Here is a 72,089-nt window from a genome sequence, read left to right as displayed (position 1 = left end):
CTCAAAGTCCTAGAACGTCAAACACGTCCGCCAAGTCCTATATTCAGTACACTGCTCGTCATGATGGCAATGTCTAACACGTCCGCCAAGTCTTGGAACGTCAAACACGTCCGCCAAGTCCTATATTCAGTACACTGCTCGTCATGATGACAATGTCTAACACGTCCACCTAGTCCTATATTCAGTGCACTGCTCGTCATGATGGCAATGTCTAACACGTCCACCAAGTCCTAGAATGTCAAACACGTCCGCCAAGTCCTATTATATATTCAGTACACTGCTCGTCATGATGGCAATGTCTAACACGTCCGCCAAGTCCTAGAACGTCAAACACGTCCACCAAGTCCTATATTCAGTACACTGCTCGTCATGATGGCAATGTCTAACACGTCCACCAAGTCCTATATTCAGTACACTGCTCGTTATGATGGCAATGTCTAACACGTCCGCCAAGTCCTATATTCAGTACACTGCTCGTCATGATGGCAATGTCTAACACGTCCACCAGGTCCTATATTCAGTACATTGCTCGTCATGATGGCAATGTCTAACACGTCTGCCAACTGCAAGATTCAATGGATTGCATGGTAATGTTTGTATGTTATAATAGAGTATGTACGGTAAATGGGCACCGTTATTATACAAAGGCTACAATATTTACTGGAGAAGTAACGGTGAAGACAAGCATTAGTTTACAGATATATTGAGTAATTATAACATTTTAATAGGGTATGTACGGTCCAATATGTCTAGGTGTCGGATTTGTCTGCTGCCAAGGGAATATGTTTTAACTCTTGACCATGGTTCACGACAGGGGAAGGGGCTGATAAGATGGTGATCTCAGTGCTGCCGACACCAGTGAAGATCCGGGGTAGAACAGGTCTTCAGCAACCCATGCTTGACATAAAAAGGTGACTAACGGGATCGGGTGGTCGAGATCGCTGAATTGGTTGATCCATGTCATCGTGGATCGATGATCATATCAATCATTGGATTGTCTGGTCTAAACTCGATTATTTATAGACCGCCATCATATAGCTGGGAAACTGAAGAGTGCGGCATAAAATAAGAAATAAAGAAACAGTATTTGAACAAAGTTGATTTTAATATTATTTTGGAAGATCGTTAAACATGTGTCTGTTTTGGAGGGAATACTTATGGAGTCTTGACCAAGAAAAGAAAGGGTGTGTCGACATGGATGCACCAATATGCATGCTTTGTCTATAATTACGAGGGGCGGTCGGGTAGCCTAGTGGTTAAAGCGTTCGCTCGTCACGCCGAAGACCCGGGTTCGATTCCCGACATGGGTACAATGTGTGAAGCCCATTTCTGGTGTCCCCCGCCATGATATTGCTGGAATATTGCTAAAAGCGGCGTAAAACCATACTCACTCACTCATTATAATTACGTAATTTAAGGTTTACGTAAATGCGTTTGCTGAGGGAATGTGTTCGACTAGTACCGTGAAAAATGAGCTATGTTGTGCCTAGCGACTTGCAAATATGAGGATTTCCTTTGGTAAGGATATTTGTGAAAATTATGAAAAAAGAGGCGATCGTTAAATCTCAAACATCATCATCATCATCATCATGAGTGAGTGAGTTGGGTGCAACGCCGCTTTTAACAGTATTCCAGTTATATCACGGCGTGTCAGCTTAATGTGGGAGAAAAGCCCGAAGTGATGCAGGTGTCGGACGTTTACCACTTCGGTGAAAACCACGAGCACGGGTATGGTGCTGACAAACCTAGAAACATAATCGGGGCTAACCGGGATTCGAACCCACAATCATAGGTTTCTGGCGTGCTCAAGGGACGCAACTCCGCACAGCGAAGTTTTTACACAATCAGATGCCTATGTTGAGAAGGTAGATAAAGGTATGGTGGTTTACTGGATGCACAGATACCGAGGTTATTTGTAATGTTAGAGCACTTGTTACCGTATTTCCTCGATTAAATGACGGATAGTTATCATGCACTGTATTCTCCCCGTAAGTTTCTTTGCGATTTAACGCCTGGAATAAAGAGTGTGTGAAAGAAATACCAGTATATCCCCATAATTGTAATCGAGGAAATACGGTATATAAATTTACATTTATAAATTTTCCTCTTAAATCTTGTACCAATTTAAATGCGGGAATCACGCACGCACGAATACGGTGTTAGCGTTGGGCGTCTGAGCGTTGAGTTGAGTTGATTGGTTCAACTGTGTCATATGGCCCTGTGACGCAGGGGTAGCAGTATGCAGATGGCTGTTTCAGTGAATGCTCGTTCCACCCGTGACGAACAGGTCTGGTTGCTTTTGTTTGTTTGATGTTTAACGCCGCACTCAGCAATATTCCAGCTATATGACGTCGGTCTGTAAATAATCGAATCTGGACCAGACAATCCAGTGATTGACATCATGAGCATCGATCCACGGAATTGGGATCGATGACCTGCATCAACCAAGTCAGCGAGCCTTAACAGCCGATCCCGTTAGTCGCCTTTTACGACAAGTATAGTCGCCTTTTACGGCAAGCATGGGTTGCTGAAGACCTATTCTATACCCGTAATCTTCACGGGTCAGGTCTGGTTGTTGATGAAGTATAGTGATAGCTAAATAGACAGATTTTTTTATTGATGCACCGATTGTCTTTAAATGTAATATTCAGTAATGTATGACTGTTTAATAATCTCATACCAACTTTGACTGGAGTAGGTCCGATAGTTTTTCAGATATTGTAGTAAATGTCGGTACCTTAAATTACCTTCCAGACTATACACGAGAAGCTCAGATTGCTAACCCGGATGTGATATAACTGGAATACTGTTAAAAGCGGCGTGAAACCATTCTCACTCACTCACTCACTCACTCACCGTTTTAGGTAGGATTATTGTAAAATGTAGGAACGAGATAACAGCGCTCAGAAAGAAAACGTAGTTCTCTTATTATTAGAGATGGGGCGGTCGGGTAGCCAAGTGGTTAAAGCGTTCGCTCGTCACGCCGAGGACCCGGGATCGATTCCCCACATGCATGGGTACAATGTATGAAGCCCATTTCTTGTGTCCCCCGCCGTGATATTGCTGGAATATTGCTAAAAGCGGCGTAAAACCATACTCACTTTCTCACTTACTATTATTAGAGGTACGTACCCAGGTCTTTGCAAACAAAGGCGCCCCAGCACCCATTCAACGGGTTTGTTTAGAATTAATAAATTCCCATTGTTAGATCTATTTTTTATCGGCGCTTTCAACAATCCAATATATTTAATTTATATATTGTTTGCTTTTGTTCAATATATGTTAGCACTACTAGATTAATTCTAACCGAGACCGATATACCGATATACCGATATATGATCTCTGATTCTAAGCATGTCAGTTCTGAGCGGAATCTCATCACATTTTCGATCCAGGATTTACAGTTGCGCGAGTGACCCAGTACAGCGATAGCTTCGCTAACACGTGCTGCCTCCACTGTTAGACAGCAGTTGCACGCTGTGATAGGAGTTCAAACCTGCCTGGTCAGCGCGCAAGGAAAGCGGCGCATTACTTCAAAACCAGAACCAGTTTAAGTGAAAATGCGGTGAGAGGTTCAAAGTGGCTGGTTATCGTCGTTGCTTTCAGAGGTACGTATTTATTTGTTCATACATTTATTGGTAAGCATGCAAGAATACACAGATAAGATGCGCATTTTATGTCCATGATGTTAGACAATGGCGATAACCGGTAGATCAGTAACCAGCTCACAAGGGTTTTGATTCCCACTCTTCGCGGTATAAACGAAATGTGCTCAAACTTTCCCCCGGACTGAAACAAGCGCATTTGCTCATACTATGAGTCATAGCCCCCCAAAAGCCTTGCAGTAAACTGTAATTTTGTGCCAACTGTAATTTCCGAATATTTCAGAAATAACACAAAGAAAGTGACAATGAAGGGTCGATAACAGTAGATCCTGTACGTCAACCTTTTGTTCGGAGCTCCGGGCTGTAAACAAGGAAGTAGTGCTTTTAAACCGCTTCGTTAACTTGATGCATGAGTTAATGTCGACAGAAGGCCAAGACGGCTATCCCGAATTTCTACTCCGAATATACATGGTCCAACTGGTAATATGTAAGTTAAAAAAATACACTGTTCTAATTTTTCAAATAGAAAAACTATAAATTTGAACATAGTTTAAGGACTGGTAATTTATTTTAGGGAGGGGTGTCTTGAAAATATGTTTCATATAAAATGGTTGGTTGGTTAGTTGGTTTGTTGTTTAATGCCGCACTAAGCAATATTCCAGCTATATGTCGGCGGTCTGTAAATAATCAAGTCTGGACCAGACAATCCAGTGATTGATATCATGATCATTGATCCACACAATTGGGATCGATAACATGCATCAACCAAGTCAGCGAGTCTGACCAACCGATCCCGTTACGCCAAGCATAGTCACCTGTTACGGCAAGCATGGGTTGCTGAAGACCTATTTTACCCCAGATCTTCCTGGACCTCATATAAAATGGGCGGAAATGTGAGAGAGTCAGTCCTAAAGTACTCACGGAAATGAAAAAAACCTGTTTTTTCGACCTCAGATCTTAAATAAATGCAGTTAATGTACAAAATATGTAAATATTCAAACAACTAAATTAGTACTAATTGGGCCGTGGCACAAATACAGCGTATCAAATGTTTTTATGCCTTTTTACATGTAAAAGTGTGTTAAACTGTGAATAAAACGGACTATTGTGAAACAGGGCATAACCAGGTGTAAGTAGATCAAGGTGACCTATGACACCTTGACGACAGGTGAGAACAGGTGCATAATGCCTATAGTCAGTTTCTGCTATGTCAATTTGGACTTAGTTTTATTTTTGAATGTTGAAAGTGCCGACAAATTACCTCCTGTAAAGTACATTTTGTATTGTTCACTGAGATCAAACTAACAAATACAGACTAGTACTTTTCGAGTTGTTTTGTTATTTCGTATTTACAGCTATGTAACACTTTGTGTCAATTTTTAAATTGAGAAAAACAGGGTTTTTTTCATTTCCGTGAATACTGTAAGATCAATCTAATCCCACATCCCCCACCCTCCCTCCCCGCCATAATAAAAAACTAGTCCAACTGTTATCTTAATCGCTCACACCCTCCCACCCCCCATAATAAATGACTATAAATGGTCCCTAGCGTGGTGTTACTACCCGTAAACCATGTATGTTTACATCGACTGGTCCCTAGCGTGGTGTTATTACCCATAAACCATGTATGTTTACATCGACTGGTCCCTAGCGTGGTGTTATTACCCGTAACGCATGTATGTTTACATCGACTGGTCCCTAACGGGTGTTATTAACGGTAAACCATGTATGTTTACATTGACTGGTCCCTAGCGTGGGGTTATTAACCATAAACCATGTATGTTTACATTGACTGATCACTAGCGGTGTGTTATTACCCGTAAAGCATGTATGTTTACATCGACTGCTCCCTAGCGTAGGGTTATTAACCGTAAACCATGTATGTTTACATCGACTGGTCCCTAGCGTAGGGTTATTAACCGTAAACCATGTATGTTTACATCGCGGGTCCCTAGCGTGGTGTTATTACCAGTAAACCATGTATGTTAACATCGACTGCTCCCTAGCGTGGTGTTATTACCCGTAACGCATGTATGTTTACATTGACTGCTCCCTAGCATGGTGTTATTACCCGTAAAGCATGTATGTTTAAGCATCAAGTCTGCCAGCAACTTTTTTAAAGCTTGAGCTACAATACTGTGGTACAATATTGTTTTTTATTTAAGAAAGTTCATTTCATGAATAGGGGTTATATTTGATATTCTCTGTACTTTTTCTCCCAATTCAGATTGCCATATCTCCCACTTTTTAATGCGAACGTTTAGCTATTGTGTTGCCCAGCTACATCTTAGGGGAACAACTAGCTACCCTCTCAAACATGACATCGTTTAATTGACAACGTCATGAATTTGCAGGCATATGTTTCAATCTCCAGAAATGATGTCATAGTAGAACATGTTTTATCATGAAATAAACCATGCCTCGTTTTTCATTGTCTTTGCGATTTATGTCATAGCTATCTAATATTATACAATACATCTACCTTCATGGCTCTGAATTATGTCATTACAGGTGCTTGACAATATGAGATGAAGATGAGTGACTGACACACCTTCCTCCACCCTTGGTTCAGAAGCTAGAATCTATCTGAAGTCAAAACAGCACGCAAAGGGTCGAAAACAAGACCTCGACCTGTCTCATGTAGTGTGAAACAGGATGTGATTTCTTTGACAAGTCCAGTCATAGTGATTCGTTAAGAATATTCCGAGGTATATTCAGATCTGTGTCAAGTTTTGCCAATCTGTTGTCAACAGGGCAGAAGTTTAAACCAAAGCTAACTCCACAACCAACAAAGAAGTCCAGTTGACGTCAACCCTGGCTTCGTCTACACAGTGAAAGGCCTCAGTGATATGCTGCAGTGTATCAGCAGTGGTGAACCTTCCAAGGATCGCAGTAATTCATTAAAAACACTTTCAATTCTTACCACAAATACAGAGATTGACACAGTGGTTGGAAGCCAACTGGTTTCTTGTTTATGTGATTTATACATTTGGACAGAAAGCTACTTAAAATTGCTGGTCCTTGCGTCCTGCTATGGCCAGTTTTGCTGAAACCCACTGGGCAATTGAGGACAATTGGGACAGCAGTTGTTCCGACTCAGAATTTGGCACAGTTCATGGTGATGACTTTTACAAGCAAAGGGGCAAGTACCTACTTATTGATCTTGACAGTGGGGCTCAAGAAAGTAAGGCCATACCTGTTCAAGGCGAGCCACTGAAGAGAGTGAAAAATGTTCGTGGCAAAGACAGACAGAAGAGGAAACGAAAGAAACAGTCAGGCTCTGTTCAGTCTGCTAGGAAGACATCAGAAGGTTTGGTGACATCTGATCAGAAACATGAAGAAATCCTTCCAAGAAGTGACTGGTTTGAACTTACTATACCACCAAAAAGGAAAATGTATAAAAGTGAGAAACGTTTAACACCCATTGAGAAAGTCACCGACAGACCATTTGGAGAAGGAATGAAAGAGCATGAAGTCAAGCAGCACTTTCCTCCAGGTATCATGCCAGCTGGCGCAATGTTGTCATCTGTGGGTGATGATTCATCTCCGGAACAATGGATCCTCATCAACCCTAGAACAGAGGACGTGTCACATGCACATGGAACTGAAAGCCCCTTGATACCACCTGACACCAAGATGAACCAATCAGGTCCAGTGAAACGGAATGTAAGTGAGCAGATCATGCAACTGTCGTGTGGGCGTGAGGACTTGATACAAGAATCCTTGATGGAGAAGCATAAAGAATTGAAATCCCTTTCAGTATTTGATGCTGCTTCTGAAATGTTACATGGCATGCTTCAAAATTGCCACCATGGCCAGCAGTGTTCTGTACAAAATTTAGATCACTGCCAGAATTGGAAGTTAGGCAGCCTTGAAGGTTCCACAGTGAAAACCTGCCATCTTCTAACAGCAGTAACAAGTTCACATTCAGAACTGGAGCGTGGTTCAAAAGTATCACAGCCTCTGCATCCCAGTCAAACATGTGATCTGAAAGGAACCACACAACAGATGCTCGGCAATGATTTGATAAGTAAAACATCCAGCTTCAAAGAATATTCAGGGTGCATGGGTGGTCTACAGGTCAGTGCACTGGCATGTCATGCCAAAGGCCAGACTTCAACTCCCAGAAAGCAACAGAAAGCCTCTTGTCTAACAGGGTGTCCAGAAGTATCTGCAAATGATGTTCCTTTGACTTCAGTCCTTGATGACTGCTATGCTGGTCAAGAAAACATTCAAGTTACACACAACACCCCTGAAGCAGATCCCCATGGTGAACACTATGATTCCAAGGAGAGTGAGGACTCATGCATCATTGTTGTCTCAGACAGTGATTCTGAAATAGAGGAATTAGGTATCACTGATATTAAATCAGAAAAGGGTTGGGTTGGCTCCTCCGTGATGCGAGAGGAGTCGGACGATGAGAAACAAGTTCTGATGGAAGCCATAGCTAGACCTGATGAACCAGACAGTGATGATGTATTTGTTATAGAACCTGATGAATCCTGTGAAGACTTTGAGATAGATCTGTCTGATTATGATACAATGAGAGTATCAGACAAGATTCGTTGTGGAGAGTTACCACATGGCACCAGGTCATTGCTGGACACTTCTGAAGCAACATCTGATGGATGGGATGACAGTTTTACATCAGGAAACTGGTGTGCAGATAGAACTTGAAAGTTATGTAAATGGTGCTGCTGCAAATGGAACCATTCTGGAAATCACTTGAAACACAGAATGTGGTAGAACTAGTGAACAGTTCAGGAGGATGGGAAGGGAAGACTTGTTAGATAAAAAGACATTTCCTGATAACAATTCAGTACCAGTTCATGAATTACTTCTCAAAACAGAAGAGGCACTCAAACAAAGTATGAAATCACCAGGCTTGAAGGACATATCCTGTTAAGTGCCACAGCAACATATTTCATCGGAGGAAACTAAAACATCAATGCTTGAATGAATTGACAAGATGTGTTAAGTGAAAGAGCAAACTATTTCTTCTGAGGACTTGATTCGGAATCAAGGTGAATATGCCAGGGCAAATGTTACTTTTATTGATGAAATTTAAAAAGCAAATAAAAAGAAAATACATAACGAAAACAATTACCAAGAAATCACTGCAAATTCCATCAAGGAAATATTAACAAGCTGTACCCATTTCAGGTACTGACAGAGAGACAATCAACATTGGTTGATGACAATGGAAGCAAAAGTGATTTGGGATTCACAATGCCAGGAAGAGATGTCATGTCCAGGGGAGGATTCTTTATGTGCCAGGACTGCATGTGGCCATAGGTTTAACCAAAATGGAAGTCAGGATTTGCATCAGCTCCTCCATACAGACCCCTCAGCTAGAGCCAGCATGCGCCCTTTGTCTGAAGTCAGTGATGACTCAACTGAGGACACATGTTACAAAGCTCCACAGACTGCCCGAAGTTGTGACAAGTGTCGGTTGAATTTCACTTCAAAAGAACTATTGTTTAAGCATTCATTGAAATTCCACAGAGTCAGCCTAAGATCTTTTGTGAAACAAAACAGAGACACATATCAGTTTCGATTTGCAGACCCATCCTCTACAATCAATTCACTCCACTTGTCTAAAATTAGTGAGTTCAGTAAGGAAACTCTTGAAACTGCCCATGTTGTTACAAATGTGAGTTGAGTTTTAGTTCTCCAGGAATGTTGCAGAAGCATTTAGCAAAGACACAGATTTGGCATCTTCAAAACATAACTGTACAATCTGTGGTGAGGTTTGTGTTTCATTCCAGGGCCTATGCAATCACCTGTTGATGCATGCTGGTGTCAAACCATTTCAAGATTAAGGTGTGAACCGAGGTCAGTGGGTGAACTAACGTCAGTGGGTGAATCAAGGTCAGTGGGTGAATCAAGGTCAGTGGGTGAATTAAGGTCAGTGGGTGAATCAAAGTCAGTGGGTGAACTAACGTCAGTGGGTGAATCAAGGTCAGTGGGTGAACTAACGTCAGTGGGTGAACTAACGTCAGTGGGTGAATCAAGGTCAGTGGGTGAATCAAGGTCAGTGGGTGAATCAAGGTCAGTGGGTGAATTAACGTCAGTGGGTGAATCAAAGTCAGTGGGTGAACTAACGTCAGTGGATGAATCAAGGTCAGTGGGTGAACTAACGTCAGTGGGTGAATCAAGGTCAGTGGGTGAACTAACGTCAGTGGATGAATCAAGGTCAGTGGGTGAATCAAAGTCAGTGGGTGAATCAAGGTCAGTGGGTGAATTAAGGTCAGTGGGTGAACTAACGTCAGTGGGTGAATCAAGGTCAGTGGGTGAATCAAGGTCAGTGGGTGAATCAAGGTCAGTGGATGAACTAACGTCAGTGGGTGAATCAAAGTCAGTGGGTGAACTAACGTCAGTGGATGAATCAAGGTCAGTGGGTGAACTAACGTCAGTGGGTGAATCAAGGTCAGTGGGTGAACTAACGTCAGTGGGTGAATCAAAGTCAGTGGGTGAACTAACGTCAGTGGATGAATCAAGGTCAGTGGGTGAACTAACGTCAGTGGGTGAACCAAGGTCAGTGGGTGAATCAAGGTCAGAGGGTGAACCAAGGTCAGTGGGTGAACCGAGATCAGAAGATAGCCAAGATCAGAGGGTGAACCAAGGTCAGTGGGTGAACCAAGGTCATTGGGTGAATCAAGGTCAGTGGGTGAATTAAGGTCAGTGGGTGAACCGAGGTCAGTGGGTGAATCAAGGTCAGTGGGTGAACCAAGGTCAGTGGGTGAACCAAGGTCAGTGGGTGAACCAAGGTCAGTGGGTGAAAGGAGATCAGAAGATAGCCAAGATCAGAGGGTGAACCAAGGTCATTGGGTGAACCAAGGTCATTGGGTGAATCAAGGTCAGTGGGTGAACCAAGGTCAGTGGGTGAACCAAGGTCAGTGGGTGAATCAAGGTCAGTGGGTGAACCAAGGTCAGTGGGTGAACCAAGGTCAGTGGGCGAACCAAGGTCAGTGGGTGAACCAAGGTCAGTGGGCGAACCAAGGTCAGTGGGCGAACCAAGGTCAGTGGGTGAACCAAGGTCAGTGGGTGAATCAAGGTCAGTGGGCGAACCAAGGTCAGTGGGTGAACCAAGGTCAGTGGGTGAACCAAGGGCTGAGCCAGGCCGTCCATATGCCGATAGCAAACCATAGGAATGTGATGTCTGCAGAAAAGCCTTCAGGATGGGGCCCAGGACATTGCAGAAGCTTTTGACTGACAGAAGACAAAAATGAACAAAAAATATGACTGTACAATCTGTGCAATCATTTGTTGATTCATATCTGTGTAAAATCATATGAATGTGATGTTTGTGTAAAAGCCTTCAGCAGTCTCAAGAACAGACGAAACCTCAGGAACATGAAAAACATCCTCAAGAACAAGGGGGCATGGGTGGCCCAGTCGTCTAAGGCGCCGTGATTCACTGTGCAGAGTTGCGCCCCTTGGGCACGCCAGAAACCTATGATTGTGGGTTCGAATCCCGGTTCGCCCCAATTATGTTTCTAGGTTTGTCAGCACCATACCCGTTCGCGTGGGTTTCACCGAAGTGGTAACCGTCTGAGACCTGCATCACTTCGGGCTTTCCTCCCACATTAAGCTGACACGCTGTGATATAACTGGAATACTGTTAAAAGCGGCGTAAAACCCAACTCACTCACTCACTCACTGACTGACTCACTCACTCACTCAGTGCCTTTTGAATTTCACTGCCAGATATATTGATGGCAGTCAGTACAATCAATATGTAACTGTTGCTTAACATTGGCCCCCTAGGGGCCCCTCCCACAAGGCGTGCAGATTTTTTTACATTTTCTCTATAGATTTTTTTACTGGAAAATACCATAGGAGGGAGGGGAAAAAATCCAATTTAATTTTTTTAATTTTTCTCCGCCACTACAGGTCGGCTTGTATAAAAAAAACAATAATGGTTTAATGTGGGAGGAGAGCCTGCAACGGCTGTGGCTTTCTGCAATGCATCCTATCAATTTCAGAAACAATGACAAACTATATTTTGACTCCCATGTTTAATATATGTCAACTTCAGTGTGTTCTTGTTTCAAAAAAATCTTTTGGGGTGCTGTATGATATCAGCTTATCGGGGGATAGAAAAAATTATTTTTCAACTAAATTTACAGTTGGCAGATCCTGAAGCAAGTATGACTGTCTATTTTAAAATATGGGAGTTACAATCACCTTACCACTATGGTGAAATGCCCTGAAAGATTGTCTCCATGTAATCATGCTTATTGTAAGAGGCGACTAACAGGATCCAGTGGTCAGGCTCGCTGACATGGATCGATGGTCATGACGTCAATCACTGGATTTTCTGGTCCAGACTCTTTTATTTACGGACCACCATCATATAGCTTAGGGTGTTGTTGAGTGTGGCCTTGAACAACTAACAAACTTACCTGTATACATGATTAAGTATTTGGTTACACTGTAATCTAAAATTTACAGATGCAGTCTCTGTGTTTGTTATTCCAAGTGTTTCTGCCAAATGATTATGATATGGCTTTGAGAACCAAGAATGCAGACTTTCAGGCAGAGAATAATCTATTTAATTATCTATTTTTTCATGTTGTTACTTATTTTTGCATACTTTCTGAATAAAGTAAATTTTGGAAAATGATTTTGTGCAAAATATGGAGGAACAATGATTTCTCAATATTCTTGATACATACATAATCAAATATTTATTAAAAAGGTATTGATTTGAAGTTTTGTCGGGAATTTCAAACCCTTCTCCATTTGCTTGTTATTAGCTCACTTGCTGTAAGAGGTATTGAAAAAATTGTCCATTGCTGATGGGCACAATTAGGTAGGTGTCTGTAAACGTCTCAGAAACAACTGAACCAATGGCACTTAACCTTCCCATCAATGATGATTTGATGTTCAGATCTGATTGTAGAGACAACAGCCATAACGAATTTTCATTCTGATCTTTGTGATTTTACTGTTAATTGCTGGTTTCTGTTCAAAACATTTGAATTTATTTATTTATTTATTTATTTTTGTTTTTAAGGACAACAGGGCTTAGGAAGCTGAAGGTTTGAGTAAATGCTATTTAACACACGCAGATTCTATTGAACTTCAGTGCTGTAAAGGATGTGGCTCCTCTGTCTCAGACTCTTTATTTACAGATTTTGGGCGTTCCCTCCACATTAAGCAGACACGCCGCGATATAACTGGAATACTGTTTAAAGCGGCGTTAAACCCAACTCACTCACTCGCTCACTTTATTTACAGGAACCTGTGATGTGATGGGGAATGGTGCTAGCTGCATGTCATGTAAAACAACAAACCCCGAACTAACCGGTCAAACAACAAACAAGCTTGTGAATGTGAGGGCGGAAAGGTAGCCAGGGGTTAAGGGTTGGCTCTTCGTGGGAAAGGCCAGGGTTTGATTCCCCGCATGCTTACAATGTGTGGATCCCTTTTCTGGTGTCCCTGTGATGTTGATGAATTGGTTGGTTGGTTGGTTTGGTGTAAAACCACATTTGCTGACTCACCCGTTCACCCCTTCATCTCATTAAAATCAGATCTTTGTTCTCGCTATCGCTAAACAAAGATGTGAGGACATCCCATTACGAGTCACGTCAGAATGACCTTTGATCCGACCAATCAAAGCATCGCTTACCAGATCGTGAAAGTGACAGTCGGAATGTTTTTTACTAATCATGCAATTATCGTCTGTCTCTCGCTTCCGTGGGATAAACATTTGAACGGAGGAGGTGTTGCACAGTACGTGGGAAGCACTGCCTTACAATCCCAACCATATATTTGACATTCCAGTATGTTCGTTTGTTCAGTTTTCTAAATTTTAATCGAGAACTGTGTCAACACATTTTTCAAGCGTCGTCTGAAATGGAAGTCGCCAGGTTGAAACGAGTGCCGTAAAGCACGACAAAGCTTCCTTCTGATAGGTCATACCATTGGTCGGTCAAAGTTCGCGAAAGGTCGTTCTGACGTGACCCGTAATGGGATGTCCTCAGATCTTTGTTTGGCGGCAGCGAGAACTCTCTGATTTTAATTAGATTGACCCGCTCACTCACCATGAACATGCCGGGAGGTAGTTGTTTGTTTATTGTTCGTGCCACACTCAACATTCAAGCTAATGCATATTTGTTTGTTGTTTAAGGCCACCCTCAGCAATATTCCAGCTATATGCTGGCACTCTGTAATTAATCAAGTACTATTCGAGGTAATCAATCAACTGCCACACCACAGAAAAGGTGATATTGTATATTATCACACACCATCCACAATATAGTTTGTTATAACACATCATCTGAAATATGTGTTCAAAGCTTTAAAGAACAGCCACACCATAGTGAAGTGAAATGAGGTTTAACGTCGCGTCCAAAAGTGTGTGTGTGTGTGTGTGTGTGTGTCCATCTGGAGGCGCTACGATCGAGCCCAGTAATTCCAGCCTAGTTCGGCAGGGTGGAAACTGGAATCTTATAATCAGTTACTCTCTTGCCTCGGGAAGATGGTGTCTGTCCGGGCCAATGCCGAATTTATAGTGCTAACCCAATGAGATACCTTGCCACAGTTTAACATAAATACCCCACTCAGACACAGTATACAGACTCCGGGCTGACCACTTCTTGTTTTAGCCGCTTAATGCCGAGCGCCAGACAGGGTAATAACAAGTAACATCTTTTGACATCTCGAACCTCGGACCTTCCGCTTTCCGGGCGGACGCTCTACCTCTAGACCACAGAGGCGATCTCATTACAGCACACATGCACTTTCTAAAATATCGGCTGAACAAAAACCTCTAAAATGTCAATTTTTATTCATATTTATGGCCAACAAATGGCCTCCCGGCTTGCATTATTGATAATTTGGATGGAAATCTAATATTCTCTTGGTCAAAAAGAAAAAAGACAAACAATCCAATATTGATTCCATTTATTAAAGCACTTCAAAGTGGTCACACGTGCGTGTATTAGGCAGGAAGTATGTGATGGCGGTCATTCAACTGCCGTCGATCAATCCATCAATGTAAGTATGTATACACGATATATTGTGAACACGGTATAGACGGTGAACACAATAGATTGTTAACTGGGCGCCCACGTCAATCATAAAAACAGTTACGGTCTGACTGTCCTGACTCAGCGGTCTGTAGTTCCGCAATTCAAATCGCTACTCATAATATCTATCACTAGACTGTCTGGAACACTCGATCACTCCCTGACCGCCGTGATAAACCAGGAATATGTTGAGTGCGGCGTTAAACAACAAACAAGCAATTCTACCACATACAAATGTAGATGAAACTATGAACGGCGTTGCCCCAGTCGTTTCTCTCTAAGAATCCTAACTAGTTCTCTCTAAGAACGCCTACTTTCTGCCAGCCTAGACAATCTGGTGTAATAATCATTTAGAGGTGTCAAATAACAATAACAACCTTTTATTAGTACACCGATGTGACGGCCGCATCACCGCTGTATATAACTTTATTTCTTGAAATAAATGTTAGTCTATAACAAGCCAGTTGATATTCTAATTTGGGGACTGGGAATATTTTTGAAATAAATACTCGGAAAAATATACTGCTTTCTCAACCATGGACAGTTATTAACAAATGTTGGTTTCAAACTGCCGATTTGTAATGGTTTGAATATTCAAAATGTGACGAAAAACGCTATGTAAATCGACGGAGACAGTACAGTAAACTACGGTTATAACGAACTCATGGGGACTACTAATTTTAGTTCGTTATAACCGTAGTTCGTTATAAGCATATATACAGAATAACTACAGCAAATAGTCGGGACCAAATAAGTAAGTTCGTTATATCCGTCAGTTCGTTATAAGCGTGTTCGCTATAACCGTAGTTTACTGTAATACCAATTACAGGAACACCGGGGAGCTGAAAATTGGACGTTTCTCCATATTCGGCTGTCTCATCTAGCCTTGCATCGGTGTCTTTAATTTTAGGGGAGTCCATTTAAAGGATGCTATCGAACGATACGCAAAGACTGGAAGACCTGTAGTAACACGTGACGTAATTACACCACCGTGGAATTCGCTTTCTGCGCATGCTGCGAGTAGTAGTGTTAAAACCCCTGACGCTTAGAAATAACAGGATAAGCAGCGCTCGAAAAGATCGCTCGATGCCTACACACAGTTAATGCCACTCCTTCGTGTAAGAAATGTCTATCGAGACAAAATCAATGTTATACTAGTATTTAAATATTTAAACAATAATTATAATATTTCTTGAAAATGCTGGTGGAAGTTATAATCGCCATCAGCCCCCCGTATAGTCTGTCTTACAGACCCTGATACAAATATATATCAAATACAGCCCATGCAAGTCTATAATGTTTGGCAAGTCTAGATTACTCCAGTATAATGAAGAGAGTCACTTGGCTCCCTTTTATTATATTTTTATTAAGATAACTGAACAACTGTTTTTTCTGTACGATATGTTCATTTCAGAGACTAGATGTTCGTCAACCCCCCGTACAAACACCCCCCTTTGTGTGGTCTATTTGAAAGAGCGTCTGGTCGGAGTGCGGAAGGTCGGCATTTCGATCCCAAAAGTCGTTAAAAGATGGTACCCTGCTAAAATGGTGTTACCCTGACTGGCGCTCGGCATTAAGGGGCTAAAACATGGACTGGTCGGCTCGGAGTCGCTATACTGTGTCTGAGCGGGGTATTCAGGTAAAAACGCGGCATGGTTTGTTTGTTTTGTTTGTTTGTGTCTTCTCACGCCGCACTCAGCATATAATATATGACGGCGGTCTGTAAATAATCGAGTCTGGACCAGACAATCCAGTGTTTGACATCATGAGCATCGACCCACGTAATTGGGATACGATGACATGCATCAACCAAGTCAGCGAGCCTGACCACCCGATCCCGATAGTCGCCTCGTACGACAAGCATAGTCGCCTTTCACAGCAACCGCCTCCGCGGTCTAATGGTAGAACGTCCGCCCGGAGAGCGGAAGGTCCGGGGTTCGATCCCAAACCGCGTCATAAGACTTTAAAAGATGGTACTTGTTGTTACCCTGTCTGGTGCTCGGCATTAAGGGGCTAAAACAAGGATTGGTCGGCTCGGAGTCACTATAAATCGGCATCAGTCCGGACTAGTACAAGCAGCCACACACACATACACGTGCATGCACGTCGCTATATAAGTGCAATTATCTTGGACGCAACGTTAAACCCCATTTCATCTAACCTCACCTCACCTTTCACAGCAAGCATGGGTTACTGAAGACCCCGATTCTTCAAGGGTCGCGCGGCATGGTATCTCATTGGCATAGTATTAATAAAAATCTTGAAATTATCTTGAAAGAGGCATGAAACCCCATTTCACCTCACCCATCCACCTTTCTGGGTCCCTCTGACGATACAGTCGATACACTAGACGTTCTTGTTCAATAGCTTGGTGATTACATTCCGGCTCGATATTTACTCTCTTTGTGAACAATGCATGCCATTCATGCGGACACTCCCTGTCATTGAGCACGAGCACATGCTACATAATCATATCAGCATATGTTGGCATAATTACGAATGTTGAATATATACTTGTCTACTGAGATCTACATATCGTGGTATTTCCGTATGAATCTGTTCTGGGTCAAGTCTAGTCTGGCCCCCACACCCTATAGCATATAGTTTGATAAATGAATCAAACTCTAGAGATTTGGCAAGGCTAGACTGCCTCCTGAAATTATGCATTGATCTGGGCTTCATTTCGATGGGGTTTTTTTTGTTTTGTACATATTTAATTTTTAAAAATATAACTTTATTTCTGGAAATAAATGTTAGTCTAGAACAAGCCAGTTGATATTCTAATTTGGGAACTGGGAATATATTTTAAATAAAGACTCGGAAAATTGATTTTACCCCCCAAAATAATTACCCAATGAATATCTTGAAAAAATCTGAAGAAGTCAACGAAAACATATTCAGTCTCTAAAACAAATTCAAATGAGGGTATATCAGATGTTCAAGCAGAGAGTAGGGGGTTAACGTAGCCTTCAAGACCACTTCACTTATATAGCGACGTGCATGCACGTGTGTGTGGCTTAGTGGCTGTGGCTGTTTATACAGGTTTGGACTAACACCGGTTTTAAAGTGCTGAGATGCCAGGCCGTTGTTATAGAATGAATACCCGACTCGGACACAGTATACCGACTTCCGAGCCGACCAGTCCTTGATTCAGCCCCGTTATGTCGAGCACAAGGCGGCATCAACATGTACCATGTTTTAACGTATTTTGGTATGACGCGGCTAGAGATCGAACCGTCGACCGTAAAATATTTGATATTATGACATTAGACAAATCTCGGATTGGCATCAAGTACCGACGAATCCTAAAAACTGTTTTAAGATAATTGACTTTTTGATTTAATGGTGTTCCATAATGAATAACCGTCACTGTGTGCAGCAATGTCAACAAAAAGCCTGTCAGAGATACTGCTGTTGTCTGTCCTGTAGCTGTGTTCCTTTTCTAGCGGGAGAAACGTCAGTCCCATACCCTTTGAAAGTATGCCTGTGACGAATACGTCGTCTATCCAATAGAAACGCTTGAAGCGAGATGCTGCGTAGAGAGTTCGGGCGACTTCCGGTGACATAAGGTAACCAAATCCTTTACAAAATGTCGGATATTCCTTAAAGGGGTACTCCTTCTCAGATACATGCCACTTCGTTCCCACAAGCCTAAACGGCCGCTTCCTTTCCATCACAAAGCAGTAAAATGAGCGTGTCAAATCCACATTTCTTCGGACAAATTGTGCAAGGTTATACACATTCAACATAATGTCATCGTCGATCTTCGCAATGACCTTCACCTTCGGACAGAGTGACCCCACCCATCCTAACTCCATAATATGCTTGTAGGTCAAATTATAGTACGAGTCGACAAAGTTACCTTGCACAATGTCGCCATATGTTGATGCCTCGCTTTCCAGAAGTCTTTGAACCTCGGGTGGAACCTGGCCTTGACCATGATCCTGCTGATTTAGTCTCGTAGACGTTTCATTCAAATCAAGCATTCCTTTTTCACTACTGCGATCCACGGGTTTACGAGGCAAGCCCACGAAAAATACAGTAGACAACGACACACTTCCAATATGTTTGGCCGCCCCCCATGTCTGTCTGATGAAATCTCTGGCTCTGAAATGATCGGCAGCTGTACTGACAAGGACGATGGCGTCAGGCTCATGTTTGCTGCAAATATCAGACTGAAGTTTGTACTGAAACTGATGTAGATTCAACAACACATCTGCCTCCACGTCATGGTTGTCGAACCATTTGCCGACGTCATCTATCGATGACGTATTTATGACGCCATACCGCGATATCGTGACGTCACCTTGTCGAGACGTAGTAATGTTGCTTTCACGAAGGCCTACGTTGTTACGGCTCTCAGTAGTATTCTCACTCTTCACATTGGAAGTTAATGATTTGCATTTCCAAACCATCAGTGCTGTCACACTTATGATGAATAATATTAGTCTTAACCTACGCGCACAACAACTACGACCCATTGCTGTCTTTTTTTACGAAATGAGATCTAAAGTTGAAAAAAAATTAAAGTAAAAATTACTTTCAGTTCGGTACCTGAGGAGGGCATCATGGCCTCATTTTCACCAAAGGTCGCTGTCTACACAGTTGTCCTGTCTGAGTTCATATCTTCATATTCGTTCACAAATTCCGGTCTTTTTCCTTCTCTTCAACACACAGCTGACGACAACCAACAGCCAATGTTCAGTGGCCTCTGCAAACGCCGTCTGTCGCAATCGCATTGTGCACGCTGTTTTACAATCTGTTTGTTCGTCGTAAACCTGTTGTTCAATCTCTGCTGATTCTTCGAGGGCTCATTCGTGAGCCATATGCTGCCAGCTAGACTCGAGACCGTCTCTGATTCAGAAAACAAATTGGTTGGTTGGTTGGTTTGTTGTTTAACGCCGCATACACTCAGCAATATTCCAGCTAAATGACGGCGGTCTGTAAATAATCGAGTCTGGACCAGACAATCCAGTGATTGATATCATGACGATCGATCCACGAAATGGGGATCGATGGCATGCATCAACCAAGTCAGCGAGCCTGACTACCCGATCCCGTTAGTCGCCTTTTACTGCAAGCATGGGTTGAGGAGACCTATTCTACCCATGATCTTCACGGGTCAGAAAACAAATTAAATTATATTATACAATATATGAGTTCATGATAGTCTGGGACCTGACTCTACCCTATATAGATAGGTAGCTTCAAAACAATGCCCCGTTTAATTGCAATACATGTTGTCCAATGGGAAACTTATCGGTACTTATGCTTATCTTGTTGAAGCGTGTTTCAGTTACTACATCATTGTATTTGGTTCGAATCTCCAGAAATTACGTCGTGATAGAATAATGATTTATCGTGAGATAAACCTCGTCCTTTATTGTTCTTTGCGATTTTTCGCGTAGTTATCTTATATTTATAATTAAATGCACGTATTTTCAACATTATACAGAGACACATTTCTGGTCGCTACTATGGCCACAGCCATCGCCTGTCGTATTTGCGCTGAAATTATTCAAAACATTAAACGAAGACAAATATTTTCAAGATGGTTGAAAGTTGTAAATCAGCTCGCCCAAGTGCCTTCATGTATTTCACTGCAAACTACATTCATTTTTAACGTTTGTTTGGTTTCGTCCAATTGTTGTTTAACGCCGCCCGCAGCAATATTCCCGCTATATGACAGCGGTCTGTAAATAATCCAGTCTGGAGCAGACAATACAGTGATTGACATCATGAGCATCGATCCACGCATTTGGGATCGATGACATGCATCAACCTGTTCAGCGAGCCTGACCACCCGATCCCGTTAGTCGCAAACATAGTCGCCTTTTACAACAAGCATGGGTTGCTGAAGACCTATTCTACCCTGGATCTTCACGGGTCGTATTTTAACAATGAACGCTTATCGCAGTGACGGAGATGATCTGAGATGCAGTGTCATATTTAGACGACAGATGATTCTCGATCATCCCAGGTGAACAAGTGAACTCCATGATTTGCCATGGGACGTTCGCCTCAATAGGTACGAGTGTCTTTATCTGTTGAGCTCTACAGTATGTCTGACAAGCGATTCCGCAATCAGTTTTATTTGATCAGACATTCCAGGCCAAAACAACACACTCCCTGGCTCTTCTGAGCAGGCTTCCTTTCCCCAGATGAGACAAAATGAAGGTGTTTCTTAATCTCTTGTCGCATACCTTAAGGTACCACGACTCTCTCATCTTTGAACTAAGGCCATGGTAAGTTCTATTTAGAGTCGTCAGAGTCTTTCAATCATATTGGTGATATACCATCAGATGCTCATGATGTCAATCACTGGATTGACTGATCGAGACTCGATTATTTACAGACCGCCACAAGTTCGTGGTACAGTACACGGGAAACTCTTTGTCAACACTGTCCGATTTATGACCATCAACTGGTCACTGACCCCTTTCTTCTGATGAACGCAATAAGCTCACCTCTACACAGCCTCTGGCCATACTGGATAGTGTTACACGTGTCCCATATCTGAAAATATTGGGAATGTCATTACCTACAAGTGTGTCAAGTTTCATGCTTTTATCACCAAGTGAACACTTGACTCTATGTCTGTCGCGACAAGGCTCCAGTAGGTGGAGACTCTTGCCCCGGACAGATGAGGTTAGTGGTTCTCGGTAATTTTCCCATCACGACACAAACATGAGTTCATGGTCCGATATGCTTTTTAACAAATTAATTTTATGTCTTAGGACATGTGACAAAGGGGTCTTGCTTACACTGACGTTTATTTCCAGAAATAAAGTTCTATTGTTTAGAGGGGCGGTCGGGTAGCCTAGTGGTTAAAGCTTTCGCTCGTCACGCTGAAGACCCGGGTTCGATTCCCGACATGGGTACAATGTGTGAAGCCCATTTCTGGTGTCCCCCACCGTGATATTGCTGGAATATTGCTAAAAGCGGCGTAAAACCATACTCACTCACTCGCTCACTATTGTTTAGAAATCTATATTCACTAAATACAGAATAGTATAGAATAGAAGAAAAGTGTCTCGTGGCAACGAGAAGTGGTATTACAATTATAAGAGACTGCTACAGTCTAGACACCACGAGACACTCTGGTCCATCTGTGTGTTATTTATACTCTACTTGGTTGGCAGGGTGAAGTAGGTGGAAAATTGTCTTATAGATTGGTTTTAACGGGTCGTTTAGTTGCATATGTTTCATAACAATCATTACTGGTGTATAGCGTCAGTTACAGAGCTTGTGAGGCATTCGGAACACAGTGGACAACGATATTCTGGGGTGATGTGGGGGTTGAGATTTTGTATACAGATTTGATAATAACTCCTTTCACCTGCAGCTTTAAAACCAGATACAACTTTGAAAAAAGTCTATTTAATCTATGAGCCTGAATTTTTATAAAGAAAAAAACACCTTGCTACAATGTAATGCCAGGCAATTTCTTTTTTTTTTCCAGCAGTCTGAAGCATAAATATTTTTCAAGAATTTTCAAGGACCATATTATGAGATTACGTGACATGTGAATGAACCCGCGTTGTTTTTCTGAACACCCGGCATGTCAAGTGAACGAATTTTCTTATATATTTTTTCTTTTCTTTTTCTTAAACATTTGTGGCGTTGTTTAACGCCGCACTCACAAATATTCTACATGACAGAACGCACAGGGAAACCTAGACAAACATTTAGTCTATAAAATCTTATATTACACATTACCCTCCTTGAAAATTGTTTTTAAAAATCCCGATGCTGATTTCATGTGGAATAGAGCTAGCTGGAACTAGCTCGACTTGCTTTTGTATACGTTTATAGATTGTGGTTTTATTTTCGTAAAATAATTATGTTCCACAGTCATGGTGCTGAACTAACGGGGACCAAGCGGTCAGTGTCCCCTTAGACCAGTCTTACCACTTTTAGACCGGCTTGGAGCCGGACAATGACTTTTCATTGTCGATGTATGAGGTAATGTCCTGCAAGGTCAGTCATTACGTAAATATACTTACGTAAGATCCTGCGACATGCAGGGCTCTGCCTTAGGGCTTTATAATTAGTCCCCGTGAAGATCCATGTTAGAATAGGTCTTCAGCAACCGATGCTTGTCGTACGAGGCGACTAACGGGGTCGGGTGGTCAGGCTCGCTGACTTGGTTGATGCATGTCATCGTATCCCAATTGTGTGGATCGACGATCATGATGTCAGTCACTGGATTGTCTGGCCCGGAATCGATTATTTACAGACCGCTGTCATATAGCTGGAATGTTGCCTAGTTGCAGCGTTAAACAACAAACAAATACCCTTTTTAACATTATGGGAGTCTACTCAAAAGATGTGTAGTTTCTTTTTTTTAAATCTCTTATAACTACTACTTCTTGCATGCATTAATATCTTTTTAAAATACTTATCCTCAACTCAGTCAATTCAGACAATATGTCATTCTTTAGTTAGTATCACGTTACACATCAACGTAGGGACTGATCCATTACCAACAGAAAGTATATGAGTGTAGGCGAACTACGACACATCACCATTTCTGTAGGCAAAATAACTGTAGGCCAACTGCACAGCAGGCGAAAGTAGACCTAACCGCTAGAACAACTGCCTAACTAACAACGAGACTATTGAGGACGACCGCAGGCACAAAAGACATATTTGCGCCCATCTGACAGATGTTAGCCAGGCTTACCTCCCCTGGAAACACCTGGCGCGCTCTTTGTTTCCGCCAACCCTCCGTTATCACGTTATTCTCAGAAGTGGATATTTGCGATCGCTCCTGTAAATATCGTGTTTGGTGTTTCAATTAGAAATATCATACGGGCCATCGCCGACTTCTTGGATGGTGACGTGTTTCCATTATGTTTATCAACTACGTGTTTGAAAACATAACTGAAACAGGTGCGCTGAATAGTCATGGTTGAACGGTTGGCACTCACAACGCGTGGAGAGGGCCTGTCCTCACTTCGCCTACACCCTGATCAAAACAAATTTACAGCTGACTGCACTGACTGAGCTTGGATTAGTTAACAGCCTGAGATGGACAATGCCCATTCATATAACAGGGGTGAGGCAACTAAGCATTTGAATTATTGTAGGCGAAATAAGGTGTAGGCAAAATGAGGGCAAGCCGCGGAGAGATAGTTTGTGGTCATTTCCACGTGGTCGTCCAGTTTAAACGTAAGTTCTAACTTCACCACATTTTTTACAGTTATATTTAGCAAATTCTGACAGAGACCTAAAATAGATTTATTCAAATTAGTGTATGGTCACTGGTTCTGGTAAGGAAACTCGTATGAAGCAGAAACTCTTTTCCAGTCCCGTCTCAAGACCTTCCTGTTCAGACTCTTTTATCAAATCTAACTTCAACTGCCACATCTATTTGTCTTGTATCTATGACCTTGTATCTGCAGTTTCCCCTGATTTTATGTAGATATAGTGAGCATTCACCTAGAATACGGAGGCGCATGAAAAATGTACTTATTTATTATTATTATTATCATCATCATTATTATTAGGGTTGATCTTGGGTGATCCTGGCACAGTCAGGCTGGTTAAGCTCATCTTTAGCTCAGGGCCCTTGCCCGCTCTACATGCAGCCCAGACAGCGAATGGGACTTTTCCAAGTAAGCGCTGCCTCGTCAAACCTACCTAAAACTTTTCGGAGAATGTGAAGACTCACCAACACTTCAGCCTTCTGCATTACCCAGATTGTCAGAAGGGCTGTATTCCTGGTAGCAACCCCGGGTACTCTCCCAATGTCAGTCAACAGATTGGGAGGTACCAAACCCAAGGCACCGAGAACAATGGGGAGTCAGACAACTTGGTATTATTATCATTATTATTATTATTATTATTATGAGCTATCGGTGTATTTTTGTACTGTTAAATACATTTATGAAAAATCAGTTGGTCCCTCATGTATCTGCACAATCCGGGCACATTCGTCACCACTCGCCCCTTTCCGTAACCTGCAAGAAGACTCGGCTCCCCCTATCGGTATTCGGCTTGTCCCGGAATAACACGAGTGTGTCGCGAATGAATCCGGGCAGTCGATGACAACAGAAGGGGGTGAAAATTTGATCGTGCACAACGTCACATTCCGCTGCAGTCCTCTGTACAGTGGAAATGGATTCTCCCGTTCACGCTCAAAGGCTTCTGCACCAAAACCCTGTGTCCAATGTTTGTTCAGTTTCTTTTGCGGTGAATATATTGTTACTTGATTATGAACAAAATGTTAACCTGGGGTTATACCGGTGCACCGCATGTAATGTTTGCTTGTTTGTTTGTTTGTTGTTTAACGCCGCACTCAGCAATATTTCAGCTATATGACCGCAGTCTGTGAATAATCGAGTCTGGATCAGACAATCGAGTGATTGATCTCATGAGCATCAACCTACGCAACAGGGATACGATGACATGCATCAACCAAGTCAGTGAGCCTGACCACCCGATCCCGTTAGTCGCCCTTTACGACAAGCATCGGTTGGTGAAGACCTATTCTACCCCGGATCTTCACAGGTCGATCTTGAAGTTACTAACCCTCACCCTTCCGTGGTTTCTGTCGTCAGATGGACAAGTACATCTTTTGGTCAACAGTTGAGGGCCATGGCGATCGCGTTAGGACTATACTTAAGTGTTAAAAGGACATATTTCACGGTACTTTTTCCACAACATGAATTGGCATTTTTTCTATTTTAGTCCATAAGTCATAATCATCACTGCCTTTCATTGAATAAACAATAGTTAATAACTTGTTGTAATATTACAAAAAGGTACCACACATCTTGAGGTAGTGTTGAACCCAACTCACTCACTCATCTACAGTTAGGTAAGCAAGACTATAACAGTAACGGACATTTGCTGGGTTTATTGTAACTCAAATTTGATTTTTTGTGCTTATTTAACTCTTTTTTACTATGCTTTTCAAGACATCAATCGGTCCCGGCTTTTTCGGCGGCCATCTTGCGTATGAAATGCTTATTGGCTGTATACACAACGATGGACACGCTCTTATAGTGAAGGAGGCTTCGTTTCTTTTCGTTTTTATTTAGAAATATTGATCAAAATAATAGACTTGCAGCATATACTGTACAATCGTTTTGAAAGTAATCAATATTTTTTAATTTTCCACAATTCATATGTCGGACTTCTAAGGACACTAAATGTGGAGGAAATGTCAAAATTTATCAAAATGGTCGATTTTAGATTCGTCAATTAGTTTCAACAGTGTAATTAATAAAGCCCCTGCTATAAATTGGACTGTGACAATCAACGCTGAAAGCCATCGAGCGATAATCAAAGGCTGGAAGATCTATAGTGACACGTGACCTAAATGCGTCACAATGGAATAACTTTTGCACGTGACACTGCTGTTTTAACTTCCACTTAGGACTTATGTGTACAGTGTACAAAACCCTATTGACGCTAGCAATACGACAATAATGTGTGCCATTGTGGGATAAAGCAGCGCTTGGAATGGTTGCTTGATGATTACCTTTAATTATGTGTCGACCAGTTACTCGACCCGTGAAGATTCCGGGGTAGAATAGGTCTTCAGCAGCCCATGCTTCCCGTAAAAGGCGACTATGCTTGTCGAAAGAGGCGACTAACGGGATCGGGTGACTTGGTTGATGCATGTCATCGATCCCAATTGCATGGATCGATGCTCATGATGTTAATCACTGGATTGTCTGGTCCAGTCTCGATTATTTACAGACCGTCGTCATATAGCTGGAATATTGCTGAGTGCGGCGTTAAACAACAAAACAAAACAAAAAAACCAGTTACTCCCTTATTACACGGGACCACGATGTAGCGGTGTCAAACAATGCCACACCCAATCACTATGTCTATGATTGTATATGGTGTCAAACATTTTTCTCATATTGCTCTTGTAGTGTTTCAGACCGTTACACTAGACGAATGAAAGCCTTCAGATTGATATTCTACGAGACCACAGTTTCCCCGATATCACTACCAGTGTCCTATCTCCGTAACCATGACAAAGGACACGCGAGGACCTCACAGAGTGCACAACCCCAGATAAATTCAAGTCACATGACATGGATTCCCTCAAAGAGGTGAACATGCCATTCCCGCAGGAACAGTTTCACGCGTTGAGGTCTGGAGGTCATATACCCCAGATACCAGCTCGAAGCAAGTTCCCCCAATACTCGCTACCCCAGTTGGACGAAAGACTGCTACAAGCTCCATACCAGAGTGTGCCACCTTTGTTACCCTCACACAGTGAACGAGGTGACGCTGTGGGGAGCTTGCCTCACCTTGATGTAAGGGAGACAATCCAGATATTACATGGACTTGAAAACGTCACCGATCTTGAACAAGATTCAAAAATAGGGCAGCATCGTAATAGGAATGCTTCATTTTCGAGAAGATGTGAGAAACAGTTTAGCCAGCAAGGACAACAGCCTGGTCCCTTCATTCGTAACGAACTATTCTTGATGAATCGAACTGAACGAAGATCTAGATCAGGACAAGCGGCACTTCCGGTTCCTGAAATCAACGCCAACACCTTTACCCATGCAGCCCTCGTGAAACCCACTAAAGAGGCTGGATCGGAAACAGGTAGGAATATATTCAGCGCTTTAACCGATATCAACACAGATCGGTCGGACAGGTCTCTGTTTGAATGTGGGACACGGCACTCCAGGCAATCGCGAGCTGATATGGAGATGGATCCTATACATGAAACGTATGCACCTGAGCTTGGACTCAGAGACTCAGCAAACCCTCAATGTAAACCTTATGAAATGCTGAATAGTGATACTCCCAAACTGGGACACAGAAATAATAAGGTCCAGGACCTGTCGAAAATGAAAAGAATAAAGAGAATCTGGGATCTTTTCAGAAATGGAAAGACCACGGGACAAGCATCTTCTGGTAGACCTGCTGTTACCGACTTGGTAATAAATGATTCCGATGTTCATGTTGCTAAGCAACGGTCAGCGCCAACTTTCAGAGATATATCAGGGCAAAGCACCATTTCCATCAGCACACGCTGCAGTGGACAGACTGAGACTCCCCGAGACGAAGTTATTCGGAAGGAGGTAAGCACTGAGGAACGAAGGACATCCCGTCTTTGCCCAAACCAGACCGAGATTGTGAAGGCTGCAGCACAATCTGAGAAAGTTAAGGTACGGAGGGGAACTGCAGAGGCTCTTTCTGATATAGAGAGGAATCCCACTGACGTAATAGCCGTTGCTGGGGAATATGAGTCTCGTGTCGGAAATGAAACTTGGAATATTGGATCTCAGGAATCCCCGAAAAGGAAACGGTTACAGAAAATCAAGCCGTTTTATGCTAATGAATTAATTATGGAGAAAATATCGACGAAGAGACATTGCACTGATCTAGAACAAAATGGTTCCGGCGTTCATGTTGCTAAGCAACGGTCAATATCAACGTTCAGCTGTAATGTCCCCGGACATAATACAACGAGTGTGAGGAAATGTGATGAAAAGATTGCCTCTACTGGTAATGACAATATCAAGAATGGCTTGCGTCAGTCGGCAATAGTTGAAACAGATCAAAAGGATGCCCGTAACAGAGAACATAAAGCTTTCATATTCTGTAATGGGGAACGCTATCAAATCGTTAGTTTGAAAGAATTTGAGACTATCCAATGTGGTCAACTGGCCACAGTCTGTCATGATATAAGATGATGTAATAAACACGATTTTAAAATGTTGTATTAAATCTTCAGTTATTTTGTATAAGTCCACGATTCATTTTCCGTAATTTGAGCGAATAAGTGCATCATGTTTGGGGGATCCCAGTCGCCTGACGCACCGCAATCCCACGTGCAGAGTTGCGTCCCTTGGGCACGCGAGAAGTTGATGATTGATTGTTCGAACTGTCCCGATCCGAATATGTTTCTAGGTTTGTCAGCACTGTGTCCGTGCTCGAAGGTTTCACCAAAGTGATAAATATCTGAGACCTGCATCACTTCGGGCTTTCCTCCCACATCAGGCTGACACGCCGTGAATTAACTGGAAAATTGTTCAAAGCGATGTTAAACCGAACTCACTCACTCACTTACTCGCATATCATTGTGATTGGGACTATATGTAAACCATGCCTCCTTTGTCTCTGACCATTCAGTAACTACCTGAATTTCTAGTTGAATACCACTTGGCAATTGAAGATCCGGGGTAGAATAGGCCTTCAGCAACCCATGCTTGTCGTAAGAGGCGACTAACGGGATCGGGGGGTCAGGCTGGCTGACTTTGTTGATGCATTTCATCGTAGCTTAATTGCGTGGATCGATGCTCATGATGTCAATCACTGGATTGTCTGGTCCAGACTCTATTATTTACAGACCACCGTCATGCATCTGGAATATTGCCGAGTGCGACGTTAAACAACAAACAGTCGAACAAAACATTTTTCCCTTAAGGTTGGTTGGTTGGTTTGTTGTTTAACGCCGCACTCAGCAATATTCCAACTATATGACGGCGGTCTGTAAATAATCGAGTCTGAACCAAACAATCCAGTGATTAATATCATGAGCATCGATCCACGCAATTGGGATTGATGACATGCATTAACCAAGTCAGCGAGCGAGCTTGACCACCCGATCCCGTTAATTGCCTTACAAGCATAGTCGCCTTTTACCATAAGCATGGGTTGCTGAAGACCTATTCTACCCCGGATCTTCACGGGCCGTAACTGAATGGAAATGACATCTTTGAAATTGTGAAAGTATGTGTAAGGGATCGACCATTTGATATTTAGGGTAAGGGGCGGGAGCTTTTATCGAACAACATATATTGTCCCCGAAAATGCCTGAAAAATAAATTATGCTTCAGAATGTTGAAGAAAAGAAATAGTCTGCCACAAAAATTACATTGTCGCCCCCAACGATATTTATGACATGTGGCTGCAATTGGCCTAATCCGGTATCCAGGCAGCTATAGAAGAAGGATAATATTTCGAGAACACGTTATTTAAAGAGATTCGAGGTAAATGTAAAGATTTCACAGTGACTGTGATGATGGCCAAATGTTTGCACAAACAAATGTCACAACACTCACGGATAATGTTGTATATTTCACTGCAAGTGTTCGCGCGTGATTCCGTGTATGCGGTGTCAGCCAATCAGAAATCATTTCCGTTGCACGGACTTTCGTGCTGCGTTAAATCAGACGACACCTAGGTGAGAGGTTATTGTTGACTGAACGAATGCTTCAAAATATTCCATTTATTTTTAGGACTAACATTTCGTCCAGAAATTCAGAAGCTCAGTTAATCCTTTGGAAAAGTGAACTGCGTGTTTTCCTGGAGTTTTTCCACGCGGATTTTATAATTTTGGCATCTGGTACAGATGTCATCGACAACAGTTGGTCGACGCCGTCATCCTTAATCAGAGAGGTTAGTGTGTATAGTAATGTTTTTATTCATAAGTTTCTATTGTGATAAGTCCATTTCTACGAAAGACCATTAGGACTATATTGGTATTTTGTTTTTTCTCTTTGAAAAGTTGTAATTAGGAGAATAATGTCGTAATTACGACTTTTCAATACTCGTAGTTACGAGAATAAAGTCGCAATTACGACTTTTAAAAGAGAAAAAAACAAAATACCAATATGGTCCTAAAGTGCTTTCGTACATTTCTTTCTTAAAGTATTTGTTCGAATTCATGGATACGTGTTTTAATGCATATTCTCAAAAGAGAAATTGAATTACGTTTGTTTCATTATTTGGTATGTTGAGCATATAATCAACATTAAACACTAGTACTCAAGTGGTCAAGTGGTAGAGCGGAAGGTTGCGTGTTCGATCCCTGGCCCCCTTTCACTACGACCACGAATATCCCGAATCACCCCGAATCGGAAACTTTAAAAATTCGTGATGATTCGGTCAATAATGCAAACTTTCGTGGCTAATCGGGTTGAAAAATATGAAGAATGCCAGGAATGGGTTAAGAAACATGTACGAATTTCAAGATTCATGTACGGATCATGCACGAATTGTAAGAAGCACCTACGACTAAGTTACGAATATGCTGAATGTTGTTCTTACTTAATTCTGGGAGCCACGAATCGCTAAGAATAGCCAAGAATACAAAAGAATCGATTACGAAGCTGTTACGGAACATAAGAATTAATTATGAATGGATTACGATACAGCCACGAAATTGAAATTCGGGGACCCTTCCACGAAAGTTTTTGACAAACAAAGACTGTCTCGCCGATTCGACGAACTCCCGCGAACTGTACGACTGTTTGGGAATCAAATAAGATTCATTTAAGCACTTCAAGAAATGATTGAGATTTATCTACGAACGTGAAAATATTCCTATTCGGGGTGATTCGGGATATCCATGGTCGTAGTGAAATGGGGGCATTATCCAAAGATGTTAAAAATAGTACTTGTAGTAATCCTGTCTGGCGCTCGGCATTAAGGGGCTAAAACAAGGACTGGTCGGCTCGGAGTCTGTATACTGTGTCTGAGTGGGGTATTCAAAACTGCGGCATGGTATCTCAGTGGGCCAGCACTATATAAATAAATCGGCATCAGTCCGGACTAGTTCAAGCAGCTACACACATACGTGCATGCACGTCTCTTTCACCTCACCTCACCTCACCTTCTAGTATCGTGTGTGTACGCCGATCCTATCAATATTAATTCAAGCCATATGACGCCTTGGGAACAGTAATGACTTACCCCCCGTGAAGGCCTGGGTTATAGTTCGTCTTCAGCAACCCATGCTTGTCATAAGAGGCGACTGACGGGATCGGATACTCGGGTTTACTGACTTGGTTGATGCATGTCATCGTATTCCGATTGCATAGATCGAATCTCATGATACCAATAACTAGATCGTCTGATCCAAACTGGATTATGTACAAAACGCTGTCATATAGCTGGAATATTGCTGAGTGCAGCGTTAAACAGCAAAGAAAGAAAGTGATGGCTTCCCAAGAGAATTGCAACCACGTAGAGAAATTGAACCTGGGACGACCCAGCAACTTTACCACTGGGCTACCCACAACCACAATATTGACGAAGAAAGTATATGCTAGTTTATTATGGTTTCGTCATCTCTTACTGATTTAAAAGTACCATCATATGTTACGGTTTTGCTATATTGTAACGCTGTTCATGTCATTTCTGAAAAATAACCCTAGATGTACTACAGTGGTGAAATGGGGTTTAACGTCGCGTTCAAGATTACTGCACTTATATAGCGACGTGCATGCAATCCTCCTCAACAAAGACAGCATCCCTTTTTGAGTAATTCGTTATTTTCAAAGATGACATCCTTTATTCTTGTAAGCATCCTCAACATTGAGAGCAACCTCTACTGTTGTAAACTTCCTTGTCAAAGACAGCGCCCGTTTTGGCTGTAACATTCCCCATCCAGGGAATTGTTAGACTCAAGTCCATGGTGTCTAGAAACTATTTATCTCTCCATACCGACGACGGGTGACAGGGCTGCAGCTGTCCATGGTCACGTGGGTTCCATTCCCAGAAAGCCATACGATGTAGGACTTCCATATGAAGAATTTGATCAGTAGTTATAGTGGGTTTATTTTGCTGATCAGAATGTTCCGAGTAGCAAGGGAAGTAAAACCTGCCGCACCTGTGGTGAAGTGTAAGAATGGTCTGTGGGTGAAGCCCACACCCTCGAATACCCCAGTTACCTATTTTGATTTGTTTGTTGTTATCGCACTCATCAATATTCCAGCTTTATGACGGCGGGTTGTAAATAATCAAGTCTGAACCAGACAATCCAGTTATTGACATCATGAGCATCGATCCACCCAATTGGGTACGATGACATGCATCAACCAAGTCAGCGAGCCTGACCACCCGATCCCATTAGTCACCTCTTACGGCAAGCATGGTCGCCTATCACGGCAAGCATGGGTTGCTGAAGACCTATTGTGACCCGGATCTTCACGGGTCCAATTCATCATGCTAACTAGGTCGCAATACGCACGGTGTCGAAAGGTGGTCAGGTTATGTTGCCTCGTGTAAGTTTCCTTACAGTTCCAGATTTGAACGAAAATTGAAGTCAGTACAATGTATGAACTTTATACGAACTCCAAGGCTTCTGAAGATCGTGCCATTACCACTGCTGCTCTGGTCCTTGATAAGGACACGTGTTCTTAGAAAATATTTAAATATTTCATAAGCCCCGCGAGAACGTCTGTTAAATCAAAACAAGTTGCAGGTCGTAAGAGGCTTCTAAAACCGAGCGGTCAGGCTCAGTGACTTGGTTGATTGTGTGTCAGTGTACCCCGACTGCGGGAAGGTTGTTCATAATATCAATCACTGGAAGTCTGGTTGATCACTTACAGGTCGCCGTAATGTAGCTGGAATACTGCTGAATGCGAACACATGTCCATCTTAGTTGTCTTCGCCATCTGTGTCAACATTACGTTAATGGAAAAGGTAAATATGTATACTCGCCCAAAATTTAGACCTTTATTTTCTTTGTCTATGGCCCCCAAGCCCCACATCGAAAAACGTAATTATTATTTACCTATCATATACTACTAAAAAAAGTTAAGGATCACACGGTTCCATCATGGTCATGACTGAGTGAGTGAGTTGGATTTAACGCCGCTTTTTGTCATGGTATGAACAAACGTAAATCAAAGTATGGGTTTGTCCCACTCCCAGTAAGCATTGAGTGAGTGAGTTGGGTTTAACACCGCTTTGAACAGTATTCCAGTTATATCGCGGCGTGTCAGCTAAATGTGAGAGGAAATACCGAAGTGATGCAGGTCTCAGACGTTTACCACTTCGGTGAAACCCACGAGCACGTGTATGGTGCTGACAAACCTAGAAACATTATCGGGGCGAACCGGAATTCGAACCCACAATCATAGGTTTCTGGCGTGCCCAAGGGACGCAACTCTGCACAGCGAATCGCGGCACCTTAGATGTATTGGGCCACCCCTGTCCCCGGTTTAAGCATTGATTGCGAGATTAAAGTTTTGCCAGAAACTGAAGGGAATGCACAGATATTTTTTTTTATTACTCTTTATGAATTCATGAAATGGAGGAAACTTTCCTGAAAAATAAAAAAAAATTGAGCTCACCTGGACAAATCAAACTGATCTTGGGTCATGGCCTCTTTCAGTCCTTTTGTCATCAGACATTACAATTGAGTGAGTGAGTGAGTATGGTTTTACACAGCTTTAAGCAATATTCCAGCAATATCACGGCATGGGACACCAGAAATGGGCTACACACATTGTACCCATGTCTGGAATCGAACCAGGTCTTCCGCTTGACAAGCGAAGGCTTTAACCAAGAGGCTACCCGACCGCCCCTACATTACTATTGAAGTTGCCTGGTGGCATTTCCACCAATGAGGTGAAGTGACAAGTGGTTTCACATGGCATCCAACATTATTGCACTCATGTAGGTGAGAGTGTGTGTGTGTGTGTGTGTGTGTGTGTGTGTGTGTGTGTGTGTGTGTGTGTGTGTGTGTGTGTGTGTGTGTGTGTGTGTGTGTGTGGCTGCTTCGGCTAGTGCGGACTAATGCCTATTTTATAGTGCAAGCCCACTTAGATACCATGCCGGAGTTTAACATGAATACTCCACTCAGACACAGTATACATACTTCGACCAGTCCTTGTATTAGCCCTTTAATGCCGAGCGCCAGACAGGGTAACAACAAGTACCATATTTTAACGTCATTTGGTATGACGCAGCCGTGGATCGTACCCAGGACCTTCTGCTCTCCAGGCGGACGCTTTACCACAGAGGCAATCTGTCCTCCGATGGTGTCACCTCAATTTCGTCAGTCTGGTGTTTAACATGGCCATCCCTGCATGTGATGTCACTACTCTGCCATACCATTTGAAAATGCAGGGTAATATATATTTTAATACTATTATGTTATTATATTGGTGTTTTCATATTGGCCATCTTATAGGTCCCAGAAGAGTCATATTGGCCGAGGAAGGCTGTATTGTTTTATTTATTACCCTGAAATGTATCACATTTGTTTGAACGTTTACCACAATAATGAGAGGGAGTAGTGTCGACATGCTGGTTCTTTACCAGTTCCGACCTGAATAACCTACTGCACTCATTTACTGTGGAAAGACATTGTTTATCAAATTACCAAATTCAGTATGTAAGGGGGGTAATCGCACAATAGTCAAAAACATGGTTTGAGAGTATAACAGGAAATGAATTGTAACCTATACTCTTCATATTATTTCAAACATGCCTGTGTTGATTATATATTTGGGGGAAATTATTTTATTGTAAATATAATTTGACGAAGAAAGAGTTTAAAAGCTTTCTTGCATATATTGGATACTAGCCTAGATTTGACCAGGGAGACTATATAGAGGCTCTTGTATAGTCAGTCCCCTTATTTTACCTTGGTACTACCACCATACACACAGGAAAGGCTTAAAAAAATGATTGGTCTTGGTTCTCAGGCACTGCCCGCATCATCAGATAGTCTGACACACGTTTTTATTTCCATTTAAAAAATATAATATTTAAATCCTAGTACTTAAAAACAATGTGATCCAATATATCACACAGTTACTTCCCTTTCATGCGCACTGCTTTACTGGGCATCTCGTGTTATGGTCATGGCGTCAATAGGAGTTCGTATATTTGTTTATGTAGGGAGGCTCTTTCCCCGGTTGATGGTACTCAACTGTTTTTTTTTTTATTTGGTTACATACTAGTCTGAGCAAGTAAAAACATTAATTACTAGCCCGCCCGCACTATATTTCCAAAAGTTTTTGCCTGAGAACCAATTCTTTTACTTTTTTAAGCCTAGACAAGGCTGAAAAACCTCAACCAGTAGCTTTCATGAAAATCACCCACAATCATTCACCAAATGGTTGATTGTTGTTCAACATTTCATGGTGCTACGTTGAGGTTTTCATAGTTCTGATGTAGAAACCATACCCCAGTAGTACAATGTTATCATGGACATTCAAAACATACAAAGCCATAAAACAAATTGCAACAGGATTAGGTGGTCAGGCTCGCTGACTTGGTTGATGCATGTCTTCGTATCCCAATTGTGTAGATTGATGCTCATGATGTCAGTCACTGGATTGTCCGGTCCAAACTTGATTATTTACAGACCGCCATGATTGGCTGGAATATTCCTGAATGTGGCGTTAAACAGCAAACTAACAAACATTCATCTATTTGTCTTAAAATAAATGAGTGAGTAAGATTGGTTTTCTGTCACTTTTAGCAATATATTAGGAATAACACAGCAGTGGACGCGAGAAATCAGCTTATAACACATTGTTCCCATGTGGGAAATGAAAGCTGGGCTTTCGGGGTGATCATCTTCCCGAGGCAAAGGAGTTAACCAGCTATAAAAGTTCAGTTTCCACCCTTGCCAAACTAGGCTGGAATTATGGATTTATATTTTGGCTGGACTAACTAGTCTATGCATAGTCAAAATCAAAATGGTGGTTGAAGCATAGCATGTCATCGATTCCAATTGTATGGATCGATGCTCATTATATCAATCACTGGACAGTCTCGTCCAGACTTGATTATTTACAGACTGCCATAGTATAGCTGGAATATTGCTGAGTGTGGCGTAAAATAACAAACTAAACCAAACCAAAACCAATCAAAATGGCGTAATAAAATCGACATCCGATTCATTAATTGCCATGCAGATATTGATTGATTGCAGGGTTTGCAAAGCATGTGTACTGACAACTTAGCACCAAGATGATTTGATGCACTTTGCGAAGTAAGAACCATTATATTTTACAACATAGATCGTGATTATCCGTCAGATCATCTGCGCTGGGGTACGCCATTTAATTTGAACCAAATGCAAGTGATATGAGAGGTGGAATCTGATTGGTCAATAGAAGGGACAAAGAAGGGACATAACTCGTCCCAGCCCCACTACCAACTGTTATTTTCAAGGCTTTTTTAGTTGGGTTATAAGCCTAAGTCTGTCATGAATTCTTCAGGGTGTTTGGCACACAAATCTATCACTGTGATTAACCTCATATAAACATCTTTGGTACATATTTTTGTGTGCTTTAATACTTTGACTGACAAGTATGTGTCATTTTGTACAAATTCAAGGCTTTTCAACATATTTTGGTGATTTTCAAGGCTTTTCAAGTTTGACACTAAAAATCAAGGAAAAGAAGGACCTTAAAAATGGAACTCCACGAACCCAGATATAGCATGGCAGACAAATGAATAGGAATCAGTCCATTCAGAACTACACAATTTGGAGTTACTGAAAACAAAAACAGATTTATGTAACAATATTTACTGTAACCATGTAACATAATTTAATTTACATCATTCGGATTGCAAAGACAATCAAGTTAGTACTTGACAGAAATAATATGCAGCATACAAGACCATGATGGCATGGCTTCTATTCATATACAAACAAAGAACTTATCCAAACCAACCTATGTCTCTGAATGAAAGGACAAGATTAGACCCACCCCGCCAAAGTTTCAGGTGACCATGGTCCAATTGGCAACCTGAAATTATATGTCAAACACTGTTATCACCCTACTTCATCTTCCCATCATGCACCTCAAATGGCCATCATGCCTCTGCCCCTCTTTCTGTCTGCCCCGGCTCGCCTGTTGTGATTCCCGCGGGCAGCTTTGTTCTTTTCCTTGAATTTTCGGTTTCTGACAACATCATTTTCTTGACCTTGACCCTTCGGCTTCCCAACTACATTGTGTTGCTGTCGGATACGACCTCCACGACCTCTCGCTGAATGCCACTGCCGTTTCTGTTCTGCAATCTCGCGAAGTTTGGCCGGGTCTTGAACAAAATCATCCCGGGCTGGTTTCTCATCATCCGATCCCTAATGAGATAATGACATTACAATTAGCATCAGTACCCAATTGAAGGGGTATAAATTCATTATCATATGTTCTGGTAGTCTACAGAATTGCTGTCTATGGAATGGTTTGTTTATTTGTTTGTTGTTTAACGCCACACTCGGCAATATTCCAGCTATATGATGGCGGTCTGTAATTAATTGAGTCAGGGCCAGACAACCCAGTGATTGATGGCATGAGCATCAATCCATACAATTGGGATACGATGACATACATCAACCAAGTCAGCAAATCTGACCACCTGATCCCGTTAGTCGCTTCTTACGACAAACAAAGTTGCCTTTTACGGCAAGCATGGGTTGATGAAGACCTATTCCACCCCGGATCTTCATGGGTGTCTATCTAAGGGTAAAGTGGTAGTTAAAGTGGAAATGTCACTTGTCCTTACTGAATTGTAATGTCTCAGACCAGAAGACTCAGGTTAATTTCAGACCCTACATTGTTTACCTGAGTGAGTGAGTGGTCAGTATTCCAGTTATATCACGATGTTGTGATGATAAACATTATGTTTTTAGGTTTGCAGGATATATTGAGTATTTGATGCCCTGAAACATACATTTGAAACCTCCAGCTTACATCAGCTCCAAATGAAATTTTCAGGTATCAAATTCTGAATAAAACCTGCAAATTTAAAAACACAATGTGTATCTGCCATTTCAAACCCACGATCATCTCATTCTGGCACGACCGAAAGATTTTTATTTTTTTTGTCTTCTGTTTAAAGCCGCACTCAGACATATCTGAAGACCAGACAATCCAGTGATTGACATCAGCATCGATCCATGCAATTGGGATACGACGACATGTATCAACCAAGTCACCCGATCCCGTAAGTCGCTGTTATTACAAGCAGAGTCGCCTTTTACGGCAAGCATAGGTTACTGAAGACCTGTTCCACCCCGGATCTTCACGGGTCCACGACCATAAGTACAAGACTTATTGTTTGAGGAATCCAGATGTGATCTGCGGAATCCTTGGTACAATATCCTACCTCGGATTCAACCACTTGACGTTTAGTTTCTCTGCCTGTCTGCAAGGCCCGCGGAACAACAAATGGTCTGAAAGAGGAGAAAATATGACTGACTTTACAGCTTATGATGATCTTCAAACCTCACCCTAAAATATAGTTTTGACATAATCTATGAGGTTCTTTCAAAAAGAAAATACTGCATACCTTTTATCAACACATCCGACCTTGTGGACAAATACCTTCACATGATCTTATTGTGATCACACAATGCCATTTAGAAAGTGGTCAAATGTAAGAAATGTCATATTTGGAATAACTCTTTCTTAGCACAGTACAAATTCTAGTACCATCCGGGATAGGAACACACACTCTCATCACCAGCACACAAAGTCAGCGATCTAACCCCCACCTTTTACATGGTCCAATGGTAGTCAAGTACTGTATTCCAGTATTTTACTCATCAAGGATTATATTTATGCAGGGAGGCCATTTCCCAGGTTGATTGTACACAACTGTTTATTTGGTTACATACTAGTTTGCACAACAACAACAATAAAAAAAAAGAACCACCTGCCCCCACTATATTTTCAAAAGCCATTGCCCGAGAACCAGTTCTTTTTTTTTCTTAATTTAAGCCTAACATGGGTGAAATTCTTTTTTTCAGTAAATCTTATGGGAGCATTACAGTACATTAACTGAACATATATCTCCACTTGAGACCAGGAAACCCACATATTTCTACTTTTTCTCAGAAAAAGACTAAGGTAATATAACAGGCAATCACCTTCTGGCTGTGAGCTCCTCAGCAGAGTCCTCGTCCTGGGCACCGATGTTGTTCGTGTCATACGTGTCGTCATATTCGTCATCGTACTCGTAGTCCGGTAGGTTGTCATACATGCTGGCCTGGTCGCGTGACCCGTAGGCATCGTACGTTGCTTTCAGCTGCTTCACAGTAGACTTGTCATCAAGGGAGATGTCGTCACCTCTTTGAAACAAACATCAGCAGTACAGTGAGTGAGTGAGTTGGGTTAAACAATGCTGAAGTGATGCAGGATTTGCGGCACGTAAGACAACTGGGCCTCCCCTGCCCCCCAATGGTAGCAGATCACAATACACAAATTTAATAGAGAACAATGAAACAGCAATAAGGGATTGTCATTACTTAATGACATTCTAAGTTATCAAATATGTAGGTTCTAGAGCACTCCCTATCAAATATCATTTTCAGACAGCCTCCACCCATCTCTTGCCCTGATGTCTACAAACCCTAGACAGGCTCCACCCACCTCTTTCCCTGATGACTACAAACCCTAGACAGGCTCCACCCATCTCTTGCCCTGAGGTCTACACACCCTAGACAGGCTCCACCCACCTCTTTCCCTGAGGTCTACACACCCTAGACAGGCTCCACCCACCTCTTTCCCTGAGATCTACACACCCTAGACAGGCTCCACCCACTTCTTTCCCTGATGACTACAAACCCTAGACAGGCTCAACCCACCTCTTTCCCTGGTGACTACAAACCCTAGACAGGCTCCACCCACCTCTCTCCCTGATGTCTACAAACCCTAGACAGGCTCAACCCACCTCTTTCCCTGGTGACTACAAACCCTAGACAGGCTCCACCCATCTCTTGCCCTGAGGTCTACACACCCTAGACAGGCTCCACCCACCTCTTTCCCTGATGTCTACACACCCTAGACAGGCTCCACCCACCTCTTTCCCTGATGACTACAAACCCTAGACAGGCTCCACCCATCTCTTGCCCTGAGGTCTACAAACCCTAGACAGGCTCCACCCACCTCTTTCCCTGAGGTCTACACACCCTAGACAGGCTCCACCCATCTCTTGCCCTGAGGTCTACAAACCCCAGACAGGCTCCACCCACCTCTTTCCCTGAGGTCTACACACCCTAGACAGGCTCCACCCACCTCTTTCCCTGAGGTCTACACACCCTAGACAGGCTCCACCCACCTCTTTCCATGATGACAACAAACCCTAGACAGGCTCCACCCACCTCTTTCCCTGATGTCTACAAACCCTAGACAGGCTCCACCCACTTCTTTCCCTGATGACTACAAACCCTAGACAGGCTCCACCCACCTCTTTCCCTGAGGTCTACACACCCTAGACAGGCTCCACCCACCTCTTTCCCTGAGATCTACACACCCTAGACAGGCTCCACCCACCTCTTTCCCTGAGGTCTTCAAACCCTAGACAGGCTCCACCCACCTCTATCCCTGATGTCTACTAACCCTAGACAGGCTCTGCCCACCTCTTTCCCTGATGTCTACACACCCTAGACAGGCTCCACCCACTTCTTTCCCTGATGACTACAAACCCTAGACAGGCTCCACCCACCTCTTGCCCTGATGTCTACAAACTCTAGACAGGCTCCACCCACCTCTTTCCCTGATGTCTACTAACCCTAGACAGGCTCCACCCACCTATTTCCCTGATGTCTACAAACGCTAGACAGGCTCCACCCACCTTTTGCCCTGAGGTCTACTAACCCTAGACAGGCTCCACCCACCTCTTGCCCTTATGTATCCTGCTCATGTCCACATTATCTTTGCGGAAGACATCAAACTGGTCATTGTCGAAAATATTAGCTCTCTGGTCGACCAGACTGGATGGTACCTCCTCAAAGCTCTCCCTGACAACAGAAGAATGGTCATTTGTGTTTATAGGAGACAAACATTAAGCAGGGTGTTACCGTGTTTACCAGATGCAAATTATAGCTCTGTAGCTCTGAAGCAATAATTTTATGACCTGTCAACCTTATTTTGGTACAAATATCCATGGTGAGCTATAGAAACATATGTGCAAAAAATTCTGGGGAAAAAGAAAGAAAAGTGTTTGTGTTAAAATAGTGACGCCTTCAACTTGCTTGGATCTTCTTAGGGACAAACCACTCGATATTATGGGGATGGGGTTGGCCTGGGAATTTCAAGATTAGATATTTTTCAGCTACAGCTACAGCTACAAAACCAGTTACCTATGTCAGAATGTCGAGATCTGACTGGTCCACGTGATCTTGATAAAATATGATGTATCCCGCCTTGGAGAGAAATAAATTTCTCAGAGGGAGAATAAATCCCTTATAGCCTGTCACAAGCAAGACAGTCTGCACATGGATTTCTTTGATTACTATGAAGTCACAATCAAATGACATCACTAATCTCTCTGCCACTGAAGCTGATTAGCTGCGCTTCTTACACTTCAGACATTGGTTATTTCATTTCAGTATCTCCAAGGAGGTATCATTTGATCTCCCAAAATGACATCTCCTGTAGAAGCATGTTTGGGATGATAAATTCTTATCATTAATGTATAACAAAATTAGGAGTGAGTTGTGTTCTTTTCACTACCTTTCCATGAACCTGTCAATGTCGTTGAGAGATGGCGGGAGTTTGTCTGTCAGCACAGCGTTGATGGCCTGTTCCAAGTTGTAGCCGAACTCCTCCAGCAGCACCTGAACACAGAGTGAGTGAGTGAGTTTGGTTTAACACTGATTTGAACTGTACTTCATTTAAACCATGGCATATTAGTTCAAAGTAAGGTGAAATAGGATTTTAACTTGGCAAACATGATTATTTCACTTATATGATGATGTGCATTTATGTGTGTGTTTGAGTGAGTGAGTGAGTGAGTGAGGTTTATCATCGCTTTGAACAGTATTTCAGTTATATAACGGTGTGTCAGCTTAATGTGGGAGGAAAGCCCAAAGTGATGTAGGTCTCAACTGTTTACCACTTTGGTGAAACCCACCAGCATGGGTATGGTGTTGACAAATTGGGGCAAACCGTGTGCGTGCGTGCATGTGAGCAGACATGCGTCTCCTAGTCCTAGTTAATATTTTTTTTAAGAGACACAGGGATGAGAATGGACATTTGCCTTTTCAGCTGAAACTTATTTGCAATGGAGCGTGGGGTGCAATTTGGGGTGTTCAGTGGGGAAGCCATCAGATTTTACACATTTGTTGTCAACCAAAATTCACAGAAATTTGTGGATATGCAGAAGATTCACATTCCTGGAGATACCATGCCGCAGTTAAACATGAATACCCCACTCAGACACAGTATACTGACTCCGAGCCGAACAGTCCTTGTTTTAGCCCCTTAATGCCGAGCGCCAGACAGGGTTACTACAAGTACTATTTTTAACATCTTTGGATAATGTGAGTGGGCTTTAATGCTGCTTTTAACAGTATTCCAGTTATATCGCGGCGTGTCAGCTTAATGTGGGAGGAAAGCCAGCAATTCCTGTCATGACTAAGGGACATAACTCCATACAGTGAACAGCAGAGCATAAAACCACTATATCCCCATTCGTCAAGAAAACAAAAATGACAATCATGAAATTATCATCATCATAATAATGACATCAGGATTCATAGTAAAGTTCCATACATTTTAGGTATATTTGTATAGAATGCAGGCCTAAAAATATACTACTAATGCCGATTCCTTCATAGTAATATAGTCATGCCATGAAGTAGCGGGTGGTCCTTAACTATTTTTGTGTAGTATAAGTAGAACCCTCAAAAAGTATTTTTACCTTTGTAGCAGAATGGTCAGTGGCGTTATCACGAACAAAACATAGTTACCGTATTCGACGTAATATACCCAGGGTGCTCTCAAAATTAGAAATAAGGGACTCTTATTAGAAAAAGAGTTTTAAGATCATAAATTTTGTGGTTTACGCTAACAGCCTGAAATGTTTATATACGACAGATATATTTTTCCAGAATTTAATTGCCTATAATTAAGGGTGCATATAACTCACGAGTGTGTATTATACACAAATAAATAAGTCTTGATCAATCGGAAGGGGTGCTAATTGTGATTGTTCACTAGCCAAAATATTAGCAAATATCGGCGTGGGCGCTTATTATGTCGAAATACGGTATATACAGTTTTAGGCTCGGAAGAGTATGGTTTTACCCATGGTTTTAATATTCCAGCAATATCACCGCAGGGGGACACTTTATGCTAGGAAGACATACAGATATAGTAAACACACCTCAGGGCCCACTTGCACAAAGCTACCTTAGCACTACATCTTTCGTAAGTCAATACTAAAGTATGGGAGTTACGATCATCATAAGATCGCTTTGTGCAAGTGGACAGACAGTCCACAGTGACTATGGTGACTTGTTTTGTTGATTGGAGGCATTTCCTACCTCGATAAAGCCGTCCCCAAGTTCGGGCAACAGATCCTTCACAGATGAGACAAGAGAGTCTATCTCAATGTTGGACGGACGTGGTGCACAAGCACCATGAAGGTCCTGCAACAAATACATAGAAGTTATCAGGCTTCTACTGAGCAAGCCTCAATACACTTGATGCATGCGCAAAGCACTAACATAAATACCCTGGTAAATGCTTTCTTGTTTGTTGTTTAACGTCCGCACTCAGCCATATTCCATACTCAGGTGTGCACTATACTCAAGAAAATAAGGTAGGTCATTTTAAGCATATTTACAGCATAGATACCGGTACAGCAAATGGACGGGACCAAAAAACAGTTTGTTATATCCATCAGTTCATTATAAGCATGTCGGTTATAAACATAATTTACTGTACTTACATAATCCTCTGTCTGATAGACGTCTCCACCATAACCCTGGCTGGAGTAGTCGTCCAGTGCCTCTCCATCAGCCTCACCAATAGCTTCACCCCCCATCGCACCAGCTCCTCCCCCCATCGCACCTGCCCCACCCCCGATGGCCCCAGCCCCGCCCACGGCTCCCTCCTCTAGTGGCCCTGGAGAGCCATCAGGACTGGTCCTCCCCCCGGCAGACATCGCCCCCTTCGGCTTCTTCCTCTTCCCAAACGTAGCGTATGCGCTGTTGATGGCGTCATGGATGTATTGCACCTGGGTCTCGTCACTGAACCCGTTAAAGATTTTATACTTCAAAATTATGGATGGAAGAAATATATAGTGTGAGATAGCATAACTTAAAAATTAACATTTTAAATATCATTTCTCTGTGCTGTAGCGCCCATGTTTACAATCAGATCAGAATTCAGTGAGCCAGCATTAGAAAAAACATAGCTTATCTTTGCAAACAGTTAACGTTATTCCCGAAAAAGTTCTAACACTAACAGCTTAACAGATCTAGTCAAGTTGTTAGCACCACGCCTACCTTTTTGTGATAAAATGTGACCAGCTGACTTGAATGTTTTTTCACAAGACAGCAAGTGGCCAATCAGATTTTAATGATGAGCATGACCGCCTCCGTGGTCTAGCGGTCTAGGGTCCTATCAAAAGACGCTAAAAGATGGTACTTGTTGTTACCCTGTCTGGCGCTAAGCATTAAGGGGTTAAAACAAGGACTGGTCGGCTCGGAGACAGTATACTATGTCTGAGTGGGGTATTCATGTTAAACTCTGGCATGGTATCTCAGTGAGCTAGTGCTATAAAATCAGCGATAGTCCAACTAGTACAAGCAGCCAACCACACACACACAAATGCATGCACGTCACTATATAAGTGCAATAATCTTGGACGCAAACCCCATTTCACCTCCCCTTGATGCGAGCAATAACAGTCAGTTCCCCAGCAAGGATACATGTCACAAGATGTCTGACACATGACATCAGCGTACTCCTGGAAGCTGTATCTGCTCTCATAGTCAGCCAGGAACCTACAACCCACAAGGTCCAAGTACAAAATATAGCCAATATAGTGTCCTTAATGAGTGAGTGAGTGCTGATTTATGGCAAACTCAGCAATGTTCCAACTATGCCATTAGTGAGTGAGTGAGTGAGTGAGTGAGTGAGTGCTGATTTATGGCAAACTCAGCAATGTTCCAACTATGCCATTAGTGAGTGAGTGAGTGCTGATTTATGGCAAACTCAGCAATGTTCCAACTATGCCATTAGTGAGTGAGTGAGTGAGTGAGTGCTGATTTATGGCAAACTCAGCAATGTTCCAACTATGCCATTAGTGAGTGAGTGAGTGAGTGAGTGAGTGCTGATTTATGGCAAACTCAGCAATGTTCCAACTATGCCATTAGTGAGTGAGTGAGTGCTGATTTATGGCAAACTCAGCAATGTTCCAACTATGCCATTAGTGAGTGAGTGAGTGAGTGAGTGCTGATTTATGGCAAACTCAGCAATGTTCCAACTATGCCATTAGTGAGTGAGTGAGTGAGTGAGTGCTGATTTATGGCAAACTCAGCAATGTTCCAACTATGCCATTAGTGAGTGAGGTCTTACACAGCTTTTTGCAATATTCCAGCAATGCCATTAGTGAGTGGAGGAGAGAGTGAGTGAGTGAGTGAGTATGGTCTTACACCGCTTTTGCAATATTCCAGAAATATTACGGCAGAGGACACCAGAAATGTGTATCACACATTGTACCATGTTAGGAATCAAACCCAGCCTTCGCCATGACAAGCTAACACTTTAACCACTAGGCTACCCCACTGGCCCTCTATGCCTTAAGTAGTGAATGGTTTTGTATGTCACAGTCAGAAGCATTCTGTCTATAGAGAATCTCACCCAAGTCTCGGGTCTAGTATCAAGTCAATAAAGTCAATGAAAGTTTAAAACCTCAAGGCTTGCCAAGGATCTTATCTAACTTTTATCATTGTACATATTGAGGTATGTATCGTATGATGACAAAGTGTGAAGTGTTTACCTCCGTTCTCCCAACACAGCTGACATGGTGTGGAGGAAGTCTTCTATATTCTCAGCTACATCTTCTCCCCTGAAAGTCAAACACAGAGAAAATATTTTAACGTGGTGTCTATGTAGGAGTAAAACATGCTGACTAGAGCCAAAAGTGACATTTGGACAGTAACACCGCCTATACCTTACCAAACACCCCCTACCCTCCCCAAACACCCCCTACCCTCCCAAACACCCCTTACCCTCCCAAAACACCGCCTACCCTTCCCCAAACACCCCCTACCCTCCCCAAACACCTCCTACCCCTGCCCAAACACCTCCTACCCCTCCCCAAACACCGCCTACCCCTCCCCAAACACCGCCTAATCTCCCCAAACACCACCTACTCTCCCTAAACACCGCCTACCCTTCCCCAAACACTGCCTACCCTCCCCAAACACCCCCTACCCCTCCTCAAACACCCCCTACCCCTCCCCAAACACCACCTACCTCTCCTCAAACACCCCCTACCCTCCCCAAACACCCCCTCACCTTCCCCAAACACCTCCTACCCCTGCCCAAACACCTACCCCTCCCCAAACAACGCCTACTCACCCAAACACTACCTACTCTCCCTAAACACAGCCTACCCTTCCCCAAACACCGCCTACCCTTCTCGAAACACCGCCTACCCGCCCCAAACACTGCCTACCCTCCCCAAACACCCCGTACCCCTCCCTAAACACCCCCTACCCCTCCCCAAACACCGCCTACCCTTTTCCAGTCACCGCCTACCCTTTTCCAGTCACCGCCTACCCTCCCCAAACACTGCCTACCCTCCCCAAACACCGCCTACCCTCCCAAAACACCGCCTACCCCTCCGCAAACACCACCTACCCTCCCCAAACACCCCCTACCCCTCCCCAAACACCGCCTACCTCTCCCCAAACACGCCCTTTACCCTCCCCAAACACCCCCTACCCCTCCCCAAACACCCCCTATCCCTCTCCAAACACCCCCTACCCCTGCCCAAACACCCCCTACCCTCCCCAAACACCGCCTACCCTCCCCAAACACCCCCTTACCCTCCCCAAACACCCCCTACCCCTCCCCAAACACCCCCTACCCCTGCCCAAACACCCCCTACCCTCCCCAAACACCCCCTACCCCTGCCCAAACACCCCTACCCTCCCCAAACACCCCCTACCCCTGCCCAAACACCCCCTACCCCTGCCCAAACACCCCCTACCCTTCCCAAACACCGCCTACCCTTCCCCAAACACCCCAACCCTTCCCAAACAACGCCTACCCTTCCCCAAACAGCGCCTACCCTCCCCAAACACCGCCTACCCTTCCCCAAACAACGTCTACCCTTCCCCAAACAGCGCCTACCCTCCCCAAACACCGCCTACCCTTCCCCAAACAATGCCTACCCTCCCCAAACACCGCCTACCCTTCCCCAAACACCGCCTACCCTTCCCCAAACACCCCTTACCCTTTCCCAAACACCCCTTACCCTCCCCAAACACCGCCTACCCTTCCCCAAACACCCCCTACCCCTCCCCAAACACCCCTTACCCTCCCCAAAGACCGCCTACCCTTCCCCAAACACTGCCTACTCTCCCCAAACACCCCCTACCCCTCCCCAAGAGCTGCCTACCCCTCTCCAAGAGCTGCCTACCCCTCCCCAAGAGCTGCCTACCCCTCCCAAAGAGCTGCCTACCCCTCCCCAAGAGCTGCCTACCCATTCTCCAGCACCGGCTACCCCTCCCCAAGAGCTGCCTACCCCTCCCCAAGAGCTGCCTATCCCTCCCCAAGAGCTGCCTATCCCTCCCCAAGAGCTGCCTACCCCTCCCCAAGAGCTGCCTACCCCTCCCCAAGAGCTGCCTACCCCTCCCCAAGAGCTGCCTACCCATTCTCCAGCACCGGCTACCCCTCCCCAAGAGCTGCCTACCCCTCGCCAAGAGCTGCCTATCCCTCCCCAAGTGCTGCCTACCCATTCTCCAGCACCGGCTACCCCTCCCCAAGAGCTGCCTACCCCTCCCCAAGAGCTGCCTACCCCTTCTCCAGCACCGGCTGTATGCAGGTGTGCTCTAGGATGGTGTGGAATATCTTCTGTAAAGATCTCCTGGACTGGTGAAGCTTCTGTTTCAGCAACCTCTTGTGACTGAAATATCATAACAACCACCATGAGTTCCCCAGCATCAAGACACCGTAAACTCCTATTAGTCTACAGTCTATCATTGACATGACACATCAGGTTAATGTGTGCGTGTTTGTTGTTTAACGCCTATTGCCAGACAATTTAGCCAATCAGATAAGAAGACTTTAGAACATTTAATGTTTATTGTTGTTTAACACCTGAAACAGCAATTTTCCATCTATATGACGACAGCCTGTAAGTAAATGAGTCTGGGCCAGACAATCCAGTGATTGACATAATGAGCAACTATCCACAACATAGGGGTACGCCTACATGCCATGAACTAGGTAACAGAGCCTGAACACCTGATCTAGGGCTGGGACGGGTAACTCGGTTCGAGTGGGTCCTGAGTAGGACCCGGGTACCCACAGGACTACCCGGACCCGTTGTTAGCCACGTAATTTATTGTTTAATTACAAAAATTATCTGAAACTCCATGGTTTCACTACAAGTCACTAATGTTCCCATTTCTTTCTGACTGTGCACCCATTCCTTCTTACTTTTATAATATTTGAATTAAGATAAAACTTACGGTCAAACTTTTCCAAATCGAGAGTTTGTACCTATCTCTAGGTATCTACAGCGGGTATCCGGGTTGGGTCAAATAATAGGGTGATGGGTACCCGGGTAGTAAATTTGGACTCGTCCCAGTCCTAACGTCTGTCATTTGTAACCATGGTAACATTTCCTCACCTCATTGTCTCAAATTCTCGCACTTTTAGAGCTGCTTGTATCTCAGGAACAATCCCTTCATAAAACGAGGCTAATCTGAAACAGGTTGAAGCAAAGTGAGTGAGTGAGTGAGTGAGTGGGTGGGTGGGTGATTGGGGGAGTGAGTGAGTGAGTGAGTGAGGTTTTATGCCACAAAGTTTAATTCCATCCAGGATATCATATTAATCCTTTCAAGACTGGTCAAAGTAGTTTTTCTAACAAGAATATATTTCCTTGGGTGAGATTCACAGTTTCAGGAAGAAAGATTGCAGGGATTTGAATTCATGCCATCTGAACAAATTTCCCCCAAACCATTAAATATTTTATGTAAATAAGCGTTCTTCAAACCTTACAACTGAAGAGCAAGCCACTAGATACAATAATTCATGAATAATGTTTTGGTTAGAAATCATGGAAAATTCCCAAATCAAAGTTCCAACATACTTCTGTTCAAACCGGAACTCGTGGAAGATGTGGGCAGCTGGAGGGTACACATCGAGGAAGTTGGATATCGTGATGGCTGTGTCTGCCAGGTAGAATATCACGTCCTGGAATTCCTTCACTGTCATGGTGTGGAGTCGTGGATCCTTACTGCGGGCCTTTCCCAACTTCTCAGGCGTGAAGGACGAGGTCACACCACACATGTCCTGGGTGTTCTCCAGCACCTGAAGGTCAAGGTCAGGAGGTCAGCAGGTCAAGGTCATGCATTCGAGGCCAAGTGTAACACAATGTCCTGCTTGAAAAGATTTAGGATTTAATGTGTGCCCAGTTGCATGACCTTCACTGAGGATGCAAGGTCATAAGGTGAAGAGGTTATTCTGATTCTTAATCTTCACAAACAATGAAAACAATTGAACGCTTCACATCTTGTTTGTTTTGTTTGTTGGTTGGTTAAAACCGTGCTCAACAATATTCCAGCTATATGACAATGCTCGTCGTAAGAGGCAACTAACAGGATCAGGTGGTCAGGCTTGCTGACTTGGTTGATGCATGTCATCATATCCAAATTGCATGGATCCATGCTCATTATGTAAATCACTGAATTGTATGGTCCATACTCGATTATATACAGACCGATGTCATATAGCTGGAATATTGCTGACTGTGGCATTAAACAACAAACAAAACATATTGTCTGTACATTTTTTGTGGTGATACTATGAGTGAGTGAGTAAAATTTAACGTCACATCGGCAGTATTTCAGCCATATCGTGACAATGTGGTGATATAAGACATGTTTCATTTTTCATCAACATGTATCAGTTTACAAACCAGTCTCCTTATTTGCACATCATGTGAATCCTGAAAAAAGTTTGTATGAATGCATTTTCTTCCTATCAACCAACACCTGATGAGGTGCATATTACCCAAAAATAAATATATTTTGGGGTCCTGTATGTTCACAAAATCAATTCTCCTAAGTGAGTGAGTGAGTGAGTATGGTTTTACGCCGCTTTTAGCAATATTCCAGCAATATCACGGCGGGGGGACACCAGAAATGGGCTTCACACATTGTACCCATGTCGGGAATCGAACCCGGGTCTTCGGCGTGACGAGCGAACGCTTTAACCACCAGGCTACCCAACCGCCCCCAATTCTCCTAAGCATGTATATCCCAGAACATACTTGTATGATGGTGGGGATGGTTGCCCGCAAGTCGTCGGCATACTTTGGCTGCTGTGTGAAGATATTTGTGATCATTTTTGTGAGAAGCGCTCCATTCCCACCGCCGTATAGAACACACAAGTCAAGCAGCTTCGGCACATCGAAGATGAAGTTCTCATACAGGATGTCACCGAATACACTAGGAGTGATGTGGTCATCCTACAAACAAATAAACATGTTCGATAAAATTATACCACACAACAGTTGCTCGGGATATTGTGTTGGCCTGGGCCCACTTGCACAAAGCAATCTTAGCGCTAAGATAATTGTAACTCCCATACTTTAACACAGACTTACAATAGTCGTAGTGCAAAAATCGCTTTGTGCGAGTGAGCCCAGGTCTGGAATAAATCGACTGGTTGCTTGGAGATGTACAAATAGGATACGACTTGGGCTGGATGTAACACATGTTAGCTTCATTTACAAAACATTTATATACGTTATTTTCTCCCGACTTTCGTAAGAATGTGACCGAGAAGAAGTTCAGTGGTATTGTTTGGACTCACGGACTTGAGTAAAGTAGTGAGTGAGTGAGTATGGTTTTACGCCGCTTTTAGCAATATTCCAGCGATATCAAAGCAGGGGACACCAGAAATGGGCTTCACACATTGTACCCATGTCAGGAATTGAACCCGGGTCTTTGGCGTGACGAGCGAACGCTTTAACCACTAGGCTACCCAGTCGCCGCCCCCGGTTAAATGGACAGTTTCACACTAGGAACATTTCGAGTGTGAGTTGGGTTTAACGCCGCTTTTAACAGCGTGTCAGCTTAATGTGGGAGGAAAGCCCGAAGTAATGCAGGTTTCAGACGTTTACCACTTCGGTGAAACCCACGAGCACGGGTATGCTGCTGACAAACCTAGAAACATAATTGGGGCGAACTGGGATTCGAACCCACAATCATAGGTTTCTGGCGTGCCCAAGGGACGCAATTCTGCACAGCGAATCGCTGCGCCTTAAATGACTGGGCCACCCGTGCCCCCTGTAATGTTTCGACCGCCCCCTTGAGTGAATTAAAGACTGCATGCAGCTAAATAATCTTCTCCCCATTCAGTGTATTAACACAAACACCTACTTTTTAAAGTATGAAATATTGAGGAAATATTCTTAAGTTACCATCTTTACTGCAGTACAACCTCTTCCATCTGGGCACTCAGAATAGCCCCATCATATTTCAAGTAGTGTACAGTCAAACACTGTTGTGTCGAACTTTGATGTGTCAAACAAATTGTTATCTCACAGTAAAAGTTTTCTCCCTGTGCATTCCTTCTTTAATCATCGGGCGGTCGGGTAGCCTAGCGGTTAAAGCGTTCGCTCATCACGCCGATGACCCGGGTTCGATTCCCGACATGGGTACAATGTGTGAAGCCCATTTCTGGTGTCCCCCCGCCATGATATTGCTGGAATATTGCTAAAAGCTGCATAAAACCACACTCATTCACTCACTCACTCTTTAATCATCATTATAATATTTAACCTCCAATGTGTCGAATCTGATGTGTCGAAGTTACTTTTCATTCCCAAGCATGTACTTCCAGTGCAAATTTACTCTGATAAGACTCATCGGGCATCTGTATGCCAAGTTATTTTTCACTTGTGTCGAACCTCGGATAACACGAAGCATTTACGCAGGTCCCTTCAATATCAACACAACTGTGTTAGGCTACATTTAACTTGACTGTCAAATGTCACATGTTCTGCCGATCAAAATGGCCTAACGGACCCCAGCATCTTGTGAGTGAAAAAAAGGCCCATATCGTATCATGCTTATTGTACAAGGCCACTTTGTGATATCGTGGGACCAAGTCCTGTGATTACAGGTTGCCATATTGCTGGAATATTGCTGAGTTTTGAGGTTGACTGTCAAATGTTGTGCTAATCAAACTGTACTGTTTACTGTTTTTATTGACAGATGGGGTCATATTCAGCAGATCCTGGCACAACTAAGGGAAGCAACTCTCCACAATGAATTGTTGCTCCTTGGGCCACTGGGCCATTTAAAGATGTTATTGATAAACATATCTGACTTAGGACACGTTCCCACCTTTGATTCCTTGTGAGTGGCCATTCTCACACAGGTCATGAAGACAAGGCGATGTACCTCCAGGTGGCGCTCCCTCCCATCATTTGGGAGGTCGTAGATGACATCATACGACCTGGAAATAGGACACAAATTACAACTTTTTATACGAGAGGCGTGAAATGTCAAACATAAAGTTACAGATAATTGTGAAATATTGTCGACCATATAAACAGACTTTTTTTCCAATTATCAGTTTACTTGCATGTTTTTACAGTACATATATATGTCTATAGCATGAGTGTAACAGAACATTATCTGGAACTAAATGTGCCAGGGAGGACCTCACAATGAGCAAATGAGTGACGACAAATTGTTTGTCCCTTTACCTATATTTACTTAGAGATCAGTTTCATGCCAAACTTGCTGATATTCAAATATCCAAAAATGTCTCCTGTAAATCTTCAAAAACAAATTTTTCTACACCTTTCAGACTAACCTTTACATTAAAGTTTTGTTGTAAGTCCAGAATATCCACAATTTGGAAAGTAAAATTCTTATACTTTAATATTTATATGAATTCTACCGAAAATTTTCAGGTCTTGTCGTATCATGCCTTTGAAAATTAGATTGCATTTTTCAATGATATGTTGCACATGTTTTGTAGAATTTTCCTATTCGGAATATTCTATAAGTAATACGTTACCACTGTTATACCGAGGCTGTTGTCTCCCACAACTGCTGCTATAGCGAAATCTACCACAGAGATCTCAATTACCTCATGCAGCACATGCGTAGCCACCTAGCTGCCATGTGACACCCTTCACTCTTGTCTCCTGCGAGAGCAAGTGCTCGGGGGACGGACGGGCGGGCAGCAGCCCAGTGGTAACGTATTACTTATAGAATATTCCGAATAGGAAAATTCTACAAATTACATTAAGTAATACGTTACCACTGTTATACCGAGGCTGACTACCACAGTAGGCGATGGGGAGCACCTACAACCCGAATCCTGACTGCTAGCGTTCCTTCCGACCAGCGGAAGTAAACACCATGGCGGAAGCACTCGATGCGCATGCACCTAGCTAGGTGTTACCCTATAGGAATACCAAAGCACTGTCATGCGCATACCGTAAGGCTCAATCGTCATTGCCAAAACGATTGGTGACTCCAAACGGCCCCACTGGATAGGTATTTCATCGCCGCAGCGGATGAGAACACTGTATCCTCGTGAGCTAAATCTTAGATCAGGTTAAACAGTCGAAAGAGGGAAATTAATTTCATTCAGACCGTATATCCCCGAGCAAGCCTACTAAATGTATGCATTAGGCGCGTGACCTAATTCCAGTATTCGTAAGCATGTATCACAAGTTTGGAATACACGACAGACAATTAAATGAATAATTGTCAAAATACAAATAAGGATAAAACACACAAAAAGCCGCCTCACCTGTGATGTGAGTGCGCTGGTTTGCAGGACCCCCACTCCTGTATCCATGGCGTGGAAACATTGGAGACGACCCAGATTGACCACCGTGCAAGGACTGACGACTGCGGAATTTGGAATTGCGCTGGACACACCCCCTAGATGACCGCTTGTGCCGCGATCAGCGGCCCAAGATGGTGCACCCCCTCCACGTCTTCATCAGAAACCTTTCTGAGGTAATGATTGGCAAAAACCGAGTCAGAACGCCAGTAACAACCTCGTAATATTCTGTGAACAGAGATATTCGAGTGTAGGGCAAATGTTGCCGCTAGCGCCCTGATCTCGTGCGGGTTTGACCCCGCTACCGGTAACCCCCGAGACCGGTACGCCAGATTGATGACAGAACGAAGCCACAACGCAATCGAGTTGCGAGTTATGTCAACCGTGCGATTAGGGTTACACGATATGAACAGACGGTCACGCCCTTGTCTACGTTCATTCGAAGCCTTAAGATAATACTTAAGGGCCCTAACTGGACACAGCGCTCTGTCCTCAGTATCAGCAGGATGTAAGATTTCTTTGAGTGATCTTACAGTGAATTCTCTCTCCGTTTGCCCGATTCTCTGATTCTTGGCGACGAAGCCCATGAGCAGGCCCAGGCGGACCGCTCCTTCGTCACCCCTATCGAATCGTACCTTGGCGACATCGAGTGCTTGAATTTCGGATACACGTGCCGCCGTGGCAAAGGAGAGGAGAAATGCTGTTTTCCAAGTCACATGCCGGAAGGAAGCACTATGCAAGGGTTCATACGGAGCTTCCGTAAGTGATTGCAACACTAGGGAAAGATCCCAGGCCGGTGCCCGAAGGCAGCCCTTCTTAAGATCGTGCTGTTTGAAACCCTTCATAATACCCCGTATCACCGGCTCTTTGGAGAGACTGGTACCCATAGCAACGTCCCGTACCGTAGCAACGGACGAGACATAGTTGGCAATGGAACCCCCGGAGAGTTTCCGGGTCTCTCGCAAGTGAGACATGAAACGAGCAATATCCTGCACAGATACCTTATCTGGCGAATGAATGTGATGTTTACAACACCACTTCGTGAAAATAACCCAACGTGCATTATACACCTTCTGGGTAGAATCACGATGCATACTAATGTATGCCCGAGACGCCCGGCGAGAAAAACCTTTACTCCTCAGACGCTCGGTGACAACATCCACGCGTGCAGATTGAACTGCCCTGCGTTTGGATGAAGCTGACGGGTGTGAGGGTGGATCAAGAGATCCGGTCTCACAGGCAGTGGAAGTGGCGACTGCGTGATCTGGGTCAGCAAGTCGGGTACCACGATCTGTTAGGCCACATGGGCGCGATCACTAACATTCGACAGCGAACTCCTCGGAGCCGGCTTAGAATGTGTGGTATCAACGCTGTCGGCGGGTAAGCATAAGCGTCCAAGCCCGTCCAGTCTAACGCGAGAGCATCGTGATCGATGGCCCTCGGGTCCGGGACTGGTGATACAAACAACGGGAGTTGATGGTTGAACCGCGTTGCGAACAGGTCGACCATCGGACGACCCAAACGTTCGCACAGCCACTGAAACACTACTGGGTTCAGCATCCACTCTGTGGGGCTCGGATCCTGAGGCCTCGATAGAGCGTCGGCCAGTACGTTCCGCACACCTGGGATGTGACGGGCGCGTATCTGGCACGGGACACTGTCCACCAGAGCGTAAAACTCGAACGTGAGATCGAGTAGCGAGTGACTGTGTGTTCCCCCCAGTTTGTTCAAATAGGACACTACCGTCGTGTTGTCTGTCGCCAGCATGAGCCGGGCGTCGACGAGACGATGCTTCCAGTGATTGACTGCGTTGATCACTGTCTTGAACTCGAGACAATTGATGTGAAGACCTAGTTCGTCTATGCACCACAGCACTGAGCTCACCTCCCCCTCTAGATGGGCGCCCCAGCCCACTAGAGAGGCGTCTGTATACAGGTTCAACGTGGCCCGGTAGGGCCACATAGAGACTCCTGATAAGACATTGTAAGGGACCGTCCACCACTCCAGATGCGGTCGGAGCCGATCCGGGAGGGCGACGGTCCCACTGTTCACCTCCGTAGCTAACAACTGGATTAAAAACCGTTGCAGCGGGCGGAGTTGGAGCCGACCCCGTTCGGTCCAGCCTGGGCTGATACAAGTAGCCCTAACAGCTGTTCCCAAAAGTGAACAGTCTGTTGCACCGCTAAGACTTTGGCAATCATCGCCTAAATTTTGTGCCACCGGTCTGGGGGGACAAAGAGGCGATGGGACACCGTGTTGAACCGACCTCCGATGAACTGCAAGTTCTGAGAAGGGGTTAACTCGCTCCTGGGGAGATTGACAATCCACCCCAATTGCTCCAAGAGCTGATGTGCGAAAACGAGATGGCGTGACAGGGTGTCCGTCATTCGATTTGCTACTAGCGAGTCGTCCAGGTACGCGAAGTACCGGACACCCCTCCGGTGGAGGAACCCCACTATGTGGGTGGTTAACCGAGTGAACAGCCAGGGAGCAGATGAAAGACCGAATGGGAGTACAACCCATTCGTAGTGCCTGCCTTGAAAGACAAACCTGAGATACTTGTGATGATCCGGGTGAATCGGAACATGCAGATAAGCATCCTTCAGGTCGATCGAAGCGAGCCAGTCGGCCGGCATGATCAGTGCTTTCAGGTCCGCCAAGCTCAACATTCTAAACTTGGGCGGCTTGCGTAGGTAGAACTCGTTGAACGATTTCAAGTTGTGAATCATTCTGAGTTCGGCACTGTCCTTCTTGGGAACTAGAAATATCCTGGAGTAAAACCCCGGTGTTATTTCTGGTAGAGCTAACTCCCGAACTGCCCTCTTCTTCACCAACCTGCCGATGGCATCGGCGAGGAAGGGAATATCGGTTTCCGAATAGAAACCTGCCGACGGGGCAACGGTGAGCGGCGGATTCGCTTTGAGATCGAGCCGATAGCTATACCGAATCGTGTTGACCACCCACGGGTCGGCGAACACTTGTTCCCAATTCTCCCAGTAAGTCTGGAGTCTGGCTCCCACTGGGGAAGGAAAGGCGGGCCTGACAGGCTGCGGCTGGCGCAACTGCCCAGGGCCAAGTGACTCGGGTTCGCCTACGGGCCAACCGAAGTTGGCGCTGTCGGCATACGAACCCCTCCAATGAGAGTCACCTGGAGGGGCCCTTGCCGTCCTTAGACGACTTGGGCTTCCCCCAGTTCCCCTTCTTCCTGCGAAAGGGCTGCTGAGAACCCTTACCGGAGCCCTCAGAGCGGGGCTTCTTCCCGGAGGCCTGCCGGACGCAGCATCCTGGGGCGCGCTCCGCTTCGGAGCGGCACCCAGGCGCCTATGCAAGGACCCCACAAGATCCAGTGTGTGCTGAGAGGCCTCGGCAGACACAGCGGCCTGTTGTTCCTTCAGTCTCCGTGAGACATCGCCAGCATGGAGTGTCAAGCGAGGGTGTCCAGCTGTTGCAAGGTACCTTGTGGTACCGTGGCAACCGGTGGGGCACGGACCCCCAAATGCTCCACATGGGCTTCCGCGGAAGGACCAGCCTCGGGAAAGGCAAGGTCATGCATCAGGAAAGACCCTTTTCTCCACGAAGGTGGAGGTAACGGGAGACCCCGACCGGAGGCAGCCGCGAAGGCCTTCTCCAAAGAAGGCTTAATCCCGCGCAGCAAGGTTGATGCCAGGAAAGCCTTGTCGGACGTCTCATCGTACACCTCGGAACCGTGGATTCCCCGCGGTATCGGCAGGGGCTTGGGCATGTCCTCGAAGAGGTCATAAACCATGGCCACGCGGTCCTTAACCGATAGCGGAAGCAACGGTTCGGGGGAAGGACCGGTAACCACGGCAGCAGCTGGCGTACCGGTGAACCCCACGTCCGAACCCGCGGCCACCGAAGAGGCCGGGGACGGAACAGCCAGCGGCCTATCTTGCGATAAGGCCGCCAGCTTGGAGTCCACAAGTTTCGACAATAATGCGGCGACGGAATCCCCAGACAGCCCGAGGGCCGCCAAGGGATCCGCCGCAGCTGAGGAGGTGGTGCCTGCACGGGGACCCCGACCGGACGAACCGGCCACCACAGGGGTGGAGACGGACTGTACGTACAGCCGATACCGCTCAAACTCCGCAGGCCCCAGACCTTCGCACTGGGTGCACCAGGTGTCCCCGCAAGGAACCCTGCACCGCGGGCAACGATCGTGGGGATCCCGGGATGACAAAAACTTGCGGCAAACTCCGCAACACCGAGGAGCAGGGGTAGAGGGGGTCGCAACTGGAGACATTTCCATGTCAGACATGTTTGTTTAATTCTATGAACAAAGAGCAAAACATGGTTACAACGCACGCACCACAATGATTCACAAACGAGCATTTTCACAAGAAAATAAACGAACAAGGTGAACATATAACATACACATAAAACATAAAGAGAAATAAGTGATGTTAACCCCCAAAACATACAAGAACAGGGGAAACATTAAACACAACGTGTATACGCGAACCCCGCAAGTATAGAGAAAAAAAGGGCAGGAAAAATTCTCCGTTTGGCGGGAGAATTATAACCAAGTGTAGCTACCGCAACACCCCATAAAAGCACAGTTTATTAGAGAATAAACTATAATAAATATCACCGAATATTTGAGGAACGCTTCAGCAGAGGATTACACGTCTTGCTATGCAAGCGAAGGAGACAAGAGTGAAGGGTGTCACATGGCAGCTAGGTGGCTACGCACGTGCTGCATGAGGTAATTGAGATCTCTGTGGTAGATTTCGCTATAGCAGCAGTTGTGGGAGACAACAGCCTCGGTATAACAGTGGTAACGTATTACTTAATGTAATTATTAATACAGTGAGTGAGTGAGTGAGTAGAGTTTTAAACAGCTTTTAGCAATATTCCAGCAATGGGTCACCAATAACAGGCTTCACACTTTGTACCCATGTGGGTAATCGAACCCGGGTCTTTGGCTTGACAAGCAAATGCATTAACCAATAGGCTCCCCGGCCGCCCCTCGTATAGTGTCTCCAGAAGCACAGCAGCACATTGGGTCACCCCTATCCAGCCTTAATGGAACTGTAAGTCAATAGTTTACTCAGGTGGAAGTACAGAGCTTGTACTTCCTGCCAGGTAACCTCGTGTGCATATTTATCAGATCATGATACCAAATTTATCGGATTGGTTTATAACATCGATGATACTTTAAGGGTTATTATATGACAGTTTTCATATCATACCCAGTATCAACCCTCGGCCCCATTGTTTGTTTGCTGTTTAATGTCGCACTCAGAAATATTCCAGCTATTTGATGGCGGTCTGTAAATAATCTGGGCCGGACAATCCAGTGATTGACATCATGAGCATTGATCTATGCAATTGGGATATGATGACATTAATAAACTAAGACAGCGAACCTGACCTACCAATCCCGTTAGTCGCCTCTTACGACAAGCATAGTCGCATTTTACGGCAAGCATGAGTTGCTGAAGAACTATTCTACCCTGGATCTTCATGGGTTTTACAACAAGCATGGTTACATTATAGTTGCCATGGGTTGCTGAAGACCTATTTTACCCCGGATCTTCATGGGTTGAGGTCGAGGGTTGATTTGGGTGTCGAGGGTTTATATGGGGTATGGTATGAAAATACCATATAATAAGTATTTTATCACATACCATGACATCAAATTGCAAAATGAATCTATTTGAATGTAATACATTTTCACCTTGTTTAGAAGACATTGTCACGGAAAAGCTAGCCGAGCAGACCACGCACAAAGGGACGTAACTCCAATTTCTTACCACCCTGTATGGATCGCCTATTCAAATTGCATTGACAAGCCTTCTCAGCCTGGCAGGGGTGCAATACGGGTCTGGTTATTACACAGTTTAACTCCAGAGCTAAATCAGTCGTAAGTTTCTACTCTGAAACGTGTGTATGGTTACCTTGGAGAGAAGCGAAGGTACGTGTCCAACAATGTCAACAAACTCTCATTAAACACAGCCTGAAACAATAATAAACAGCATTTCAGTACAAGAGTGAGTGAGTGAGTGAGTGAGGTATATTTGTGTATTCCTTTGATGTGTTTGATAGCAGTCTGCCTACCAAAAACATGCACAGAAGTGGAATAAAAAATATGTAGAGAACAAGGTTGTTTTGTTTGTTGATTAACGCCACATTCAGCAATATTCCAGCTGTATGAGTCTGAACCAGACATTCTAATGATTGGCATCATGAGCACTGATCTATCCACTTGAGATATGATGACATGAATCAAACAAATTAGCAAATCAGACCACCCAATCCTGTTACTCGTTTCCTAAGACAAGCATTAGTTGCTGAAGACGACTTCTAACCCGTAAACAGGAATAAGAAATACTTTTAAGTGGGTCCGAATAGAAAGGGAACTAATAATTGTACTAACCCTTCGATTTGTCATTTCTTTCAGAACAAGATTCTAAATCGTAATTTCATAATTAATTTGACCACTGACAATAACATTTTGGATAAAAACAATCAGTACACCAAGAGATTCGATTGAGTGAGTTGGATTAATGTAGCTTTGAACAGTATTTTCCAGGTATATCACAACATGTCAGGTTAATGTGGGAGCAAAGCCTGAAGTGATGCAGGTCTCAGACGTTTACTACTTCGGTGAAACCCACGAGCACGGGTATGGTGCTGACAACCAAGAAACATAATTGGGGCGAACCAGGATTCAAACCCACAATCATAGGTTTCTGGCGTGCCCAAGGGACGCAACTCTGCACAGCCACTGGGACACTTATGTTCCCAGTAGAGATTAGAAAAAGAGAAATACAATTAATTGCCAGAGCGTGTGATTCTGGGTTAGAATAGTTCCTCAGCATCCTCTTCTTATAATATAGACAATGAATGATGAAACCAAATGGATCGAGTGATCAACACTTGATTACTTGGTTGATTGCTTGTCATCATACCCTGATGGAGTGGAGCATTGCTCATCATATCAATCACTGGTTTCTCTGATACAGAATAATGTAATTACAGGCAGTCATCCTATTGTTGAAATATTGCTGCATTAAACAACAAACAAACAATAACTCAGGGATGAATCTGGGACTCCAAACAGGCAAATTGTGAAGAATAGATATTTTGTCCAGAAACGTTTTTAATTCTTAATTTTCTAAATTTGGAGGTATTTTAACGTTGAATTTCAACAATGCATTCATTGCAAGAATGTTAAACTATGCATTAATGCCCCTTCCTCCATATTGGTCTTGTCAGTGAAATACAGACACCTCTACGAAGTCATAGGTGACTAACAGGATCGGGTGGTAAGGCTCGCTGAGGTGGTTGATGCATGTCATCGCATCCCAATTGCGTGGATCGATGCTTGTGTTATCAATCACTGGATTGTCTGGTCTGGACTCGATAATTTACAGACCGTCGTCATACAGCTGGAATATTGCTGAGTGTGGCATTAAACAACAAACAAAAAGTTACAACCTATAATAGCATGACTTGGTGAGTGTTCAATTCAAATTTAGGAATTTTTACTGACATTTGCTGCAGACTTGTGGACGAATATTTGTCCTCTAAGCCGTTCTAGTTAAATCTGTGTAATTGTTCATTGTTTCACGAGTACCTGACACCAGAACTTGTCGTGTGGAAGCTGAAGCAGCCAGTGAAGATCCTCCGCTATGAACTTTAACCTCTCCAGCCATTGTTCATATTGACCCCTGTCAGTTATGTCTGTAGGAGGCGGAGTGTAGGCAACAAACACCATCTTCTCCAGCCATTTTGGATGCTACAATTATAGAAAATACATTTTGTAAGTTTATACCCAGAAGTTCCGATTAAAACAATTTGAAATTAATATGCCTCTTTACTAATACTATAAAGAAACAGCTTTCCATAAATAATAGTGCAAATGTTTTGATTCAGAGACAATGTACGAGGTTATATTGAAGTGAAGCCAGAGCCATTTGGTATACTTTTGGGTGACAAACAGATTCTATATCACACCAATGTATTGAGTAGTTCCTATCAATTCAAGGAGTTGAAACTGTTTAAAAGATGGTTAGACTGTCTCAATCATTTTATCAGGCACTTTTACTTAGTTGTTGTTTTTAAACAACTTAAACAACAAATTTTAAGCTTGTCTTCTAAAGTACGGCAAAGAAGAGAAGTGTCTTAACTGTATTCTTATTGCACAACATAAAAATCCGACATTTTTAGCCTTTTGCTTACAGGCGGCAAACTTCAATTTCTTGACAAGTTTGTCTAATCGGTTTGTGACAGCTTAGTATCCATTGCCATAAGAAGATAATTATACGATACCAATGCTGGTAGATGATCCCTCTTGCCGCTACTATCATCAAAGGGAACTTGTTTCTTGTCAAGTGGAGCGGTCATGTTGTCAGTCACTTTCAGCCTGAACAGATGGCCTTCACCGTGCTAAGGGATCGTTCATTATCAATGGTAAATAATCAGTGTTCTGCTTTTGTTTTTATGCATATCAACCTAAAAATCGTGTTAAGTGGAAATTATAATCGCCAGCTGTAAGTAAAATGCTGAATCAGATCGTATATTTGTGTATCTGTCGGAACGAAATGGGGAAACCCCCTTTAGGTGATTGACAGGTGCTCCCTCATTTACTGCGGACTAGGCGTCATGGCGGTGAGTAAAGAAGAGTACTTGAAACGTTATATGTCGTCAGATGGAAGAAAGGAAAAGAAAAAAAGGAAGAAGAAGGACAAGGCGTCAGGCAAACATGGGTATAACAATGCTTATTCCTGTTAGTCAGCGTCGTGATTCAATAAAGTGGTAAAACCAGTCTAATGGATATTACGCGCAACACACAAGTGCCCCAGTTTTCGTGCATTGTCATGCCACATTCATGGAAAGTAAACATGGCAAATCGAAGGGGAGTAGTGCACTTTACCGGGCGCATCTTTTATATCGCCAGTTGGCTCAGTCTGCCGACTGTGGCGCTCACTTTACAGATCTCGCGTAATTCGTCGGTCCTTAGTTGTGTTTTTGTTAGGTAGATTACCACTCCAACTCTTTCCTTAGCTCTTGGATCCCTTTACCGATCCAGCACCCCTTGCTATCAGTAGGGTGAGGTACCAATTTCCAATCAAACACCCATGCACTATCCTGAGGGTTGGACACCAATTGCCACTTGGACAACACTCCTTTACAATCTTTAGGCATATGAACCCCTTTACAATCCTTAGGGTTTGTTATGATGTAGGGAATGGGTTAGTTATTGCTTTTATGGAATTAATCCAATGTAATTTGAGGAAAGTCCATAATTTGTTTTTATCAAGTTTAAGTTGTAATTATTTGTGATGGCACCCGTATTGGCTAATTAGATAAATTCATTAACCTAGCTTAGCTTCAAGCTGGAAAAGTGAGTTTGATCCTCAATGCGTCTCTAATTGAAATTCTGAAAAGTGTACTAGTACTACTACCCCCATGTGCCGGACCTTTTCGTATTTTAATTAGTGCTGTGTGGAGGATTGACTTTGTGTTGTCAACTTGAAGCTAAGCTTGCCTAAGGGGCATGATGAGTTAATTTAATTAGCCAACACTTTACCATGAGACCACTTTACTGTGAGGCCATGGCACTATCAGTGTACATGTCGCTACAAATGGTGGTAACAGACAAGTTGACTTTGTTTGAAAAAATGACTATATGTCACTGATGTTTTGTTCAACAAATTTGATTTTTAAGGTACTTTATTTGCTGGCAGCCTCATAAAGGCTTATTTTACTGGTAATTACCGGTAAACCGGAAAGCTGTAAAGGTAAAGAAGGACCACTGCCTAATACCCATCAACATGACACTGAGTCAAGTCAAGTCAACTATTCTGTATTAGAAAATAATAAGAAACAAACAAGTTCATGTACTGTATTACGACAGGCAGCAACGAAAAGCTGGACAGTCTTGTTATTGAGTTGTTTTATATCCGAAAGACAACAAAGAAAGTTATGAGGAATTAAAAATATACATGATATATTTTGTACTTATTGGTATCGATGCGAGATCAACAAGGACAATTGATATGGGTTTAGATGTGAATCGATGCCAAATTAAGTGTATCAGGTATATCATCGTGCAAAGTTTGCTGATGGTGCACGAGTGCTCCCGTGAATCTCAACATCACTATTAACTGTATATTTCTTCAACAGATTTTAATTCACTACATATTCCCTTTCAGGATGCAAATTATCGATGATGACATCACCGTAAACCACCTGTTGCCTAGCAACCTGCATAATACCCTGGAGGAGGATGTTGGTGACAACGAGCCGACGGTGGCTGATGTCATTGACGAGAGGCCAGAGCACATCAAACGTATGGAGGAGTTCCAGGACAGTCAGCGATGGAAGGGCGTTAACCATCGGAAAACAGGTAAGGGAGACACTGTTTAGCACTACCTGAGAACTGCATTAACCCTTCTTAACAGTTTGAGAACCCTCTCAAAGAACTCATTTAACCCTACTTGAGTGTTGCGTTAAGCTGTACCTGAAAACTGACTTTAACCCAAGTTAAAAGTTGTGTTAAGCCGTACCTGAGAACTGACTTTAACCCAAGTTAAAAGTTGAGTTAAGTCGTACCTGTAAACTGACTTTAACCCAAGTTAAAAGTTGTGTAAAGCGGTACCTGAGAACTGGCTTTAACCCATGTTAAAAGTTGAGTTAAGCCGTACCTGTAAACTGACTTTAACCCAAGTTAAAAGTTGAGTTAAGCCATACCTGAGAACTGACTTTAACCCAAGTTAAAAGTTGAGTTAAGCCGTACCTGAGAACTGACTTTAACCCAAGTTAAAAGTTGAGTTAAGCTGTACCTGATAACGGACTTTAACCCAAGTTAAAAGTTGCGTTAAGCTGTACCTGAGAACTGACTTTAACCCATGTTAAAAGTTGTGTTAAGCCGTACCTGAGAACTGACTTAAACCCAAGTTAAAAGTTGTGTTAAGCCGTACCTGAGAACGGACTTTAACCCAAGTTAAAAGTTGAGTAAGCCATACGAGGCCCACAATACAATAGATAAATTTACAACCCCTGTATCATAATAGATATGTTACAAGTTACAATGGTGTTAAAACGTGAATAACAGAAACTGTTCAACAAGCAGCTTATGCAGATTCTGTAGTATTTCATAGTTGGATATAAATGGCATGACGTTCGATTTAGGGTTGTACTTGCAAAATGAAAGAATATCAATTTGTGAAATGAAAGTACTGTATCGGGATACATATCTTATCACACCCATAGTATCAGGATGTGTATCGTATCGCAACCCTACCCTATTATTACACATCTACTCCTCGGAAATATTGTTTGAACTCCCCCACGCAATATCTCCTGTGGAAATCAGTTTTGGAAGATAAAACTCAATATTAGAAGTGTGTGAGTAGGATTTTGTCATTTTTTGGGGGAATATTTTCAGCAGCATCATAGCAGGGACAACAGAGTGAGTGTGTGAGTTGGGTTTAACACGGCTTTTAACAGTATTCCAGTGATATCACGCCGTGCCAGCTTAATGTGGGAGGAAAGCCAGAAGTGATGCAGGTCTCAGACGTTTACCACTTCAGTGAAACCCACGAGCACGGGTATGGTGCTGACAAACCTAGAAACATAATCGGACCCACAATCATAGGTTTCTGGCGTGCCCAAGGGACGCAACTCTGCACAGCGAATCACGGCACCTTAGACGACTGGGCCACCTGTGCCCCCCAGGGACACCAGAAGTGGGCTTCACACATTGTACCCATGTGGGGTATTGAACCTGGGTCTTCAGCCTGGCAAGCAAATGCTTTGCAGGCATGACTGAGTTCACAAATTAAACGAGTTGTGAATGGTTACATTTTGTTGTAATAGTTGATGATTATCATGACAAAGTTTATTCATACATAAAAAACCAATATACCCATTAACATAATTAATATGAGTGTAATTAATGAGACATTTCTGGTTACTATTCATTGTTTTGTGTTTAGATGACGGTTCACCAGAGTATGGGGTGATCAAGAGAAGAGGTCGACATGATTCAGACTCCGACCAATCATCACCTAGAAGACAGAGGCATGACTCTGATTCTGACCAATCACCACGAAGAAAAGGTAGACATGATTCTGATTCTGACCAGTCTCCACCAAGAAAAGGAAGACACGATTCTGATTCTGACCAGTCTCCACCAAGAAAAGGAAGACACGATTCTGATTCTGACCAATCACCTTCAAGGAAAAGTAAAAGCAAACATAGTTCATCACAGTCAAAGCAATCAAGAAAGGGTAGGCATGATTCAGATTCCGACCAATCACCACCTAGAAGAGGTAGGAATGATTCTGATTCTGACCAATCACCACCTAGGAGACAAAAACAATCTGACCAGTCCCCTTCAAGGAGGCATAAAGAATTCAAAACTGAAAGAGATTCTAAACAGAGAAGAAGGAAAAGCCGATTTAATCATTCAGATTCTGATAATTCTCCTCCCAGAAAAAGGCGGCATGGTTCTGATAGTGACTCTTCTCCGCCTCGGAGAATCAAGAAGGAAGAGGATGTTGAAAGTAAGAGGAAAGCTACCAAGACTTTGGGGGGAGCAAAGGCTGGTCTGTCTAGTGCTAGGGAAATGAAACAAGAGGCAGCCAAGATGAAGAAGAAAGAGGATGACATGTTTAGAAAGGTAACATGCTGCTTCTGCCTGTTTGTTTGTTTGTTGTTTAACACCTCATGAGCCTGATCAGCAGATCCATTGACTCGCTCCTTGTGTCCAGCACAGGTTGCTAGGGACCAATTCTAATCCAGAATCGCAGCTTAAGTTGACTGTATAATCTATTAAGGTGTTTACGTTGCCTGTTAAGTAGGGTGGGATGGTCGGGTAGCCTAGTGGTTAAAGCATTCCCTCGTCATGCCAAAGACCCGGGTTCAATTCCCGACATGGGTCACCCACTCAGTCTTAAGTAGGGTTTAAGTCTCAGGTATGGTTCATGGATCTTCACGGGCTGCTGCATTTGTATTGGCACAAGATGTATTGATGTAATGAATTATTATGTTTGTTTGTGACCCTGAGAGAACTTGGACTGTTTAATCTAAATATAGATTAGCTTCTAACACGATGCAACAGTTCAGGTCCATGCAACCGCAGATCGGAAATTTCAACCTTGACTCCAATGCAAACATTCCTTTGATTGTACTTCTTATTGGGTGTAGATATCACAGGGTGTATGAAATATCCAGAATGATATAAGAGCATTACCTTTATTATTTCCATTCGGAACTGCTCATTTTAGTTTGATTTTCAGATACAGAAATTAGATTTACTGTTTGGCTTGCTTGTACCTAGAGTTTTGTAACCTGATCTGAAAGTTCATTACATGTGGCCTCCTATTGTGGTTTTTCAATTTTGGAAGCATTTTAGAATAAAAAATCTTAATTTATTGAGATTTGGTTTTTAAGAATGTGTTAATTTTATTATTTATGATTATTACACAGATTGTGTAGTGTGACTATGTATGTAATATGTTTACTACAGAGTTACAACATGTGAGACACTCTCCACAACACAATCATTTTAACAATATCTCAGCCTATGCAGCAGTCTCATGACAAAATAGTCCTTCACTAAAAGACATTGAAGTAGTTAAAGTTTGGGAAAGCTCCTGTAGTCATGGTAGTATTTCCAGTGTTAGCTCTTTCACAAAGTCTTTTGTTTAGATTGATGAAGACATGTTGGGCAAGAATGCAAAGACAGTATTTCGGGAAAAGGGAGGAAAGAAACGAAACTTTGCTGAAGAGAAAGAGAAAGAAGAGGAGGCGGAGAGACAAAAAGCCATCAAGGAGAAGAAATACGAGGAATGGGGGAAAGGGTGAGAGAGTTGGTGCATTGCTTGGTTTAAAGATTCTTGGGTCCCCATGCTTGTCTCCCTGTGTAGATTCCGGGGAAGAATACGTCCTCAGTACCCCATGCTTGTCTCCCTGTGTAGATTCCGGGGCAGAATAGGTCCTCAGTACCCCATGCTTGTCTCCCTGTGTAGATTCCGGGGAAGAATAGGTCCCCAGTACCTCATGCTTGTCTCCCTGTGTCGATTCCAGGGCAGAATCGGTCCTCAGTACCCCATGCTTGTCTCCCTGTGGGGATTTTGGGGCAGAATAGGTCCCCAGAACCCCATGCTTGTCTCCCTGTAGCGATTCTTGGGCAGAATAGGTCCCCAGAACCTCATGCTTGTCTCCCTGTAGTAATTCTTGGACAAAATAAGTTCCCAGTACATGGAACATCATGCTTATGGATATGTGATAGAATAGGTCCCCTTGATATTGCAGCCTAAAACCACACTACTGGTGAAAAGCTTTGAAGTAGAACTTGTGATTAATGTAGACAGTTTTCGGCCCATCCTTTAAAATTGCCACTTAACCAGAGTGGACCGTATTAGGCTTAACTAGATTGGACAATATTAGGCTTAACTAGAATGGATAATAGTATGCTTAACTAGAATGGACAATATTATGCTCATCCAAAGCAGACAATATTATGCTTAACTAGATTGGACAATATTATGCTTAACTAGAATGGACAATATCATGCTTGACTGTAGTGGAAATTTTATGATGAACCAGAGCAGACAATATTATGCTGATTCAGCATTTTCCATGTTTCCTTGGTGCAGGTTAAAGCAGAAAGAAGCTCTAGAACAAAGACTGTCAGACACGCTCCATGAGGCGGCGAAACCGCTTGCCCGTTACCGTGACGATGATGACCTGGATGAATTATTAAAGACACGGGAGAGGGAGGGAGATCCCATGGCAGCTTTCTTGAAGAAGAAAAAGAAGAATAAAGATCCAAATGTTAAAGGTAATTTCTCATGGTTTGGTTTTGATTGCATTTTTGCAGGAACAGATAACCTGTTACATGTGGGGAAATGATTCACAATTTTACTGATGATCAGGGGAGATAACTCTCAGAACTAACTGATCGCCAGGGCATACAACTCTCAGATATAACTGGCTAGCTCCTTCCCAGCACTTCATTACTTTCTCAGTACCAACGGGGGCACGGGTGGCCCAGTCGTCTAAGGCGCTGCGATGTGCTGTGCAGAGTTGCATCCCTTGGGCACTCCAGAAACCTATGATTAAGGGTTCGAATCCCGGTTCGCCCCGATTATGTTTCTAGGTTTGTCAGCACCATACCCCTGCTCGTGGGTTTCACCGAAGTGGTAAACGTCTGAGACCTGCATCACTTTGGGCTTTCCTCCCACATTAAGCTGACATGCCATGATATAACTGTAATAATGTTAAAAGCGGCGTTAAACCCAACTCACTCACTCAGAACCAACACCAGTGTGCAAGCAGCCATATATGGAAGAATCTTTAAAATTTTCCCTGTAACCTGGTAACCCCAATTTGTTTATGTGTATATTTGTGTGTATATCTTTTGCACTGTCATAACATTGAGTTCGGAAAAAAGTTTACTCTTCCCATATGAATTTACATTGTTTGTGCAATCAAATTTCTTCGAAATTGCAGCCTAAGGGAAAAGCATCCATCTTCCCCTGAAAATTCTCACTGAACTAATTGACTGCCTCTGTGGTCCTGTGGTAGAGCGTCCTCTCAGAGAGATGAAGGTGGGGGGTTGATTCCCTGCCAGGCCATACCAAAATTTGTTAGAAAATGGCACTTGTTTCCCTGCCTGGAGCTCAGCATCAAAGGGGTTAAACAAGGACTGGTTAGCTCCGATGTATAATGTGCCTGAGTGAGGTATCTGTGTTAAACTGAAAGTCAGTGGGCTAGCACTATAAAACAGGCATAAGTCCAAACTAGTACAGGCTGCCACATGCACACATGCATGCACTTTGCTATATGGGTGTAATAATCTTGAATGTGATGTTAACCCCATTTTATCTCACGTTTTGATACTGACTATCACAAAATATATGTTCAATCCCTCCTTCTCCCCCTGTTTCCAGAGAAGCCCAAGTACAGCGGTCCCGCCCCTCCCCCCAACAGGTTCAAGATCATGCCGGGATACCGCTGGGACGGAGTTGATCGATCAAATGGATTTGAAAAACAAATATTCACCAAGATGTCAGAAAAACGAGCTACAGAGAAGCTGGCCTACAAGTGGAGCGTAGAGGACATGTGAACACTCTGGGTGACATGTGAAACTTCTGATGTGAACTCTCTGGGTGTCATGTGAAACATATGAATTCTGGGTGACATGTGAAACTTCTGATGTGAACTCTCTGGGTGTCATGTGAAACATATGAATTCTGGGTGACATGTGAAACATGTGAACTCTCTGGGTGACATGTGAAACATGTGAACTCTCTGGGTGTCATGTGAAACATGAACTCTGGGTGACATGTGAAACATGACATGTGAATGCTCTGGGTGTCATGTGAAACATATGAACTCTGGGTGACATGTGAAACATGAACTCTGGGTGACATATGAAACATGAACTCTGGGTGACATGTGAAACATGACATGTGAATGCTCTGGGTGTCATGTGAAACATATGTACTCTGGGTGACATGTGAAACATGACATGTGAATGCTCTGGGTGTCATGTGAAACATATGAACTCTGGGTGACGTATGAAACGTGACATGTAAATGCTCTGGGTGTCATGTGATACGTGTGAACTCTTTTGGTGATATGTGAAACATGTGCCGTGAACTCTGGGTCACATCTGAAACATACAAACTCTCTGGGTGGCATGTGAAACATGTGGACTCTCTGGGTGACATGTGAAACGTACAAACTCTCTGGGTGATATGTGAAACATGTCAGTGACATGTGAACACTCTAGCGGACATGTGAACGCCCTGTTTGACAAACCTGATATATGTGTCGATATGGGGCATAACAAAAGGTCAACAACATTCATGCATTCCTCCCACATCAAGCTGACATGCGGTGCCGGACTGAAATACTGTTCAAAGCAGCATTAATGCAAACTCAATCACTAAAAGGCGACTATGCTTGTCATAAGAGGCTACGAACAGGATCGGATGGTCAGGCTCTCTGACTCGGTTGATGCACATCATCGTATACCAATTGTGTGGATCGATGCTCATGATGTCAACCACTGGATCCAATGGTCCAGATTTGATTATTTACAGACCTGCGTCTTATAGACGGAATATTGCTGAGTGCGGCGTTAAACAACAAAGAAATACAACAAAAGATTTCACAAACATTACCATGTTTACAAGTGATATTGGTGTAAAGACACATGAACAAACAGAAACAGTTCAACAACCAGCTCAGGCAGATTTTCAAGCCTATTTGTTTCTGCCCTACAATATCCCATCATCGATCTCTGAAATTTAAAAAACAAATGATTCAGGGTTGGGATTCACCTGGAAACAGAAAGAATATCAATTTATGAAATATAAGTACTGTATCGGGATACAAATAATATCGCACCATAGTATTGTTACACCACTATACCTTACTATTGAAATATGTGTTGTGCCATGTATTAAATCCCTAGGTGCCGTTGTACAAAGCCGTCTTAGCGCTAAGGTGATCGTAACTCCCATACCTAAACATCGACTAATAGTCACAGCACTAAGATTGTTTTGTACTATGCCACTCCGATCTGAATATTGCAGTCATTTTGAATTATTTATTGTCCTGATACAACCTATTGCAAATTCCCTCTCTGTCATTTAACACAAATCCAAAATGTGCCTCTGCCAGGGGGCGCTCTCCTCCAGGTCACCAGTTACCTCCCCTTAAACCCTCACTTTCAGGCTCCTTCCCTGTGCGTGACACCTTTGTTGCATTCTCGGTTACATCGCCACAAGTGTTGGCGTGGCCATTACAAGAAACTTGAAATATGCCCTCTTATCCCTAATGTAGTAACGTTTATACTTTTGTTTATGTCTATGGGGATGACAGTACAGATGTTTTTGAAAAGGTTTACGACTAACCATGTT

General features: G+C 43.4%; 5 protein-coding genes across 5 annotated transcripts; 3 read left to right on the top strand and 2 right to left on the bottom strand.

Moving 5' to 3' along the window:
- Positions 1-6,543: 6,543 nt before the first annotated feature.
- Positions 6,544-9,170, top strand: LOC139457713 (uncharacterized). The gene has a single exon (XM_071239067.1). It carries the CDS (start codon positions 6,639-6,641, stop codon positions 8,280-8,282), a length of 1,644 nt encoding a protein of 547 aa, XP_071095168.1. The 5' UTR covers positions 6,544-6,638; the 3' UTR covers positions 8,283-9,170.
- Positions 9,171-17,961: 8,791 nt separating this feature from the next.
- On the bottom strand, positions 17,962-19,214 carry LOC139457712 (beta-1,3-galactosyltransferase 5-like). The gene is given in 2 exon segments (XM_071239066.1): positions 17,962-19,164; positions 19,167-19,214. Coding segments are annotated over 2 exon segments (1,251 nt in total).
- A 7,489-nt stretch (positions 19,215-26,703) lies between these two features.
- Positions 26,704-28,323, top strand: LOC139457229 (uncharacterized). Its single transcript, XM_071238642.1, has one exon. The coding sequence runs from the start codon at positions 26,704-26,706 to the stop codon at positions 28,321-28,323; it is 1,620 nt and encodes a 539-aa protein (XP_071094743.1).
- An 8,596-nt stretch (positions 28,324-36,919) lies between these two features.
- LOC139457711 (activating signal cointegrator 1 complex subunit 2-like) lies at positions 36,920-62,573 on the bottom strand. Its single transcript, XM_071239064.1, has 17 exons — positions 62,476-62,573; positions 61,781-61,942; positions 60,099-60,157; positions 52,719-52,830; positions 50,636-50,833; positions 49,454-49,674; positions 48,992-49,066; positions 48,155-48,262; positions 46,127-46,195; positions 45,054-45,128; positions 44,069-44,369; positions 43,662-43,766; positions 41,848-41,951; positions 41,010-41,132; positions 39,261-39,461; positions 38,498-38,564; positions 36,920-37,469 (listed from the first exon to the last, which is right to left on the bottom strand). The coding sequence occupies exons 1-17, from the start codon at positions 62,548-62,550 to the stop codon at positions 37,191-37,193; spliced, it is 2,334 nt and encodes a 777-aa protein (XP_071095165.1). The 5' UTR covers positions 62,551-62,573; the 3' UTR covers positions 36,920-37,190.
- A 235-nt stretch (positions 62,574-62,808) lies between these two features.
- On the top strand, positions 62,809-71,276 carry LOC139457710 (BUD13 homolog). The gene is made up of 6 exons (XM_071239063.1): positions 62,809-62,912; positions 64,362-64,555; positions 66,147-66,832; positions 67,864-68,015; positions 68,814-68,998; positions 70,110-71,276. The coding sequence occupies exons 1-6, from the start codon at positions 62,809-62,811 to the stop codon at positions 70,283-70,285; spliced, it is 1,497 nt and encodes a 498-aa protein (XP_071095164.1). The 3' UTR covers positions 70,286-71,276.
- The last annotated feature ends 813 nt before the right edge of the window (positions 71,277-72,089 follow it).

Source organism: Haliotis cracherodii, unplaced genomic scaffold (assembly GCF_022045235.1).
Source record: "Haliotis cracherodii isolate W230 unplaced genomic scaffold, xgHalCrac1.p SCAF_12, whole genome shotgun sequence".
Taxonomy (NCBI): domain Eukaryota; kingdom Metazoa; phylum Mollusca; class Gastropoda; order Lepetellida; family Haliotidae; genus Haliotis; species Haliotis cracherodii.
The sequence above is the reverse complement of the archived record's forward strand: the minus strand, read 5'-3'. Positions and strand labels throughout refer to the sequence as shown.

Coding starts and splice junctions, on each gene's coding strand:
- LOC139457710 (XM_071239063.1), top strand. CDS start 62,809: ATGGCGGTGAGTAAAGAAGAGTACTTGAAACGTTATATGTCGTCAGAT. Junction 64,556..66,146: donor CGTTAACCATCGGAAAACAG/GTAAGGGAGACA, acceptor TTTTGTGTTTAG/ATGACGGTTCACCAGAGTAT. Junction 66,833..67,863: donor AGGATGACATGTTTAGAAAG/GTAACATGCTGC, acceptor TCTTTTGTTTAG/ATTGATGAAGACATGTTGGG.
- LOC139457229 (XM_071238642.1), top strand. CDS start 26,704: ATGGATTCCCTCAAAGAGGTGAACATGCCATTCCCGCAGGAACAGTTT.
- LOC139457713 (XM_071239067.1), top strand. CDS start 6,639: ATGGCCAGTTTTGCTGAAACCCACTGGGCAATTGAGGACAATTGGGAC.
- LOC139457711 (XM_071239064.1), bottom strand. CDS start 62,550: ATGACCGCTCCACTTGACAAGAAACAAGTTCCCTTTGATGATAGTAGC. Junction 61,943..62,475: donor GGGATCATCTACCAGCATTG/GTATCGTATAAT, acceptor CTATAATTGTAG/CATCCAAAATGGCTGGAGAA. Junction 39,462..41,009: donor AGGATACATAAGGGCAAGAG/GTGGGTGGAGCC, acceptor TTTGTTTCAAAG/AGGTGACGACATCTCCCTTG.